A 72089-nucleotide genomic window follows, 5' to 3' on the forward strand; every position below is an offset into this window, starting at 1 on the left:
TGAAATCTGGTATTGTGTTGCTTCCGACTTTGTTTTTGTTGTACAAGATGCCTTTAGCTATTCAAGGTCTCCTGTGTCTCCATATGAATTTCAGCATCATTTTTTTCCAAATCTGAGAAGAATGTCATTGGTATTTTGATTGGTATTGCACTGAATTTATAAATTGCTTTTGGGAGAATGGACATTTTGATGATATTGATGCCTCCCATCCATGATCATGGAAGATTTTTCCATTTTTTGGTATCCTCTTCTATTTCTTTCTTTAAGGTTTTGTAATTTTCATTGTAGAGATCCTTAACGTCCTTGGTTAAGTTTATTCCAAGGTATTTGATTGTTTTTGTAGCTATTGTGAACGGGATTGATCTTAGCAGTTCTTTCTCAGCTGTGGCATTGCCTGTGTATACAAAGGCTGTTGATTTTTGTGCATTGATTTTATATCCTGCTACTTTGCCAAACTCTTCTATGAGTCCCAATAGTCTCTTAGTAGAGTTCTTTGGATCCCCTAAATAAAGAATCATATGATCTGCAAAGAGGGATAGTTTGACTTCTTCCTTCCCCATTCGTATCCCTTTAATTTCTTTTTCTTGCCCAATAGCTCTGGCTAAAACTTCCAGAGCTATATTGAATAGCAGTGGTGAGAGTGGGCATCCCTGTCTGGTACCAGATCTCAGTGGAAATGCTTCCAACTTTTCCCCATTCAATAGGATGCTGGCTGTGGGTTTTTGATAAATTGCTTTGATTGTATTGAGGAATGTTCCTTCCATACCCAGTTTGCTTAGAGTTTTCATCATGAAGGGGTGTTGTATTTTATCAAATGCTTTCTCTGCATCAATTGAGATAATCATATGGTTTTTCTTCTACAGTCTGTTAATGTGGTGTATCACATTGATTGTTTTGCGGATATTGAACCATCCCTGCATACCAGGGATAAATCCCACTTGGTTTGCGTGGATGATCTTTCTGATGTGTTGTTGCATTCTATTGGCGAGAATTTTATTGAGGATTTTTGCATCTGTGTTCATCAGGGATATTGGTCTGTAATTTTCTTTCAATGCTGCATCATTTTCCGGCTTAGGAATTCAGGTGATGCTGGCTTCATAGAAAGAATTTGGGAGGATTCCTTTTTTTTTGATTGTTCTGAATAGTTTGAGGAGAGTGGAGTTAGTTCTTCTTTAAACGTCTGATGGTATTCAGCAGTGAATCCATCTGGTCCTGGACTTTTCTTGTTGGGAGTTCCTTTATTATTGTTCCAATTTCTGTCTCAGTTATTGGTCTTTTTAGGTTTTGTATGTCTTCCTGGTTCAATTTAGGTAGCTTGCATGTTTCCAAGAATCTATGCATTTCTGATAGACTTCCCTGTTTCCTGGCATACAAGTCCTTGTAGTAATTTCTGATGATTCTTTTTATTTCTGTGGTGTCTCTTGTTACATTTCCTTTTTCATCTCTGATTTTTATTGATTTGGGTCTTTTCTTTTTTAGTTAGTTGGGCCAATGGGGTGTCAATTTTGTTTATTTTTTCAAAAAACCAGCTCCTTGTTTGGCTGATTTTTTGTAATGTTGTTTTGGATTCAAACGTATTGATTTTTTCTCTGATTTTATTTTATTTCTCTTCTCCTACTAGATTTGGGTCTGGTTGCTGCAGCTTTTCTAGGTCCTTGAGATACATTGAAAGCTTATTTATTTGGTGCCTTTCCAATTTCTTGATGTAGGCACCTATTGCTATAAACTTGCCTCCTAACACTGCTTTTGCTGTGTCCCATAAGTTTTGATATGTTGTGTTGTTATCTTCATTTACTTCCAGAAAGTTTTTGATTTCTCTTTTGATTTCTTCTGTGACCCAGTGTTCATTCAGGAGCATGTTGATCAATCTCCATGTGTTTGCATATGCTCTAGGGATTCCTGAGTTGCTAATTTCCAACTTCATTCCCCTATGGTCTGAGAAGCTGCATGGTATGATTCTAGTTCTTTTGAATTTGCTAAGACTTGCTTTATGGCCTAGTATGTGGTCAGTCCTAGAGAAGGTTCCATGCACTGCTGAGAAGAATGTAAATTATTTAAATGTAGAATGAAAAGCTCTGTAGATATCTGTTAGATCTATTTGGGCTACAGTGTCATTTAAATCTGCTGTTTACTTGTTGATCTTCTGTCTGGTTGATCTATTTCTGAGAAAGAGTATTGAAGTCACCCAGTACTACTGTATTGGAATCTAACTCTCCCTTTAAGTCCCTTAACATATCTTTTAAATAAACCAGTGCCCTGTATTTAGGTGCATATACATTGATAATCATTATATCTTCCTGTTGAATTGATCCCTTAATCATTATATAGTGTCCCTCTTTGTCTCTCTTCACAGTTTTTGTGTTAAAGTTTATGTTGTCTGATATCAAGATGGCTACGCCCACTCTTTTTGCATCTCTGTTAGCATGGTATATCTTTTTCCAGCCTTTCACTTCGTCTGCATGCATCTTTGTTGGAAAGATGTGTTTCTTGCAAGTAGCAAATAGATATCTGTGTCTTTTAACTCTAGAGTTGAGGCCATTAATGTTCAATGTGACTATTGATAAGTAGTAACTTTGCCCTGCCATTTTCCCAAAGATATTTTCTAATATATGCTTTGAACTTCCTCTGATCTTTTGCTGTGAGGTTTCCTTCCTTTACCTTCTTTCATATTGATGACCGTGTTTCTGTGTTTCTGTGTGTAACACATCTTTAAGCATCGTTTGCAGGGCTGGATGAGTGGTGACAAATTCTTTCAAATTCTGTTTGCTCTGAAAGGTCTTTACTTCACCTTGATCCACAAATGAGAGCGTTGCAGGATATAATATTCTTGGCTGGCAGTTTTTCTCTCTTAGTATCTGGGCAATGTCTCACCATTCCCTCCTAGCCTGTAGGTGCTGTGAGTCAAATTGAGATTAGATTTCTCTTTACTATCACACTTTCCTGTTCAACTAATTTCTGCATTTCATTTTGATTCCTCCTTAAGATTTCATTTTCATGAGAGAGATTTTCCAGTTTATCTAGTAAGGATTTCTGTAGTTAAAGAATTTGTTTTTGAAAAATTCTAAATGCTTTTATCATAAATTTTTTTGAAATCCGTATCCTGCATTTCTTTTATCTCGTCATCTTCATAATCTTGGCTTGGGGGTCTTGTTCATTTGGGGGCATCATAATGTCTTCCTTGTTCTTGTTTCCTCGGTTTCTGCGTTTGTTGCTTGGCATTGTGGAGATATTCTTTGGATTCTTCTTCCCTCGCTATGGTATTTTTTCTTGTTATACTATGACTGTATTAAGTGGACTGTCTGCTTTTGATGGAGCCTTAGAGGCTTGAGATGGGTGTGGCCAGAGTGCTCTGTTTGGTGCTTCAGGGTTAAGGGTCTGCCAAAGGTGACACACCCAAGTTAGGCATTGTACATCTCTCTCTCTCTCTCTCTCTCTCTCTCTCTGTCTCTCTCGCTCTCTCGATCTCTCTCTCTCTCTCTCTTTTTTTTTTTTTTTTGATTCAGAAGGGAAGAAATTCCGCACAGCTGAGCGGAATATTAGGTAGTCAGCTTCCAGTCTCTGGCTCCTGTGGGTTTAACATTTGTCTGCTCTTTCCCAAGGATGACACCAAGAATCTGTGGTGCCCCCAGTGTGGGCTCAAATTCCCTTGCAGTCTCCCACCAGGTTGCCAAGGTTACTGAACTGTAGCGTCTCTGGTGAGTACTCACATGAACTCTGTGAGTTCTCTCACCCAATGTCTCTTTTTTCACAGTCTCAGTTCATTAGCTCCATGCATTCACTAGGTCCTAACCTCCTCTTATTTCACACACACCCCCCAGAGTCAGGTTTTTCTGCTTTGCTGATGGCAGGCACTGCTTTAAGTATGTCCAAAATTGCGCCTGCTCTTTGTCTTGCTTGCCTTTGAGAGGTGAGCGGAGAGAAAGACTTGTGTCTGTACTGGTCCCCCCCTTTTTATTCCTCTCTCCTCTAGTTAGCCTGATGAACTTTCCCCCACGAGGCTTCAAGCCCTTAATGAGAAACCACTACAGACTTTTTGATTTGTTTGGGGGATTTATTTGTATATTTGAAAGTCAGAGTTACAGACAGGGAGGGAGAGACAGAGATCTTTCATCCACTGGCTATAAGAAGCCAGGAGCCAGGGGCAGCACTTTGTCTCCCCACAAGGGTGACAGAGGCCCAAACAATTGACCCATCCTCAGGAGCCGTTCCCCAGGTCTCTAAAAGGGAGCTGGATCAGAAGTGGAGCAGCCAGGGCAGGAATTTGTCTGATCAATGGATGCCTGTGCCACTGGTGGCCCTACCCACTACACCACAGCACTGGTATCTGGCCTCACTGTTTGTGACCATACTCGTAAGAACAGTCTTCGGAGAAGTGCACGCTGACCCATCTCAGTTGATATTTATAAATGATGAGAGATATGGATCTAATTCCATTCTTCTACATGAATACATCAAGCTTTGCCAGCACCGTTTGTTGAAGAGATTATACTTACACCAATGAATGATCTGAACCCTTTTGTCAAAAATCAGGTGGCCATATGTATTTAGATTAACTTAGGCTTTCTCTGTTTCTCTCCATTGGTCTATTTCTCAGTTTTCTTATTGTCAGTCACATGATGTTTTAATTAGTATAGTTTTTTAGTATGCTGTGAAGTCAGGTATTGTGATGTCTCCAGCTTGATTTTTATTTTCTCAAGATCACCTTAGCGGTTCTGGATCTTTTGTGGTTCTGTATGAATTTGAAGGGTTGTTTTTTTCTAATTCTGTACAGAATATCATTGGTATTCTGTAGATTTCTTTCCCGTGAGATAGATATTTTAATGATACAGATTCTTCCAATCCACAAGCAAGGAAACTCTTTCCATTTTTTTGGGTGTCCTTGATGGTTCTTGGTCAGTGTTTGATAATTTTTATTGTAAAGCTCTTTCACTTATTTGATTAAATTTATTCTTAAGTATACTGATTTTTCTTCCCTCTTAACATTGCATTTGCTGTGTCCCATAGTTTTGTTATGTTGTACTGTTATCTTCAATCATTTCCAGAAATTTCTTGATTTCCATTTTGAGTTCTCCTATGACCCACCATTCATTCAGGAGCATGTTGCTCGGTCTCCATGTGTTTGCATATGTTCTGGAGTTTCTTGAGTTGTTATTTCCCATTTCCTTGCATTTTGGTCATAGAACATGCATGAAATGATTTCAGTTATTCAGTTTACTAGGCTTGCTTATGGCCTATCATATGTTGTGTTCTAGTGAATGTTCCAGGGATTGATGAGAAGAATGTGTATTCTGCAAGTGGGAGATGAAAAGTTCTGAGTTAGGACTTCCAACAAGGCAGCCTGTTCCCCGGGACACAGTGATGAGCTACTGAGTCATCTACAATTGTGACATAATGGAGGGCTTAGGAAACAGTTCAGGTGTTCTTTTAAGATACTGTTTTTTAGTTAAGAGATCCAAATTCCATGCATTTCATAAATGCAATTTAGGTACACAGTGATAGTACCGACCCTCCCTCCCTGTCTGTGGCACAACACATTGTGCACTTGGTTGTCTGACTCCGGGCAGCAGCCCCAGAACTGACCAGGCCAGGATGCTGGATGGGTATCTGCAGTTCAGTAGCCCTGATCACGGGCAGTTTGGCAGAGCTGTGCACCATGTGGGAGTGGCTGGGTGTCAGCCCAGAGGTCTAGAGAGCTCCACACTGCCCTGAGCTTCTGGTGGGCTGGATTTGGAGCAACGATGCCCTTGGAGTGCTCCTGATGATGGTGAGCACAGGAAAGGCATGTCAGGCTGGGGCTCAGGCAGCAGCCCGTGGTTCTTCAAGGTAGTGCGGCCTCTTCCACTGACACTGTGTATCCTTGGAGAAAGGGGCAGGTGTTAGTTGGATGGTGCTTGCATAGTAGGCCTCGGGGAGAAGTAGGTGATGTCTGTGGGAGTGGTGTTGAGGTTGAGGCCAGCTGGCAGTGGCATTGGCGGTAGTGTTACGGTAGGCTTGGAGAGTGCATGAGGGGTTTGCTGCGTTTAAGCTTACAGACATTGAGATGCCCAGGGCCTGCCTCAAAGGATGTGGGATCCGGGGCTTCCCAGCGGCATTCTCCCCCCAAATCCGCAAGTTCGGAGGCAGTGGGGGCGGGGGGTGGCTCAGCCATGAGGAAACCGAGAAGCAGATGCCTGCTACCCCTCCTGCCTCCCAGAGGACACGGATGTGAAATTAACCCAGAGTAGACTAGTGTTCTCCTGTAATTTGATGATACTGAGTTTTAGATTTTGTTCCTTGAAGTGTTTTTAGTAGCTTTTTTTTTGACAGGCAGAGTGGTGGATAATGAGAGAGAGAGATAGAAAGGTCTTCCTTTTCCGTTGGTTCACCCTCCAATGTCCACTGTGGCTGGTGCATTGCGGCCAGTGCACTGCGCTCATCTGAAACCAGGAGCCAGGTGCTTCTCCTGGTCTCCCATGTGAGTGCAGGGCCCAAGGACCTGGGCCATCCTCCACTGCACTCCTGGGCCACAGCAGAGAGCTGGATTGGAAGAGGGGCAACCGGGACAGAATCTGGTGCACCAACCGGGACTAGAAACCGGTGTGCTGCACCACAGGTGGAGGATTAGCCTATTGAGGCACAGTGCCAGCCATTTAGTTGCTTTTTTTATAGATGTAAGGTATGGGTCTTCTTTCAGAGTTCTGCATGACTGTGCAGTTTTCAGGACCATTTTTTGAAGAAACTGTCCCTTGCACCTGGGATTGATCTTCAGCTCCTTCTTCAAAGATAGATTAGTTGTTGATGTGTGGGTTATTTCAGGTGATTCTTTTCTGTTCCTTTGTTCTATATGTCAGTTTTTTACTATACCAAGCTGTTTTGATTGTAACTGTCCTGTGCTGTGTTTGGCAATTTGTTATTGTGATGCTTCGAGTTTTGTCAATGTTGTATAAGGTTGCTTTCTCTATTCAGATGTTCTGTGCTTTCATAAGAATTTTAGCATTGTTTTCTCTCCATCTGGGCAAAATGCTATTTGACCTTTGCTCGGGATCCCATTGTGTCTGTAAATTGCTTATGGTAGTGTGGATATTTGCATTATGTTGATTTTGTGAATGAGTCAGCGTGGAAGATTTTTCCATTTTTGTGTGTTTTCTTCCATTTCTTTAATATTTTGTAACTTTTTTGCAGACATTTTCATGGATATGAAACTGGACACCGAGTTGACGCTGCAGTTCAGCTGCTGGGTAATCTTCCATTTCTGGAACCTCCTTGGCTTCCTGGTAAAACCCAGCTGTGCCTTCACCCTGGACAGGAGCAACTGGTTAGTACATGTGGCTGCGCCCTGTTGATGGCAACCCTTGGGCCCAAAGGGGAACGGAGGGAAGGGAAGGGAACCCTGTTCCCTGCAGTTGGGCTGGCCAGGCTGAGAACAAGGTGGACTTCCAACCTTTGGGATGGAGGGTCAACTCGGGGAGCCCTATATACATGTGGAGACAGAATGTGGGGGCCTAGCATTCCTAGAATTGAGTGGGGGCCACAGAGACAGAAGTGAATAAGATGTTGGTGAATGAGTTCCCTGGTTCTTTGTAGTTTATTAAGGCCCATAGAACATGCTAAGCAGGGAAGACTGGGTTTCCAGGCAGTGGGAGGGAGACCTGGAAGGAAAACTTCATGTGTTGACTCAGAGTACAAAACATAAGATGTCTCGTTTTAGGAGACCTGGTAATAGTTTTTGGGTTTTAGAATTTCAAGCTAAGGATAATTGGATTGCAAGTACTTCATGCAGCGGCAGTAGAGAGTTAGATGCTATGGAAGAACCTGGGTCATGCAAGGTTTGGGGAGCTGAAAACAGGTTATTTCTGTATGTCACTATCCTATGATAGGTAAAATGGAAGGATTGTGGATAGGAAGGCAGGTGACTTTGAGGAGAGTTGTAATAGGGAGGAGCTGGTAGGTCTACATGTAAGAACCAGTGGAACATCATAGTGTGATATCCGGGACAGGGCCTGGGGAGAAACCTTAGGAAAGGTGAGGGAAAGGATATCAGGAGGCGGGCAGAGGGAACTTCCAGGAGGGACTGGGGAATGGGTGCTGAGTTAATCAGGAAATTTGAGCAAAGTCTACAGAGTACCAAGAGATGGAGAGGATCTTATCTGAAATAAAATAAGGGTTGATAGGGGCTTGGGAACCTGGAGACCCTGTCTTTGGCTGGGAATGAAGTTTGTGGCTTATAGTCAGTTTGTAGAAGTCAGAATTATAGCAGAGGACTTTCTCTTGGTAAACGTGTTTTTCTTGGCTTTCAAAGGAGTGTCTGCTATGTGCCCACATTTGTTCTAATTACTTAAGGTAATGCAGAGAGTATCATGAGGGTTTTTGAAAAAGTTTGTGGAAAGAGGGATTTGTAAGGTTGTTTCATTGTGTGTGTGAGAGTGTGTGTGTGTGTGTACGTATGTATGTATAGTATTATGCTTACGCATTTAACTGATGAAAATGTCTTGTTTTCACTGCCGTGAAGCATACTGCAATAAATATTGTGGTGGACGTATCTCTCTAATAGAATATGTTCATGTGTTTTGGGTTATATCCAATAGATGGGTTGCTCCATCATATGGCAAGTCTATTTCTGGTTTCTTAAAAATCTCCATACCGTTTTCCACAGCAGCTTCACCAATTTACATTCCCACCACAGTGTGTAAGTGTTCTTCTTGTCCCACATCTTCCTCATCATTGTGACTCTCCGTCCTTTGGGTTTTAGCCAGTATGTACGTGTGAGCTGATATCCCATTGTGGTTTGGATTTGCATTTCCCTCATAGGTTATGATGTTGAGCATTTCTTCCTGTATTTGTTGGCCATCTGTATATCTATGGGGAACTTTCTGTTGAGTTCCTTTGGCCATTTCATATCTGGATTGGTTGTGTTTTTTTTGCTGCTATTTTTTTCTAAGTTGCAGATGTATTCTTGATATTAATCCTTTGTCAGATAGGTAGCTGACAGATATCTTTTGCTCATTCTGTTGTATGTCTCTTCTATCTGTGATGACTTCCTTTGCTGTGCAAAGCTTTTAATTTCATTTAATCCCATCTGTTTAGTTTTGATTTTGCTGCTGGTCTTTGAGGGTCTTTTCCAAGGGTCATCACCTATTCCAGTGTCTTGGAGCTTTTCTTTGTATTACCTTCAAAAAGCTTCGTAGTCTCAGGTTATAGATTTAGGTCTCTGATCTGTTTTGAGTTGATTTTCCTATTTTATGGGAATTATGAATCTAATTTCAATGTTCTACACAAATACATCCATTTTTTGCCAACGGCATTTGTTGAAGAGTTTTTCCTTACTCCGATGGATAGGTCTGAATCCTAAAAATCTGGTGTTGTACATATTTGGATTAATATTGGAGCTCGCCTTGTTTTCTTCCACTGGTCTGTGTGTCACTTTTTATGCAAGTGCTTTGATATTTTGTTTAGGGTAGATTTGTAGAATACTTTGAATCAGATGTTGTGAGGCATCTAGGCTAATTTTGTTTTGTCTTTTTTCTCAGGAACACCTTATCTATTCTGGATCTTGTGTGATTTTTATAAATTTTCAGTTTGTTATATGTAATTCTATAAAGAATGTCATTGGTGTTTGGATACAAATTTAATTGAATATTTAGGTAGCTTTAGGTGGGGTAGAGATTTTTATTATACTGATTCTTCAAATCCACCAAAAGGGATATCTTTCCATTTTTTGTGTCCTTGGTGAGTTCTTTCATCAGTATGGTGATTTTCATGATAGAGCTCTTTGGCTTCTTTGCTTACATTAATCTTTTTTTTTTGGCAGGCAGAGTGGACAGTAAGAGAGAGAGAGAGACAGAGAGAAAGGTCTTCCTTTTGCCGTTGGTTCACCCTCCAATGGCTGCTGCGGCCAGAGCACTGTGGCCGGTGCACATTGCTGATCCGATGGCAGGAGCCAGGTGCTTCTCCTGGTCTCCCATAGGGTGCAGGGCCCAAGCACTTGGGCCATCTTCCACTGCACTCCCTGGCCACAGCAGAGAGCTGGCCTGGAAGAGGGGCAACCGGGACTAGAACCCAGTGTGCCAGCACTGCAAGGCAGAAGATTAGCCTAGTGAGCTGTGGCGCTAGTGACATTTAGTCTTAAACATTTTATTTCTGTCATTATTATCTTTGGGATTTTTTTGATTGCTGTGTCAGTGAGTTCCTCATTAATGTATAAACACTGCTGCTTACACAGTATGCTTATTTGTAACCTGTGACTTCACTTAATTGTTTCACCAGTTAGCAGCGTTTTTGGTGGATTGTTTTAGTTTTTTCTGGTACCATATCATGTCACCTGAAAGCATTTAGAATTTCAATTTGTCTTTTATAATCTAGGTGCTGTTTATTTCTTTCTTTATTCTCCTTTCAGTTGTGAAAATTTATAGTACTGCATTCTGTCAGAGTGGTAAAAAGGGACATCCTTGTGTTACATGTTTGACAAAAATGCTTTCACTTTTTGCCCATCCAGCATGCCATTGGCTTTGAATTGTAATACATGGCCTTTACGATTTTGATGCCTAATCCTTTTTTTTTGACAGAGTGGACAGTGAGAGAGAGAGAGACAGAGACAGAGATAAAGGTCTTCCTTTTGCCGTTGGTTCACCCTCCAATGGCCGCCGCGGCTGGCGCCCTGTGGCAGGCGCACCGTGCTGATCCGATGGCAGGAGCCAGGTACTTATCCTGGTCTCCCATGGGGTGCAGGGCCCAAGCACTGTGCCATCCTCCACTGCACTCCCTGGCCACAGCAGAGAGCTGGCCTGGAAGAGGGGCAGCCGGGACAGAATCCAGCGCCCCGACCAGGACTAGTACCCAGTGTGCTGGCGCCTCAAGGCAGAGGATTAGCCTAGTGAGCTGTGGCGCCGGCCCGCCTATTCCTTTTATACCTACTTTGTGGAGGTTTTTTTTTTTTTAATAATGAATGGGATTGAATCTTTTCAGGTTGTTTCTCTGTATCTAATGAGATGATAATGTGCTTTTTTTTAAAAAAAAATATTTATTGCATTTTTTGCGAGAATTACAGAGAGAGAAACATAGTGAGAACAGGTGAGCGAGAGAGAGAGAAGATGAGAGTGAGAGAGAGAAAGAGGTGTTATAGGCTGCAGCAGTATGGTAGGCTTGAAGAGTGCAGGAGATATTTACTGCATTTAACTTATGGGACAGAGATGCCCAGGGCATCTACCCAGCGACATTCTCCCCCCAAATCTGCAGGCTTGGAGGCCGTGGGGGTGGGCAGCAGATCTATTGGGAGGAAGCCAAGAAGTGGATGTCTGCCTCCCCTGCTCCCTCATACAGGGCACGGATGTGAAACTAACCCAGAGTGGACGGTGAAGCGCAACTGCCGGGTGTTCTTCCAGTTCCAGAGACTGCATGGTGTCCTGCTCAATGCCAGCTGGACCTTCTTCCTGGAGAAGAGCAACTGGTGAGCAGATGTGGCCCCCTCAGCTGTGTCCATGTCCTGGGTGCCCAAGGGGAAGGGAAGGGACAGCGCGTTCCCTGGGATTGGGGGCCCAGGCAAATAGTGATGTGGACTTCCGCCCTGTGGCAGGGAGGGTCATGTGGGTAGTCCCACAGACATGGGGAGAAATGTAGGGGCCTGGTGGGCTTCAGTAGAGTATGAGAGCATGGAAACAGGGTGGGTATTATGTTGGAGAATGAGTTCCCCGGGGCTCTGCAGAGCATTAGGGGCCAAAGAACATGGTAATAGGGGAATACTTCGGTTTCCAGGAAATGGGAGGGAGACCTGGAGGACAAGTGTGTGCTGTTGAGTCAGAATACAAAACCCAAGAGGTCTGGATTGGAGAGATGTGTTAATAAAAGTTTGGGTTTTAGATTTCGGGGCTAAGAATGATGGGATTGGAAGTAAATTGTGTGGTGGGAGTGGAGGGTTAGATGTCATGGAAGAACCTATGGCATGCAAGGTGTTGGGTGTAGAAATCAGGTAATTTCTTTATATTGCCACTCTGTGATATAGACAGGGAAATGGAAGGAGTGTATGGAGGAGGTCAGGTGACTTTCAGTAGAGTTGTAATAGGGAGGAGCTTGTAGGTCTACTAGTAGAACTGGTGGAGTCTCCAAGTGTTAGACCTGGGACAGGGCCTGGGCAATAACCTTAGGAAAAGTGAGGGTAAGAAAATGGTGAGGGGTATAGTGTGGAACAACAGGGACAGAATCTGGCGCCCTGACTGGGACTAGAACCCGGAGTGCTAGTGCTGCAGGTGGAGGATTAGCCTATTGAGCAGCGGCGCTGGCCTGGATATTAATCTTTTTTCAGTTTCATAGTTAGCAAATCGTTTCTCCCATCCTTTTGGTTGCCTCTTTACTTTACTGAGTGTTCCTTTTCTAGTGCAGAAGCTTCTCAGCTTGATGGAATCACATTCGTTTGTTTCAGCTTTTATTGTGCTACTGGCATTTTTTTCCGAGAAATCTTTCCCTAAGTCAATGTAATTCAGTATTCCCCAATGTTCTCTAATAATATGATGATATTGAGTTTTAGATTTTGTTCCTTGACGTGTTTTAGTTGCTTTATGTATAAGGTGCAAAGTATGGGTCTTCTTTCATAGAAGTGCATGTGGAGGTCCAGTTTTCTCAGGACCTTGTTTTGAAGAAACGGTCCTTTGAACCTGGGATTGATCTTTAGCTCCTTCTTGAAAGACAGAGTAGTTGTAGATGTTTGTGTTATTTCAGGTGTTTCTTTTCTGTTACTTTGTCTATATGTCATTTTTTTTGCCTCTAGCAAAGTGTTTTGATTGTAACTGTCCTGTGCTGTGTCTGCAATGTGTTATTGCAATGCTATGAGTTTTTTATGTTGTATAAGGTTGCTTTCTCTATTCAGATGTTCTGTGTTTTCATATGAATTTTAGCATTGCTTTCTCTCCATCTGGGCAAAATGCTATTTGACCTTTGCTCGTGATCCCATTTTGTCTGTAAATTGCTTATGGTAGAATGGATATTTGCATTTTGTTGATTTTGCCAATGAGTCAACATGGAAGATTTTTCCGTTTTTGTGTGTCTTCTTCCATTTCTTAATATTTTGTAACGTTATTTGTAGACATTTTCATGGATATGAAACTGGACACCGAGTTGACGCTGAAGTTCAGCTGCTGGGTAATCTTCCATTTCTGGGGACTGCTCTGCTTCCTTGTAAAACCCAGCTGGGCCTTCATCCTGGACAGGAGTAACTGGTTAGTAGATGTGGTTGTGTCCTGTTGATGGCAGCCCTTGGGCCCAAGGAGGAGAGAAGGGAAGGGAAGGGAACCGTGTGCCCTGGGGTTGGGCGTCCAGGCTGAGAGCAAGGTGGACTTCCAACCTTTGGGATGCAGGGTCAAGTGGTGGGAGCCCTATACATGTGGAGACAGAAATTTGGGGACCTAGCATTCCTAGAATAGAGGAACCACAGAGACAGAGGTGAATAAGATTGGGGAATGAATTCCCTGGGGCTCTGCTGAGAATTAAGGCCCAAAGAACATCCTAAGAAGGGAAAATTTGTTGTCCAGGCAGTGGGAGGGGAAACTGGGAGGAAAACTGCCATGTGTTGACTCAGAGAACAAAACATGAGTCTGGTTTGGAGAGACGTGGTAATAGTTGTTTGGGTTTTAGATTTTCAGGCTAAGGACAATGGGATTGCAAGTACTTCATGCGGCAGGAGTGGAGGGTTAAATGCATGGAAGAACCTGGGTCATGCAAGGTTTTGGGAGCTGAAAGCAGTGTGTGTCTGTATGTCACCATCCTATGATAGAAAAGCAAAATGGAAGGACTGTGAGGAGGAAGGCAGGCGACTTTGAGGAGAGTTGTAATAGGGAGGAGCTGTAATAGGTCTGCTTGTAAGAACTAGTGGAGCATCAGAGTGTGAGATCCGGGACAGGCCGAGTGGAGAAACCTTAGTTAAACTGAGGGATAGGATATCAGGAGGTGGGCAGAGGGAAGTTTCAGGAGGGATTGTGGAATGGGAGCTGAGTTAATCAGGAAATTTGACCAAAGTGTGCAGACTACCAAGAGATGGATAAGAGGTTATTTGAAAGAAAAAGGGTTGATAAGTGGCTTGGGAACATGGAGATCCTGATTTAGCCTATGAATGAAGTTTGTGGCTTGTAGAAGTCAGAATCTGGGCAGAGGAGTTTCTCTTGGTAAATATATTTTTCTTGGCTTTCAAAGGAGTGTCTGCTATGTGCCCACATTTGTTCTAGTTATTTAAGGTACTGCAGAGAGTATCATGAGGGTCCATGAAAAAGTCTGTGGAAAGAGGGATTTGTAAGTTTGTTTCATTGTGTGTGTGTGTGTTTTTGTGTATATATAGAGAGAATTATTCTTATCCATTCATCTGATGATGTTTGAAGTCTTTAACATTTTCTTGTTGTCGCTGCTGTGAGCCATACTGCAAGAAATATTGTGGTGGACGTATCTCCCTGATAACAATACGTTTATGTATTTTGGGTTCTAGCCAGTAGAGGGCTGGCTTCATATCATATCACAAGTTTGTTTCTGGTTTCTTAAGAAATCTCCATACTGTTTTCCACAGTGACTGCACTAATTTACATTCCCACCACCAGTGTGTAATTGTTCCCCTTTTCCCACGTCCTCCTCCTCATTGAGACTCTCTGTCCTTTGGGTTTTAGCCAATATGTACGTGTGAGCTGATATCTCATTGTGGTTTGGATTTGCGTTTCCCTGATAGCTTGTGATGTTGCTATTTTTCCCTATATTTATTGGGCATCTGTATATCTATGGGGAACTGTCTGTTGAGTTCCTTTGGCCATTTCATAATTGGATTGGTTGGTGGTTGTTTTTTTTTTTTTGCTGTTGTTTTTTTAAAGTTGCAGATGCATTCTTGATATTAATCCTTTGTCAGATAGGTAGCTGACAGATATCTTTTTCTCATCCTGTTGGATGTCTCTTCAGTCTATGATGATTTCCTTTGCTGTGCAAAGATTTTAATTTCATTTAATCCCGTTTATTTAGTTTTGAATCCAGCACCCCAACTGGTACTAGAACCCGGGGTGCTGCTGCCACAGGCAGAGTATTAGCCAAGTGAGCTGCGGTGCCGGCCTTGCTTCGTTTTTTGCCCAGTAACACCTTAGCTATTCTGCATCTTCTGTGATTTTGTATGAATTTTAGGTTGTTTTATGTAATTCTGTAAAGAACGTCATTGCCGTTTTGATATAATTTTGGTTGAATCTTTAGGTAGTGTTAGGTAAGGTAGAAATTTTAATTAGACTGATTCTTCAAATCCACCAAAAGGGATATCTTTCCATTTTTTGAGTCGTTGGTGATTTCTTATATCAGTGTATGGTGATTTTCATGATAGAGCTCTTTGGCTTCTTTGGTTAAATTTAGTCTTAAACATTTGATTTCTGTGCTTATTGTCCTTGGGATTATTGTTGATTGCTCTGTCAGTGAGTTCATCATTAATGTATAAGCACTGCTGCTTACACACTATGTTTATTTGTAACCAGTGACTTCAAGAATTGTTTCACCAGGTCTAGCAGTGTTTTTGGTGGATTGTTTTAGTTTTTTTCTGGTACCATATCATGTCACCTGAAAGCATTTAGAATTTCACTTCCTCTCTTAAAATATGGTGCAGTTTTTTTCTTTCTTTCTTTCTCTTTCAAAATTTACAGTACTGCATTCAGAGTGGAAAAAGGGGCCATCCTTGTGTTACATGTTTGACAAAAATGCTTTCACTTTTTGCCCATCCAGCATGGCATTGGCTGTTGATTTGTCATACATAGCCTTTATGATTTTGATGCCTATTCCTTCTATACCCACTCTGTGTTTTTTTTTTAGCATGAATGAGAGTGAATCTCTTCTGATTATTTCTCTGTATGTAATGAGATGATAATGTGGTTTTTTAAAAAAAGTTTTCATGCATTCATTTGCAAGAAAAACAGAGAGAAAAACAGCAAGAGCACGTGAGAGAGAGAGAGGATGAGAGTGAGAGAGGGGGAAGGTCTTCCATTTGCCAGTACACTCCCCAAAATACCGTGATGGCCAGACTGAGCCAATATGAAGTCAGGATCCAGGACCACCTTCTGGGTCTCCCATGTGGCTGCAGGGTCCCAAGGAATTTGGACATCCTCCACCGCTTCCCCAGGCATGTTAGGAGGGAGCTGGATTGGAAGTGGTGTTGCCAGAACGCACACTGGCACCCACATGGAAAGACAGCACTGCATGCCGTGGCTTTAACGCGGTGTAACACAGCACCAGCCCTGCTTGTCTGACTCCGGGCAGCAGCCCTGGCTCCGACCAGGCCAGGGATGCTAGGCAGGCATCCGCCGTTCTGTACCCTGACCACGGGCAGTTTGGCAGAGCGCTGCACCAATGGGAGTGGCTGGGTGTCAGCCCGGAGGTCTAGAGAGCTGCATACTGCCCCGGAGCTTCTGGTGCACTGGATGGCGATCCCCGATGTCCCTGGAGCACTGCTGATCATGGTGAGCACAGGGCGGCCATGCCAGGCTGTGGCTACTAAGGTGGTTGTCCCTGGTTCATCAAGGCAGCGCGGCTTCTTCCGCTGACGCTGTGTATCCTGGGAGGAAGGGGCGGGTGTTAGTTGGATGGCGCTTGCGCAGTAGGCCTCAGGGAGAAGTAGGCGACGTCTGCTGCAGTGGCGTCATTGTCGACTGGTGGTGTTATTGGCAGTAGTGTTATGGTAGGCTTGGAGAGTGCGGGAGGGATTAGCTGCACTTAAATTTACGGTACAGAGATATCCAGGGCATCTTCCCATGGCGTTCTCCCCCAAATCCGCAGGTTCAGAGGCAGCACGGGTGGGCAGCAGCTCAGCCATGAGGAAGCCAAGAAGCAGATGTCTGTTTCCCCTCCTCCCCCGCAGAGGACACAGATGTGAAACTAATGCAGGGTGGACGCTGAAGCTCAGCTGCTGGATAATCTTCCAGTTCCGGAGACTGCATGGCTTCTGCTCAACCCCAGCTGGGCCTTCATCCTGGAGAGGAGCAACTGGTGAGCAGATGTGGCCACCCCAGTGGTGGCTGTGGCCTGGGTGCCCAAGGGAAAGGGAAGGGACAGCCCGTTCCCTGGGGTTGGGCAGCTCAGGCAAGCAGTGATGTGGACTTCCATCTTGTAACAGGGAGGGTCATGTGGGTAGCCCCACAGGCATGGAGAGAAATGTAGGGGCCTGGTGGGCTTCAGTAGAGTTGGAGACCATGGAGACCGGGTTGGATAGGAAGTAGGGGAATGAGTCCCCGGGCTCTGCAGAGAATTAGGGGCCAAAGAAGATGGTAAGAGGGGAAGACTTGGGTATCTGGGAAATGGGAGGGAGACCTGGAGGAAAAGTGTGTGCTGTTGAGTCAGAATACAAAACCCAAGAGGTCTGGTTTGGAGATGTGTTAATAAAAGTTTGGGTTTGAGATTTTGGGGCTAAGAATGATGGGATTGGAAGTAAATTGTGTGGTGGGAGTGGAGGGTTAGATGTCATGGAAGAACCTATGGCATGCAGGGTGTTGGGAGCTGCAATCAGGTAATTTCTGTCTATCACTATCCTGTGATATAGATAGGGAAATGGAAGGATTTAATGGAGGGGTCAGGTGACCTCAGTAGAGTTGTAATAGGGAGGAGCTGGTAGGTCTACTAGAAGAACTGGTGGAGTCTCCAAGTGTTAGACCTGGGACAGGGCCTGGGCAACAACCTTGGGAAAATGAGGGTAAAGAAACGGTGATGGGTGTGGTGTGGTCTTTCTTAGGGACTGTGGTATGGGTGCACGGTTAATTAGGAAACTTCTACAAAGGTCTTGGAATACCAGGGATGGAGAGAGGCTTATGTGGAAGAAAACTGGATAGGTGTTGTGCTTAGGAACACAAGAACCTGATGAAGCCTGGAATGTAATTTGTGGCTTGAGGTCAGCTTACAGAAGTCGTCCAGCTGGACTTGACCCAGCACCCATATGGGATGCCGACACTGCAGGAGGCACCTTTACTCAGAATGCCACAGCTCTAGTCCCTAGTCCATTTCTGATCCTGCTTTATGCTAGTGCATCAAAGCAGCAAAGGACAACCCAAGTGCTTGTGACTTTGCACCCATGTGGGACACCTGGAAAAGGCTCTTGGTTCCTGTCTTCATCTTGGTCCAGTGCTGGCTGTTTTGGCCATTTGAGAAGTCAAGCAACAGATGGAAGATCTCTTCCTCTTTCTCTCTCTCTGTATGTAACAGTGTTTTTGTGGTAAACAAAATAAATCTTCTAACAATAAGGAAAAAAAACAGAAACACTAGTTTAGTGTGAATATAAGCAACAAATATAATTGGTTGAAAGGAAAAATAACCATTTATTCAATACACTCTAAATTTAAAGTAATCACAGATTGTCACAACTATACTAAAGTAACATTCTTGCTTCTTTTTCTTTTACTTTTTTGGACAGGCAGAGTGGACAGTGAGAGAGAGAGAGAAAGAGAGAAAGGTCTTCTTTTACCATTGTTTCACCCTCCAATGGCCACTGTGGAGCAGCGGGAGTAGAACAAACAGCAACCGGGACTAGAACCCGGTGTGCCGGCGCTGCATGCAGAGGATTAGCCTATGGCGCTGCAGCGCCGGCCTCTTTTTCATTTTTTAAAGATTTATTTATTTGAAAGATAGAATTTCTGAAAAAGGTAAAGATATATAAATATATATATATATATATATATATATAGAGAGAGAGAGAGAGAGAGAGAGAGAGAGAGAGAGAGATCTTCCCTCTGCTGGTTCATCCCCAAATGGCCACAATGGCTTGAAGTTAGCCGATCCAAAGTTATGAACGAGGAGCTTATCCCAGTCTCCCACGTAGGTGCAGGGTCCTAGGACTTGGGCCATCTTCTACCGCTTTCCCAGTCCATAGCAGAGAGCTAGATCAGAAGAGGAGCAGCGTGAACTAGAACCTGTGCCCATGTGGGGTGCCCACCTTTCAAGCCTGGGCTTTCACACACTGCCACACAGCACCTGCCCCTTCAATTATTTTTAAAATGAATGAAAAGAGAACATATTTCATGCATTCTTTAGGTACAGTTCCAAGAATAAACCCAGACCTTCCTCTCTTCCCCTTTCCCCTCCCTTCATGGCCTCTTCTTTTCATCATTTTTTCAAAATATGATTTTAATCCATGTTATATTCAGGGTAACCTTACTATTCATTGGGTAAAAGGTAGAAAGAATAAAGTTCCACCGGAGCAGTATAATTTTTTTATTTAAAAATTATTTTCTTGAGAGGCACTTTTACAGAGAGAGGTAGACATAGTTAGAGGTCTTCCATCCATATGGGTTCAATGCACGAATGGCCACAGTGTCTGCAGGTGGGCCATTCCATAGCGAGGAACCAAGAGCTTCTTCCATCTTTCCCAGTAGGTTGCAGGGGCCCAAGCCCCTGGGCCATTTCCACTGCTTTCTCAGGCCATCAGCAGGGAAGTGGATTGGAAGTGGAGCAGCTGGACTTGAACTGGTGTCCATATCAGATGCCGGCACCACAGTGGATGCTTAACATACTATGCCACCATTCCGGCCCCAGTACTCTGTTCTTAACAATTGGTTTGTCCAGGTTATGAAACAGTGTTTTCTAGGAGTATATTTTTAGCAGTAGTGCTACACATTGGCATTTACTTTTTTTTTGCTTTTGTGTTTTGATTTTTCAACAAACTTAACTTACATGTGGTATTTTTCTTTTTCTGGCTTATTTCATTTTTCTTTTTTCTTTAAAAATTTTGACAGGTAGAGTTATAGACAATGAGAGTCAGAGACAGAGAGAAAGGTGTTCCTTCTGTTGGTTCATTCCCCAAATGGTGCTATGGCCGGCGTTGCACCAGCCCTCTGGCTTATTTCTCTAACGTGAAGTCCTCCAGTTACTCCATGTTGATGCACTTGAAAAAATTTCATTATTTTTAAGTCCTGAATAACATTTCATTGTAGATCTGTACCATGTTTTCTTATTCTTATGATGATAGAAATCTTTGTTTAATCTTTGTAAATAAATCCTTGTTTATTCCTTGTGATTGCTGTGAACCATATTGCGATCAGCATGGTGGTGGAGCTATCTCTTTGATACAATAATGTTCATTTCTTTTGGGTGTATACCCAGTAGTGGGATTGCTGAAGCATATGGCAGGTTTGTTTCTGTTTTTTTAAAGATCTGTTTATTAGAGAGGCAGAGTTACAGACAGAGAGAGGGAGTGGCAGATAGAAAGGTCCTTCGTCAGCTGGTTCACACCTGAAATGGCTGCAGTGGCCCAAACTGCATCAGGCCAAACCTGGGAGGCAGGAGTCCCTGCTTCCTGCACCCAAGGTTCTGCATGGGTATGCAGAGGTCCAAGCTCTTGGACCATCCTCCACTCCTTTGCGCAGGACATCAGCAGGGAGCTGAAGTGGAAGCGGGGCAGTTGAGACTTGAACCGATGAACATATGGGGTGCTGGCGCTGCAGGTGAAGGCTTAGCCTGCTATCCACAGTGCCAGCCCCTCCTTTCCTTTTCTGTAGTGTCTTCTTCCAGTGTAACTTGAAATAGTAAAGCTTTATATTTATACGTGCCATCAACACTTAGGCAAAGCAAAGTATGGGCTAGGGGATAAAGTCAACATTTTTTGAAAATTTGAAATTTTTGAAATTTTTTATTTATTTGAGAGGATGGGAATTAGAGAAAGAATTTCTCATCCACTGATTGAATTCTGAGATGCCTGAAATAGCCAAGGCTGCACTGGGGCCAAGTATGGAGCTGAGAACTCAATCCCAGTCTCCCACGTAGGTTTCAGGAGCCCAGTTACTCGGAACCATCACCCCTGCCTCCCAGGATTTGCACTACCTGGAAACTGGAATCAGTCAAAGCAGAAGCCAGGAAGGAAACCAAGGCACTCCATTATGGGCATGGGCTTCCTAACCAGTGTGTTAGCTGTGAGGCCAAATACCACAATTGCCCCCATCGTTTTATAATATAGAATATAAAGGACATATTTTAGTAAAGTGCAGAACAAAAGACTAATAATAAGCTTCTGGCTGCTATGTCTGATGATAAAGCAAGGTCACAAACAGAAGTTGGCACTGATGGGGGCTGGTGTTGTGCCACTGGGTAACACTGGCATTGCTATCAGAGTGCTGTTTCAGACAGTCCCAGATGCTCTGCCTCTCATTGAATTCCCTGCTAATGCAGCTAAGAAAGAGCAGAGAATGGATCAAGGACCAGGACCCCTGTCACTCAGATGGAGCTCCAGGGTCCTGTCTTCAGCCTGGCCAGTCTGGCTATAAAGGGAGTGAAACAGCAGATGGAAGATCCATCTCTCTCTCTCTCACTCTCACTCTTCTTCTTTCCCTGCCTACCAGAAAGATAATTTTATCTCTAAACTGCAAATTACCTGATTGTTTTCCCCCAGAAACCTTTTATTTAAGGAATATAAACTTTATACATTCCATAATTGCAACTTTAGGAACTTGGTGATTCTTCCCATGGTACCCAGGATCCCACCAACATTCTCACACCTCTTCCTCCTTCCTCTACTATTCTCATACTAATTTTTTGCTAAGATAACTTTATTTGAATATTTATTTTTTAATTAGTATGAAATTATTCACATTTTATTTTTCCCTTTCTCTTGCTTGTTTCTTTTCTTCCCTCTACAGAGCTCAGAAAATATTAGTAAATATGTTTAGATATGTGAATAACCATTTTTGCATTTCCTTTTTGAAAGAATTTTTTAAAGATTTATGACATATTAAATTTTACTGATAACTGATTGATAACACTATACCAGGAGATATCAGAGTTCTTGGAATTTGACATTTTCTGGAGCATTAAGAATTCTACATATGTCCATACAAATATAGCATAAGGTTAATCATCACTTTTATTTTAAGGTGCTTTCCATTCATTTTAGCATATCAAGTTAACTGTATTAGTTTAATATTTTTTATAAAGTGAGAAAACTGTTTCTTTTTGAGATTCTTCCAAGGACCCTGTGGAAAATCCTAAAGTTAGTTTGAGGTCAAGAAGACTTCATTTATGGACCAGCGTTGTGGTGCAGTGAATGAAATCTCAGTCTAAAAAGCTAGCATTTCATCTGGTCATTGGTTTACATCCTGGCTGCTCCACATCCGATCCCACTTGCTGCTTATGCACCTGGGAAAGCAGCAGAAGGTGGTGCAAGCAATCAGGCCCCTTCAGCAGACAGGGAGGCCTGCATGGGGTTCCAACCCCTGACCCCGGCCTTGTTCATTACCAGCTTCTGTGGTCATTTGGGGAGTGACCCAGCCGATGGAAGATGCCCCCCCCAACTCTGTGTCACTTCCATTGATTTCTTTTTCTTGCCTCATGGCTCTGGCAAAAACTTCCAGGACTATGTTTAATAGCAATGATGAGAGTGTGCCTCCCTATCTGGTACCGGATCACAGAGGGAAAGCTTCCAACTTTTCCCCATTTAATACGGTGCTGGCGGTGGGTTTGTCATAAATTACCTTGATTGTGTTAATGAATGTTCCTTCTCTACGCAGTTTGCTTAGAATTTTATCATTGAAGAGTGTTGTGTTTTATCAAATGCTTTCTCTGCATCTATTGAGATAATCATATGATTTTGTTCAGCAGTTTGTTAAAGGAGTGTATCACATTGATTGATTTGCAAATGTTGACTCATCCCTGCATACCATGGATAAATCCCACTTGGTCTGAATGCATGATCTTTGTGATGTGTTGTTGGATTTGGTTGGCTAGAATTTTATTTAGGATTTTGCGTCTATGTTCATCAGGAAAGTTGGTCTGTAATTCTCTTTCTCTGTTGCATCCTTCTCAGATTTAGGAATTCAGGTGATGCTGGCTTCCTAGAAAGAATTTGGGAGGATTCTCTCTCTTTCAGTTGTTTTGAGTAACTTTAGAAGAACCTGAGTTTGTTCTCTTAAATGTCTGGTAGAATTCAGCAATGAAGCCCTCTGGTCCTGTGTTCTTTGTTAGGAGGGCCTTTATTACTGATTCAATATCCATCTTTGTTATGGGTCTGTTTATGTTTTCTGTGTCTTCATGGTTCAATTTAGGTAGGTGGTATATATGTCCAGGAACCTATCCATTTCTTCTGTGTTTCCTAATTTGTTGGCATACAGCTCTGTGTAGTAATTTCTGATGATTCTATTTTATTTCTGTGATATCTATTGTTGTATTTACTTTTTCTTGTCTAATTGTATTGATTTGGGTCTTCTCTCTCCTCCTTTTAGTTGGACCAGTGGTGTGACAATTTTGTTTATTTTTTCAAAAAAACAATTCTTCGTTCTGCTGATCTTTTGTATTGTTTTTCATTTGGGTTCAGTTTTGTTGATTGCTTCTCTGATTTCAATTATTTCTTTTTCCCTGCTAGTTTTGGGTTTGGTTTGCCATTGTTTTTCTAGATCCTTGAGATCCATCGATAGCTCATTTATTTGGTGTTTTTCCAATTTCCTGATGTAGACCGTTATTGCTATAAACTTTCTTCTTAATACTAATTTTGCTGTATCCCATAAGATTTGACATATTGTGTTTTTGTCTTCACTTGTTTCCAGAAAAGTTTTTATTTGATTTGATTTCTACTATGACCAATCTTTCATTCAGGAGCATATTGTTCATTCTCCTTTTGTTTGCATATGCTCTAGAGATTCCTGAGTTGCTGATTTCCAGCTTCATTCATTGTGGCCTGAAAAGATGCATGATATGATTTCAATTTTTTTAATTTACTGAGACTTGTTTTATGGCCAAGTATGTGTTCAATCCTAGATGAAGTTCAATGTACTGTTGAGAAGAGTAGGATGAAAAGTTCTCTAGATATATGTTAGATCCACTTGGTCTGTAGTGTCGATTAAATCTAAGGTTTCCTTGTTGATTATCTGTCTGGTTGATCTGTCCATTACTGAAAGTGGGGTGTTGAAGTCCCTCATTACTATTGTATTGGAGGCTAAGTCTCCTTTTAAATCTCTTAACATAACATTTAAATAGCCATATACCCTGTAATTAGGTGCATACATGTTTATAATAGTTATATCTTTCTGTTGAATTGATCCCTTAATCATTATGTAGTGCCCTTCTTTGTTTATTTTAATAGTTATTGTGTTAAACTCTGTTTTTTTCTGATATTATGATGGCTACACCAGCTTTTTTTTTTTTTTTTTTTTTTTTTTTTTTTTTTTTTTTGTTGGCATGGACTATTTTGTTGGCATGGAATATCTTTTTCCATCCTTTCACTTTCAGTCTACATTTTCTTTGTTGCTGAGATGTGTTTCTTGTAGGCAGCAAATAGATGTGGTTTTTTTTATTTGACAGATATAGTTAGAGAGAGAGACAGAGAGAAAGGTCTTTCTTCCGTTGGTTCACCCCCTAATTGACGCTATGGCCAGAGCTACGCTGATCCGAAGCCAGGAGCCAATTTCTTCTTCCTGGTCTCCCACGCGAGCGCAGGTGCCCAAGCACTTTGGCCATCCTCCACTGCCTTCCCAGGCCACAGTAGAGAGCTGGACTGGAAGAAGAGCAACCGGGATTAAAAGCCGGCACCCATATGGGATGCCAGTGCCGCAGGCAGAGGATTAATCAAGTGAGCCATGGCTTCGGCCCTGGGTTTTGTTTTTTAATCCATTCAGCCAGTCTGTGTCTTTTCACTGGGGAGTTTAGCCCATTTACATGCAAGGTGAGTATTGATAAGTGATGACTTTGCCCTGCCATTTTTCCAAAAATATTCCTATTTTTTTTTTTTTACTTTGTGTTTCCTTTGAACTTTTACTGGAAGCTTTGCTTCCTTTACTTTCTTCATAGTGATGGCCATGTTTCTGTGTGTGTGTGTGCAACACACCCTTAAGCATCCTTTGTAGGGCAGCATGGGTGGTGATAAACTCTTACAATTTCTGTTTGTCATAGAAGGTCTTTATTTCACCTTCATTGATAAATGAGAGCTTTGTAAGGCATAATATTCTGGTATGACAGTTTTTTCTCTTGAGACTTGGACTGTATCTTACCATTCTCTCCTAGCCTACAAGCTTTCTGATGAGAAGTCCACTGTGAGTCTATAATTTGAGATCCTCTGAAAGTAATCTGGCCCATTTTAGAATCTTCTCTTTATGTTTTCCTGTGCTGAGTTTGATTACAGTGTGTCATGGCAAGGATCTTTCCTGGTCACATCTATTAGGAGTTCTGTGTGCTTCCTGTAGTTGGATGTCCCGTTGGTTTTCCAAACTAGGGACAATTTCTGTGATTTTTTTCACTAAAAAGGCCTTCTTGTCCTTTCTCTTTTTCCATACCTTCAGGAACTCCTAGGACCCGTATATTGGGTCTTTTTATAGTATCCTGTAGATTCCCAACAGGCATTTTTGTTTTCTAATTCCCTCTTTTGAACTGTATAGTTTCTGGTGCTTGGCCTTCTATGCCGACATCTTTCTTCTGCTTCATCAATTCTGTTGTTAAGGGTCTCCACTGCATTTTTATTTGTTCTATTGAATTTTTCATTTCATTGAGATTTCTCTTTATGATCTCCATTTCATGGGAGAAATTTTTTTTCATGTCCTGTATGGATTTCAGTAGTTTGTGCATTTCTTTGATAACTTCTATGGCATCTTATTTTTTTTTGACAGGTAGAGTTATAGACAGTGAGAGAGAGACAGAAAGAAAGGTCTTCCTTCCATTGGTTCACTCCCCTATTGTCATCTGTGGCAGGCACTTCGCCAAACCGAAACCAGGAGCTGGGTTTTTTCTCCCGGTCTCCCAATCACTTGGGCCAGCCTCCACTGCCCTCCCCGGCCACAGCAGAGAGCTGGACTGGAAGAGGAGCAACCAGGACTGGAAGAGGAGCAACTGGGACTACTACCCGGCGCCCCAACTGGGACTAGAACCCGGGGTGCCAGTGCTGCAGGCAGAGGATTAGCCAAGTGAGCCACGGTGCTGGCCTACTTCTTTGTAATCTTATCAATTTTTTGAATTCCATTTCTTCATCTTTCTTCTATCTCATCATCTTCACAATCTAATATTGAAGTGTCATGTTCTTTGTTTTAAGGTTTGATTATTATTTATTTGAAAGCATTACAGAGAGAGAGAGGAGAGGCAGAGAGAGAGAGGTCTTCTATCCGCTGATCACTACCATGTTGTCTGCAATGGCTGGAGCTACGCCGATCTGCAGCCAGGAGCCAGGAGCTTCTTCTGGGGGTCTCCCATGTGGTTGCAGGGGACCAAGGACTTTGACCATATTGCACTGCTTTTCCAGGCCAGAGCAGAGAGCTGGATTGGAAGCAGCACAGCCAGGACTCGAACCAGTGCCCATATGGGACATCGGCACTGCAAATGCAGCTTTTACCCACTATGTCACAGTTCTGGCCCTGAAGTGCCCTGTTCTTTTGGTGACATCATGTTGTCTTCCTATTCTTGTTTCTTGAATTGGTGTATATGTTGTTTGGCATTTGTGGAGATATTTTTTTGGTTTTCTCTTTCTCTTTTATCTTTGGACTATGACTGTGTTGATAAGTGGAAAGTCTACTTTTCAGTGAATATCTAGAGGCTTGCAGTGGGTGTGGCCAGAGAGCTCTGCTCACTTCTCCAGGGATAAGGGCATTCCCAAGGTGACACACCCAGCTTTGTTGCGGCAAATATCTCTCTCTCTCTCTCTCTCTCTCTCTCTCTCTCTCTCTCATCAGAAGGGAATTTATTCCATGCAGCTGAGCTCCTCTACTCACTGGAGACCAGTGCCTGATTGCTAGCCCAAGTTTGTTACATTTATTCGCTCTGTCCCAAGGGTCACACAAGGGATCTGTGCATTCCTCAGTGTAAGATCAGTTTCCCTAACAGTATCTCTAACAGGTAACCAGGGAACCCTGAGCATATGGAGTTTCCCTCTGTAATTGCTCAAAGTCCTAGCCACACTGTGAGTCCTCCCACACACCCTCAGTTTTTTTTCCCTATCCAAGTACAGAAGCCTCACACAGTCACAAGCTCCCAGCCCGCTGTTAGTTCTCCCCAGCAGAATCAAGAGTCTCCACTTGGCTGATTGCTGGGTAGAGACACAGGTTGGCGCACCTGTGATGTATATCCAAAGTCACACCCTGGTGTCCATGCCTGTCACATAAGTCCACCCTGTCTTCTCTAATTTTGGTAGAGTTCCCTCTGCTGTTTTCTCACTTGACTGTTCCCTGAGATTACCCTCTCCACTTATTTATTTATTGACAGGCAGAGTGGATAGTGAGAGAGAGAGACAGAGAGAAAGGTCTTCCTTTTGCCATTGGTTCACCCTCTAATGGCCGCCGCAGCCAGCGCACTGTGGCCAGCGCACCGCGCTGATCCGAAGCCAGGAATCAGGTGCTTCTCCTGGTCTCCCCTGCACCGGTGCAGGGCCCAAGCACTTGGGCCATCCTCCACTGCACTCCCTGGCCACAGCAGAGAGCTGGCCTGGAAGAGGGGCAACCGGGACAGAATCTGGAGCCCTGACCAGGACTAGAGCCCGGTGTGCCAGCACCACTAGGTGGAGGATTAGCCTATGGAGCTGCAGTGCCAGCCCCTCTCTACATTTTCTAAACTGTCATCTCCTGGGCTAGAGCAGTAAGCTCCCACCCTACTCCACCATACTGGAACCGCCTATGAGTTCTGTTAGTCTCTGAGTGGAGTCTTTTGGATCCTCTATATACATAATCATGGCATCTGCAAATAGGGCTAGAACCCGGTGTGCTAGCGCTGCATGGTGGAGGATTAGCCTAGTGAGCCACGGCGCCAGCCAGGATGAATGATCATTTCTTATATATTGTTGAATTCAATTGGCTAGTATTTTGAGGATGATTTGTGTGTGTGTTTATCAGGGACATTTGTGTGTACTTTCTCTGTTGTATCTTTTTCTGATTTAGGAATTAAGGTGATACTGTCTTCACAGAAGGAGTTTGGAAAGCTTCCCTCTCTTTCAGTTGTTTTGAATAGCTTGACAAGAATTGGAGTTAGTAGTTCTTTGAATGTCTAATAGAATTCAGCAGTGAAGCTGTCCAATCCTAGGTTTTTCTTTGTTGGGAGTGTCTTTATTACTGATACAATTTCTGTTTTGTTTATTGGTATGTTTGGTTTTTCTGGGTGTTCCTGGGTCAATTTTGGTGGGTTTTAAGTGTCCAGGAATCTTTTTCTTCTAGATTTCCTGATTTGTTGGGCTATAGCTCTTTGTAGTAATTCCTGATGAGAAGTCAGCTGTGAGTGTAATTGGAGATACTCTGAGAGTAATCTGACATTTCTCTTTTGCACATTTTCGAATCTTTATGTTTTACTGTGGAGCATTTGACTACAATATGTTGTGGGGAAGGTCTTTTCTGGTCATGTATATTAAGAGTGCTGTATGGCCGGTGCCATGGCTCAATAGGCTAATCCTCTGCCTGTGGCACCGGCAGCCTGGGTTCTAGTCCCGGTTGCCCCTCTTCCAGTCCAGCTCTCTGCTGTGACCCAGGAGTGCAGTGGAGGATGGCCCAAGTCCCTGGGCCCTGCACCCGCATGAGAGACCAGGGGAAGCACCTGGCTCCTGGCTTCGTATCAGCACACTGTGCCAGCCACAGTGTGCCAGCCGCAGTGGCTATTGGGGGATGAACCTCAGAAAAAGGAAGACCTTTATATTTTTGGAGATAAATATATTTGTGGAGATACTTATTTTTTTCCCTGATGGCTTTTATCATTGGACTGTGTCTCTGTGGATTAGTGGAGTGTCTTCTGTTTCAATGAATACCCAGAAGTGTGTGCTACTTGTGATTAGGGAGCTCTGGTCACTGCTCCAGGGTGGGGCCAGTGTCCAGGGTGACACCCAAATGGAGCAAGTTAGATCTCTTCTTACTAATAGAAAAGAGGATATGGTCACTGCTGTTGGCATAATCACACCCTCACTCCTCTTTTCCAAGGTGAGAATAACCCAGGTGTTAGCCCTCAGTGGGTACTATTCTGATCTGTGGTTCTGTGGTTCTGCATGAATGGCACAAAGGATCTGTGCAGTCTTCAGTGTGAGCACAGATCCTGCTGCAGTGACCCACCCCAGGCAGCCAGGGTGCTGAGCTTGTGGAGCTACACACAGTAATCTCCCAGAAACGCAGCTATACCAGGCAGCCTATCCTTCATTCATGTGTTCCCACAGTCTCAGTACCAGGGCTCCCACAGACACAGGGTGCAGAAGATCCACACCAACCCACTAACCTGTTCTGTCCATGGAGAAGCTGAGAACTTTGGAGAGCCAGTTGCCTATGGGTGCTCCACTTAGGCAGTTTGAGCTCCAGAGCCTGCATTATGTTGAGAGGCTAAGGGCTCATGATAATCATAGGTGCATTTGCAGCGCCCTGTCAGTCTTTCCACCCAGACTGAAAGTCGGTGGGGAACACAGATTTTTCCCTGTGGTGAAATCCCTGGTCATACATGTCCACAAGAGCTACTGGCCACAGCACTGCTTGTTTCACAATCATGCCTTCTTCCCGCCAGTTTATGGACACTTAGAAGAGTCCCTGCAGCTAGTGATGATGTCAGAATGGCTCCTTCTCCCTGCCTGTTGCTGGGTGTGTGCCCCTGGGCTGTTGCTACTTGAGAGAAGATGGCGCCTTTTCCCTGACTGTTGCTGGGAGCCTGCACAAGAGCTGCTGCAGCTACTAGCGTATCCAAAATGGTGCCTGCCCTCTCTGAGCTGGTTGTCGGGGGCTGTTGTGAGGGGATGGGGAGAATTGCTCTCTTTTCTGCTGGGGTAGAGGATACCCTGTTACTCACAGGGTCCATGACACATCCAAGACAGTCTGCTAGGCTGTCTCTGCAGCTATTTCAGCATTGGCATGGGCCACTGCAGTGTGATCTCACCTTGTTCTTCAGAGCCGGCACTTTCTCCAGCTCTCACCTGCTGGGTCTTGTGTTGTATCAGTGCTTGTTGCAGCTTCCACACAGATCCACAGCATCTCTCCTCCTCTTCCAGAATCTCCACTCTCCCCTGGGAATCTCTGTCTGTTTTTCCTATTTTATCCTAGCCTATAGCAGTCCTCCTTTTCCCTATTCCTCCATATGGAATCCCCTCTGAGAATTATCTGTTTTGTTTATCTTCTCAAAAAACCAATTTTTGATTTGTTGATCTTTTTTCTTTCATTTATTCATGCTCTGACATATATTATTTCTCATATCCTTTCCGGTTAAAGGTTGTGTTCTTATTTATCCCTGTGCAGCTGGGACTCGAACCAGTACCCCTTATGGGATGTCAGCACTGCAGGTGGCGTCCTCATCCCCTATGCCATAGCGCTGGCCCCTGAACTGATTCTCAACAATATATTGTGAACTGAAAAAATATCATCAATGGAAACAGTGGTAAATTTTCACCAAAATCATTCACATGACTAGTGAACAGGACTAAAACAGTAGTCTTATTGCACCATGCATATGGCCAATCTTAGGATTCTCCCATTAGTATCTATATAGTTTCAGATTATTTTTGGGTTTCCAGGTAAAATATAATAGTAATATAAATTATGTTTACAGAATCATTTCATCTGTAGTATTTTATGGCATGTTTTACATGTTTTATAACATGTTTTTATAATTAAATACTCATTGAGAGTTCATAATCAGATGATTTCGGGTGCTGTTGCTAAATGATTGTGTCCCTCAATATGCATGTGCTGAACTGTAATACTCAGTGTCTTGTTATTTAGGAGCAAGGGTGCTCAGAGCTGACTGGATCATGAGGGCAGATCTGAGAATGCTATCACTGCCCTTATGTTTTAAAAAAGGTTTTATTTACTTATTTGAGAGGCAGAGTTACAAACAGAGAGAGAAACAGAGAGAAAGGTCTTCCATCAGCTGGTTCACTCGCCAAATGGCCACAATGGCCAGAGCTGAGCCTATGTGAAGCCAGGAGCCAGGAGTTTATTCCAGGTGTCCCACATGCATGCAGGGGCCCTAGGACTAGGGGCATCTTCCACTGCTTTCCCAGGCTGTAGCAGAGAGTTGGATCAGAAGTGGAGCAGCTGGTACTGAAACCCGTGACAATATGGGATGCCAGGCCTGAAGGTGGCTTTACCCACTACACCACAGCACCCTTTTAAGAATGGCGTGATGGAGCAGCTTGTTTACCCTTTTGCGATTCTGCCACATGAGGGCACACAGACATTAGTGAGCAAAGCTTCCCCAGACACTGAGTCCCCCTAACACTTTAATCTTAGACTTACCAGCCTCCAAAACAGTGAGTAATAAATCCCTGTTGTTTATAAACTTCCCAGTGTAATGTGTTTTCTTACAGCATCCCAAATGGACTAAGATGGAGTAAATAATCATAAAAGTTTAGAAATGGGTGGTATTGAGGCACAGCAGGTTAATCTGACATTTGGGTTTTCAGCATCCTACATCAACCTGCCTGTTGTGAGTCCTAGCTCCCGCATGTCCAATTCAGTTTCCTGGTAATTCCCCTGGGAGGCAACAAACAATGGCCCAAGTGGATGGTTCCTGCCACCTTCTTGGAGACAGAGATGTAGTTCCTGGCTTCTGGCTTCTGCCTGGCCCAGTCCTGGCTGTTGGGGGCATTTGAGGAGTAAGTCAGCAGGTAGAAGATCTCTCTTTGTGTCTCTGTCATTCTTCCTGTCAAATGAATACATAAACCTTATGAAAAACATCATTGATGACATGACTTTGGTAAATGCTTCATCAAGTAAGAATTTAGGGAGTAAAACATGGGGCTGGCACTCTGGTATCACATACAAGCTCTGGTTCAAATCCTGGCTGTTCTACCTCTGATCCATCTCTCTGCTAAGGTATCTGGGATAGTAGCAGAGGATGGCCCATGTGCTTGGGCCTCTGCACCTTGTGGGTGACATGGAAGAAGCTCTTGGCTCCTGGCTTCATCCTGACTGAACCCTGGCTGTTGTGGCCATTTGTGGAGTGAAGTGAGCAGATGGAAGATCTCTTTCTCTCTATCTCTCCCTCTCTCTGTATTTAACTGTGCCTTTCAAGTAAGTAAAGTAAATAAAGTAAATCATTTTTTTTAAAAAAAAGGTAAAAAGAAAAACCAGAAACTCTAGTTCCCTAGTTTAGTGGGAAATAAGCAACAGGTATAAACAGCTGAATGGAAAATGACCATTTTACCCATATACCATAAATTTTAAAGTAATCACAGATCATTAAAACTATACTAGTGTAATATTCTTCTTTATTTTTGCATTATTTTTGAAATAATTTTTCATGTATTTCATCAGTACTGTTCCAGGAAGCCAGCCGCATTCTTCTCTCCCTCTTCCCCTCCCTCCCATGTCTCTCTTCTTTTCATTATTTTTACGAGGTATAGTTTTAATCCACTTTATTATTCGCAGTCTTAATTCACCACTAAACATAGTATTCAACAAGGAAAGGTAGGAAGACCACAATTCCACAAGAGTAGTATAATTTTCTTAACCATAGGTTTGACAAGGTTATAAAACAAAGTTTTGTGGATTTACATTTTAAGCAATAGTGATAGACACAAACATCCTTTATGTTTTTGTGTTTTGATTTTAAAAATGTTAGCTTCCACATATAAGGGAATACATGTGATAAGTGTATTTCTCTGGCTGATTTCACTAACTGATGTCCTAAGTTGCATCCAGTGTTGTTGTTTTTTTTTTAATTTTTTGACAGGCAGAGTCAGACAGTGAGAGAGAGGGACAGAGAGAGAGTTACAGACAGTGAGAGAGAGTGACAGTGAGAAAGGTCTTCTTCCATTGGTTCACTCCCCTAATGGCCACCTCAGCCAGGGCTGGGCTGATCCGAAGCCAGGAACTGGCATGCTTCCTCCCTGTCTTCCATGCAAGTGCAGGGACCCAAGCACTTGGGCCATCCTCCACTGCACTCCCGGGCCACAGCAGAGAGCTGGACTGGAAGAGGAGCAACCAGGCCTAGTACCCAGCACCCCAGCCAGGACTAGAACATGGGGTGCCGGCGCCACAGGTGGAGGATTAGCCAAGTGAACCTTGGCACCGGCCAAGTGTTGCTATTTTTTATACCTGAATAAAAATTCCATTATAGATATATACATATTTTCCTTATCCATTATCTTGCTGTGTCTGTTGTGAACAGTGCTGCAGTAAACACGGTGGTGGAGGTATCACTTTGATACATGATGCTAATACCTTATATGTATAAACCCAGTGGGATTGCAGGATCATATGACAAATTTCCTTCTGGTTTCTTAAGAAATCTCCATACTATTTTCCACAGTCTTTGAACGAATTACATTCCCACAGATGGTGTACCAGAGTTCCCCTTTTTTCACATCCTCTAATTTGTTATTCTATATCTTGATTTTAACAATTAAGAAAAGGTGGTGATTTCTCATTGCAGTTTTGCTATGTATTTCCCTGTTGGCTAGTGATGTAGAGCATTTTTTCCAAGATTTGTTGGACATTTGTATTTCCTTAGAGAACTGTTTGTTGAGTTCCTTTGGCCGTTTCTTAACTGGCTGTTTGTCTTTTTGTTATTTTTGTTCTCTTTTTTAAGTTGCTGGTGTACTCTGATTATTAATTCTTTATCACAAATACTTTTCCTCATTCTGTTGGATGTCTCTTCATTCTGTTGTGGTTTCCTTTGCTGTGCAGAAGCTTTTGACTTGCATATAATGCCATTTGTTTAGTGTTGATTTTGTTGCCTGTGCCTTGAGGGTCTTGTCTAAGAAGTCATCCCCTCTCCAGTGCCTTGGAGCATTTCTTCTGCAGTTGCTTCCAAAAGCTTCATAGTCTCAGTTCTTAAATTTCGGTCTCTGACCTATCATTTTTGTTTATGAATTAAATAGATTCTTTCCCTTGATCAGTTAATGCTCATCAGCACTTTTTTAGAGGAAAGTGGCTTGATGAATGCATCAAAGAAATGTATATACAAGATCATTCTACTTTGCTCTTTCATAAAAATTGGCTTTAGTGCTGTACGTAATTTTCATCAACATGGTAGGAAACGCATCCATAACAAAATCCCTTGTGATGTTACTTTATCATTGCTAAAGGCAATATAACTTTGGTAAAGAATATAGGAGTTTTACAGAAATTAATTGTATGTTCAAAACCTCCACTTCATGCATTTAATGTATTTTAGAGGGAGATACATAGTTATCAGACTATATGACTTCTGTCAAGGGAATTTTCCAATTTACATTCCTCTTATTTTGTTTTACTTCCATATATTTTTGTTTCTTCAAGTTTATCAGTAGATCATGTTTCTTAAATAGAAATACCTGAAGTAGACAGGCATTAAGACCAGATTCAATTTACAGCAGAAATACTAGGCTTCAGTCTGTTTCAAGCAAATGTATTTCATACATCCATGTAACCGCCCATTCAGTTTCATTGTCTACAACACTAGTGGGAAAAATACGCTGGAGCCAAAACAATATAATTGAGCTCTGTTTGTCCCATGGCTGGGTGAATACTGTTACAGCTTTTTTTCCTCTGCACAATTATTGTAACAATTCTCTGAAAGGCAGATAAGTAGAAAAATGTGGCTAGAGAGCCTCAAACAAAGAGCTATTCAAAGGTATCCAGACCAAGAGAATTAATTCAGAAAAAATACACGAGGAAAGTTCCCAGATAAACCATAGGAACCATAAATAAAGGAAAAGAAAAATGATTATACTAACTAAGGAAGTACAGTAAGTATCTTATTACATATGAAAGATTACTGGTTTCCCTACAGAGTCTAAAAACATGATTATAAAAGTATCTTGTTTGGGGCCGGCGCCGCGGCTCACTAGGCTAATCCTCCGCCTAGCGGCGCCGGCACACCGGGTTCTAGTCCCGGTCGGGGCGCCGGATTCTGTCCCGGTTGCCCCTCTTCCAGGCCAGCCCTCTGCTGTGGCCAGGGAGTGCAGTGGAGGATGGCCCAGGTGCTTGGGCCCTGCACCCCATGGGAGACCAGGAAAAGCACCTGGCTCCTGGCTCCTGCCATCGGATCAGCGCGGTGCGCCGGCCGCAGCGCACCGGCCGTGGCGGCCATTGGAGAGTGAACCAATGGCAAAGGAAGACCTTTCTCTCTGTCTCTCCCTCTCACTGTCCACTCTGCCTGTCAAAAAAAAAAAAAAAAAGAAGTATCTTGTTTGGCCAGTGCCGCGCCTCACTAGGTTAATCCTCCGCCTTTCAGCGCCAGCACACTGGGTTCTAGTCCCGGTCAGGGCACCGGATTCTGTCCGGGTTGCCCCTCTTCCAGGCCAGCTCTCTGCTGTGGCCAGGGAGTGCAGTGGAGGATGGCCCAAGTTCTTGGGCCCTGCACTCCATGGGAGACCAGGATAAGTACCTGGCTCCTGCCATCGGATCAACGCCGTGCGCCGGCCGCATGCGCCGGCCACGGTGGCGATTGGGGGTGAACCAATGATTAAATTTATTCCTATTAATGCTAATTTTTTGGTTATTGTAAATGTGATTTTTTAATTTCTCTGTGAATCCATCATTAATATGTAAAAAGGCAGCTATTTTTGTCTATTTATTTGTATGTAAACTTTACTGAATTGGTTCATCAGTTCAAGTAGCATTTTGGTGGAATGTTTGTGTTCTTCCAGGAACAACATGTCATCTGAAACATTAATTATTTGACTTGTTCTTTTCTAATGTTAATGCCTTTTATTTTGTTCTTCTCTCTAATTGCTCTTCTGAAAATTTACGGTACTGTATTCAGTTAGAGTGGTGAAAGTGGACATCTTTGTGTTTTTACAGATTTTGACAGAATGCTTTCATCATTTCCTCATTCAGTATGATATTGGCTGTTGGTTTGTCAAATATAACCTTTATGATTTTCAGGAGTAATCCTTCTTTTCTCTATTCATTTGACAGGTAGAGTTACAGACAGTGAGAGAGAGAGAGAGAGAGAAAGGTCTTCCTTCCATCGGTTCATTCCCCAAATGGCCAACACGGCCTGCACTGTGCAAAGCTAAAGCCAAGAGCCAGGTGCCTCCCCCTGGTGTCCCACGTGGGTGCAGGGGCCCAAGCACTTGGGCCATCCCCCACTGCCCTCCTGGGCAACAGCAGAGAGCTGGTCTGGAAAAGGAGCAACCGGGACTAGAACCTGGCACCCATATGGGATGTTGGTGCCGGAGGTGGCGGATTAATCAGGTGAACCACGGCACTGGCCCCCAGGCATATTCCTTCTATATCTAATTTGTGGAGGCATTTTATTTTATTTTTTTTTTATTTTTTTTGACAGGCAGAGTGGACAGTGAGAGAGAGAGAGACAGAGAGAAAGGTCTTTCTTTTGCCGTTGGTTCACCCTCCAATGGCCGCCGCGGCCGGCGCGCTGCAGCCGGCGCACCGCGCTGATCCGATGGCAGGAGCCAGGAGCCAGGTGCTTTTCCTGGTCTCCCATGGGGTTCAGGGCCCAAGCACCTGGGCCATCCTCCACTGCACTCCCTGGCCACAGCAGAGGGCTGGCCTGGAAGAGGGGCAACCGGGACAGAATCCGGCGCCCCGACCGGGACTAGAACCCGGTGTGCCGGCGCCGCTAGGCGGAGGATTAGCCTAGTGAGCCGCGGCGCCGGCCCTGGAGGCATTTTTTTTGTACCATCAAAGGGTAATAAATCATACCCAATGCTTTCTCTGTATCTAATGAGAGTATGGTTTTTATTCTTCCATTATGTTGATTAATTTATGATGCTTGTTGTTTTGCAAATATGGAACCACAATGGCTTTTCTGGGATAAATTCCAGTTGATAGTTATGTATGAGTTTTTTTTGATGTTTTGAATTGTTTGTCTAGCACTTTGTCGAGAATCTTTGCATCTGTGTTCTACAAGGATATAGGCCTGTAGTCTTCTTTCCCTTTTGTGTCTTTGTTTTTGGTGTCCAAGTGATGTTGGCCTCCTAAAAAGAGTTTGGCAGCGTTCCATCCTGTTCAGTGTTTTCAAATACTTTGAAAAGTGTTGGAGTTTGTCTTTAAATGTTTTGTGGAATTTGATAGTAAAACCACCAAGTCCTGGGCTTTTCATTGATGGAAGAATTTTGATTACTGCTACAATCCCATTAATTTTTATGAGTCTGCTAGATTGTCTTTATCATCTGGATTTAATTTAGTAAGTTATTTGTATTTACAAACTTCTCCATTTCTCCGAGGTGTTCCAGTTTATTAGCATATAGTATTGAATAGCAATGTTTTGAAGCCTTGTATTTCAGTAGTGTTGGTTATAATGTCTGTTTTTTCATCTAATCTTATTTATTTGAAGTTTTGAGGGTTTTTCTCTCTTTTTTTCTTTGTCAGTCTTGTTAGCAGATTATCTGTTTTTTAAAAATCTTATGTAAGTTAAACAGATTTCATGTACTTGCCATATACATATTCAGGAACATTGATTCTTCGCACCCAACATTTCCTGTATCCTGTGCTTCCATACTTCTTCCTCTTCCCTCTCCCATTTCCACTGTTAATTCTTACAGATATCTCTTTTCAGTTAACTTTATACTCATAGTATTAACTATACACTAAGTAAAAAGTTCAACAAATAGTCTGAAGAAAATAAATTGTTCCTCAAAGTGAGACAAGGCTTGTAAAAAAGCATCATATCTCAAAATGCCCATTTCACTCCTACACATTATTACGTGTTAAGTACTCTGTTAGTTAACACAGATCAGGGACAGCATATAGTATTTTTCTTTTTGAGACTAGGTTATTTCACTAAGTATAGTGGTTTCCAGTTGCATCCATTTTGTTGCAAAAGACAGTATTCCATTTTTTCCTGGTAAATAGTATTCCATGATGTATATATACCACAATTACTTTTTTTCAAGAGTTATTTATTTCAGAGGCAGAGTAAGAGAGAGGGAGAGACAGAATGAGAGGTCTTCTATCTTAGAATGAGAGGTCTTCCATCTGGTTACTCCCTAAATATCTGCAATGGCTAGAACTGGGCTGTTGTGGCTGGTGCTGCGGCTCACTAGGCTAATCCTCTGCCTGTGGCGACCACACTCCGGTTTCTAGTCCCGATTGGGGCGCCAGTTCTGTCCTGGTGGCTCCTCTTCCAGTCCAGCTCTCTGCTTTGGCCAAGGAAGGCAGTGGAGGATAGCTCAAGTGATTGAGCCCTGCACCCATGTGGAAGACCAGGAGGAAGCACCTGACTCCTGGCTTCGGATCGGCGAAGTGTGCCAGCCATAGCAGCCATTTGGGGAGTGAACCAACGGAAGGAAGACCTTTCTCTCGGTCTCTCTCTCTCACTGTCTAACTCTGCCTGCCAAAACAAAACAAAAAAAGAACTGTGCTGTTCCGAAGCCAGGGGCCAGGAGCTTCTTCTTGGGTCTCCCAAGGTCTTGGGCCATCTTCCACTGTTTTCCTAGGCCATCATCAGGGAACATCCAGGCTTAAAACCGGCACCACTATGGGATGCTGGTGCAACAGACTGAGACTTATCCCACTTTGCCATGGTGCCTGCCCCCATGATTTTTTTAATCTGGTCATCATTTGACAGACATGTGGGAATGGTCCTCAGAGACGGGTAAGACACTCAGCATCCTGTACCAACCTAAGACAGGGCTCTAGGCCAAGCTGCCAGAGTTACCAATGACGGGTAAGGGCAGAGATGGCTGAGGGCAACCTAAGACAGAGGCCATTCTCAATAAAATAAAAAAGGGGGAGATGTAGGCAGCCTTTGGACAAATCAGGGCCAATCTTGGCTTGTGGAATTCCTAGGATAAGAAAGTCACATACTCCCATCCTGAAGGAGGATGATAATCAAGAACATCCTGTTAAAATTATCTGTGCTACCAGAGGCCCCGATAAGTTGCTTATGTATGTTATTATCCTTTGTGCTTCTTTGTTCTGCAGCTGGATAAGTATAAATACCGCTGAGACTTTAGAATAAACGAGCCTTGATTAGCCTTGTTGTCTTGGCTCCATTCTCTGTGCCCTTGTCCCTCTTTTCAGTCCCACTCCCTCCTTCAGGTTCCGTATGACTGGTGCGGCAGGCCCGCACACTCAGCTCTGTGGGCATTTGGAGAGTTACACATTAGATGAAAGTTCTCTCTTCTATTTGCCTTTCAAATAAAATAATTAATTAAAATTTTAGAAAAATAAAAATACTAAAATGGGTATGTTAAAAATCCTAACACCTGGTACCTCAGAATTGTGTTGGATTTTGAAAGCATCCAGAGGTCTTTGGCTTGATTTAAGCTTGTAATATCTGCAAAGGGGGCTGCTTATTGCAACAGTCACCTTGCAAATATAACTACTCTGATGTTTTCTGAGTCTTTTTGCAGGTGGAAAATCCAAAAAGCAGGGCATTTAAAAAAAATTTTTTATTAATATAAAGATAACAGATTTCATGTATTTCATAGGTACAATTCTTTTTTAGAAAAGATTTATTTATTTGTAAGATTTGTTTTATTTCTTTGAAAGACAGAGTTACAGAGAATGGTAGAGACAGAGAGAAGATCTTCCACCCGCTTGTTCACTTCTCAGATGGCTATAATGGTCAGAGGTGTGCTGATCTGGAGCCAGGAGTTTCTTCTGGGTCTCCCATGTGGGTGCCGGGGCCCAAGGACTTGGGCCATCTTCTACTGCTTTCCCAGGCCATAGCAGAGAGCTGGATTGGAAGAGGAGCATCTGGGATTAGAACCAATGTCCATACGGGATGCTGGCACTTCAGCCCAGGGCTTTAACCCACTGTGCCATAGCGCCAGCCCTATTTATTTATTTATGTCAGAGTTACAGAGAGAGAGACCAAGAGAGAATCTTATTTTTTTTAAGATTTTATTTATTTCAGAGATGGAGTTACAGACAGAAGGAGTGAGAGACAGAGAGGTCTTCCATCCGCTGGTTCACTCCCCCAAAATGGCTGCAGTGGCTGAAGCTGCGCTGATCTGATCTGAAGCCAGGAGCCAGGAGCTTCTTCCAGGTCTCCTACATTGGTCTCGGGGCCCAAGCATTTGGGCCATCATCTACTCTTTTCCCAGACCATCAGCAGGGAGCTGAATCAGAAATGGAGCAGCCATTGGGACCATCTGGTGAGTGAACCAGCGGATGGAAGACCTCTTTCTCTCTCTGCCTCTCCTTCTCTCTTTGTGTAACTTTAACTGTCAAATAAATTTAAAAAATATTTTAAAAAAGACTACATATAGCCAAAGACAACACACTTCTGCTTTCTTTTTACATTTTATTCAATTCTTTACTTATTTTTGTATTTGAGGGACAGAGAGTCTAGTAGTGGTGGGGAGGAGAGAGAGAAAGAGAATTTCTCATCAGCTGATTGATTTCCCAGTTGCCTACAACAGCTGGGGCTGAGCCAGGAGCTTACAGTCCAATCTGGATCTCCTCCCACGTGCGTGTCAGGGACCCAAGTACTGGAGCCATCACCACTGCCTCCCAGGATGTGCATGAGCAGGAAGCTTCAGGGGTGGAGTGAGGACTCACACCCAGACACTGGGATGAGGGATGCTGGTGTCCTGTGTGGTGTCCTAACTGCTGCACCAAATGCCCGCCCCAGACAGCAGACTTCTAACAGGGAGTTGCAGGCTGTGTCCTCATCACCTAGTTATGAAGAAGGCCTTGTGGTCGATGTATGTTATGGTATTTAGCTAACACTTTAAATCTCATGAAAATTTTAATACGCAGCATGTAAATGTGTACTGCATTTGCACAGATAATGGTGTGTTTGGATGAGGTCACGGGCATTAGCACAAAGGGGTTGTTTAACAGTTATCTGCCATCCCCACTTGTCTTCAAATACTGTGATTGAGATGGAACTCTAGCACATGAAAGCACTTGTTCACAGAGCCATTTTTAGAATATAAATTGATATTATAGCAGAAGCCCTCTCTTAGCTCAGCATAATAGATAGGAGCCATCATGTACTCCTGATCCAGGTTATGCTATGAGAATGAATTATTTTATTAACAGCTGTTCTAAGTAGCATTAGTGATAATGAATGAAGAGATTTAATGTAATATTGATAATATTATGCATGCAAAATAGCATACTTCATCTCAGTAAAATAATTAAAATATACTTGAGGATGTTTTGCATGCCACCAATACAATGCTTGAGAGTGTTTATTGCTTGTTACTGAGTACATTAGCATTAGCCAGGAATGCTGATGATCTCATAAATATCCTGTATTCAGAATTCTGAAAAAAATCCTGAACAAAGGCATGTTTTTTAAAAGATTTATTTATTTACTTGAAAGTAAGAATTACACAGAGAGAGGAGAGAGAGAGAGGTCTGCCACCTGCTGGTTCACTCCCAAATTGGCCACAACAGCTGGATCTTGTCAGTTTGAACCCAGGAGCTTCTTCCAGTTCTCCCACATGGATGTAGGGGCCCAAGGACTTGGACCATCTCCTGCTGCTTTCCCAGACCATAGCAGAGAGCAGGATGGGAAGTGGAGCAGCCGGGACTCTAACCGGCACCCATATGGGATGCCAGCACTGCAGGCAGTGGCTTTACCCACTAAACTGCAGTGCCGGCCCCAGGTATGTTGGTTAGTGGTATGGGGTTTCCTTTTGGAGAGGTGGAGAAGTCCCAGGATCAGATGTGAAAGTTGTGTGACACTGCGGATGTACAAATGCCACTCTGATTGTTACAGTACTATATTAGTAATATTTATTTTGTATTATATGCTTTTCTGCCACAGCATGACTCAGTTGTTTGGCGAGCCCCCACCCTCATCCTCTATGGACCAATCCAGTTCGCTTGTCCTCAGGCTGGCAGGTGACATAGGAGCATCTTACACTCTGAATGCCCTAGGAGGTTGGGTCCACATTTTGTTTTGTGCTTTCCATTTGTTATCACTTTGGCCCCAGGTTTTTCTCATTCACATCTGAATTATATAACAGTTTAATGCAAGGGAGTCTCAGAAAGGTCACAAAAAATGGCATTACTTCAATGCAGAAAAACCAACTCAGATTTTATTTATATATATATATATATATATATATATATATATATATATTTCAAAGTTCATAGAAAGGGCAACATTGGGCACAGCAGTTAAGTTGCTGCTGGAATGTCCACCCTTCCTGAGTGCCTAATCTGCTTCCCAACCAACATCACCTATTGTGCATCCCAGAGGCAGCCAGTAATGGCTCAGGTACTTGGATCTCTCACTCCTCTCACATGAGAGGCCTAATTCCTGTCTCCTGGCTTTCAGCATGGCTTCAGCATGGCTGTTGTAAGCATTTGGAGAGTGAACTAGCAGATGGAAGATTTTGCTATGTGTCTGTATAAGATAAAGTGAACATTTTTAACTTAGAAAAAATTTCTTGGAAAATAGGTAATATGAAAAAAATGCAGATATTTGAAATATTTTTGTGCCAAAATAAATTATTTTTTATTCCACTTCCTGCAAGTTTTTAAAATTATTTTTATTGTTTAGTGTTTACTTATTTGAGAGGCAGAGAAAGAGAGTCAAGTGCCTCTGTGCTGGTTCACTCCCCAAATGCCCATGAGTTGGAAACTCCATCCAGGTCTCCCACATAGGTGGTGGGAACCCAGTTACTTGAGCCACCACTGCTGCTCCCAGAGTGCGCCTTAGCAAGAGGTTGGAGTTGGGTATTGAACCCTGGCACTAGGGGACGCCAGTATACCCTTAACTGTTAGGCCAAGCACCCACGCCTCTATTATCTTCTTGAAGTACCCTTGTTTGGTCCTGATTACACTATCTTCCTCTAGTCTCTTCAAAATTTAAATTCATCAAAGCACTATTCCCATCATAACACTTTTCTGTTACATAATGCACTAATTTAAAAATTGTGTTTGGAGTTAAAAATTGTCCAGTTTCACTGCTTATTAAACTTCATGACCTTGGGCAAGTTGTTTAACCCACTAGGCCTGTTTCCCCCTCATCTGTTACATCCGCATGATAATGAGATCTACTGTTGATGGTAATGAGGATGAAATATAGCCAACCATGTGAAGGGCTTAGCATCGCGCCTTGTGTTCAGAATGCTGTAAATGTTAGCACTTGTGGTTCTTACTGTCTTTCTCCAGTCTTCTATGTAATATAAGCCTTCTACTCCAATAAAGCTGGATCTATTTTTTAATGACCCCTTGATTTATTTTTCTATTGACTCCTGTCCTCTAAGACTCTCCTCTCTTGCTGCTATAATTCATATTCTCTTTTCTGTGTTGCCAATATCACTTCTTATCTACCCATTACACTTGAGTTTATGGGGTCAGGTGTTCTCAGGCTGCTCTTACACAAATAGGAATCTCACTTTCCTGACCAGCTTGGCAACTTTCCATAGGTTGGGAACCATATTTTTGCGTTTTTAAAGATTTATTTATTTGAAAGGCAGAGTTATAGGCAGACAGAAGCGGGGGGAGTGGGAGGTATTTTCCATCCACTAGTACACTCCAAATGGCCACAATGGCTAGGGCTGGGGCAAGCCAAAACTGGGAACCTGGATCTTCATCTGGGTTTCCCACATGGGTGCCAGAGGCCTGAGAACTTGGACCATCTTCTGCTGCTTTCTCAGGTGCATTAGCAGTGAACTGGAGCAGAAATGGAGCAGATGTGATATACATGTTATTGTATTAAAAATAGTGTTTTATTTAAGATCTTTTGGTGGAATCTGTTTCACACCCATGGAATCATGCCAACTGCAAACAAGGATATTTTTATTTTCTCTTTTCCAATGGCATGTTTTTGATTTCCTTGCCTTGCCTAATCGCTCTGGCTAAGACCTCAAGTTTCTTTTTTTTTATTTGACAGGTAGAGTTATAGACAGTGAGAAAGAAAGAGAGAAAGGTCTTCCTTCCGTTGGTTCACTCCCCTAATGGCCGCTATGGCTGGCGCCGCAGTGATCTGAAGCCGGGAGCCGGGTGCTTCCTCCCAGACCCCCCCATGTGGGTGCAGGGCCCAAGTACTTGGGCCATCCTCCACTGCCTTCCCAGGCCGCAGCAGAGAGCTGGACTGGAAGAGGAGCAAGCAGGACTAGTACCCGGCACCCCAACCAGGACTAGAACCCGGGGTGCCGGCACTGCAGGCAGATTAGTCAAGTCAGCCACAGCACCATCCAAGACATCTAGTTTCATATTGAATCAGACCAGTGAGAGTACTCTCTGCCCACTGTTATCTTTATCTGGTCAAAGATGTTAGAGGAATGTTTTTGAATTCCCCATTTCATATGATATTGGCTGTGGGTTTGTCATGTATGGGTTTATTAAGTTGAGAAATTTTTTTCCATATGCATGTGTTCATGATTTTAATCATGACTGGATTTTATATTTTATGAATCCTGAAAGCTTTGTGGGGAAAATGTGCTAATAATCTAATCGGGGTTTCCCTTAAAAGGGACCACTTGCTTTTCTGATTCAATTCTGTTTCTTTCTTTGTGTTGTTCTTTTGAGTACAAATATAAGGTGACAGAAATTTCTCTGGTAACTTCTCATACACTTTTGGGGCCTTCTATACATCAGTGTCCGTATATTTCTCCAGCATGGGGAAGTTTTCAGCTATTACCTCCCTGTCCTGGTTCTTCTTCTCTCCCTCAGCGACTGTGGAAATTTGAATACTTGGTTATGTTGTGTTCCCCTGGTCTCAGGAGGCCATCTTTTTGGTTCCTTTTGTCTGACTGGTATATTTAAAAAGGCTCTTCTTTGAGTTCAGGTATTCTTTGTTTTGCTCAGTATAGTCTGTTGTCGATATCAGTAACTTTTTTCACTTAATCACTTCATGTTTTGTAAGATTTTTCTTCAGTTCTTGTTCAAGGTCTCTGTCTCTGTTGAAGTTTTCATTCATTGATATCATTCATCACTTGCATAACGTTCAGGTAACTGTCCATATTCTCTTGTGTCTCTCTGAGTATCCTCATGAAGCCCGTCTTTTGAATTCTTTATCTGGCATTTTATGCACCACCTTCTTTGTGGTCAGCCATTATAGTGTTGTTATATTCTTTTTGGTAGCATATTGTTTAATTTTCACTCTTCTGTCCCTATGTTGATTGTTACACATCTGGTAGATCAGTTTTTTTGTATCATTTTTAAGGGATGGTTTTCAAGGATTGAAAGATTTTTCCTGAATGTCTGTCTTTAGGTGTTGACTTTGTAGCATGTTTTGTCTCTGTTTCAAGTTAAAAATGATAATGGCCTCTCCCTATAGCTTATTTTTGCTGTAGTTCACTCCAGTAGCATCAAGGGTGTGGGTATTTCTGGGGTCCATTGGAGTTGCTTGGCCCCGTGGTATGGAGTCCCTCAGCCACCACTAGAGTAAGGGAATAGAGATGCAGAAATGACATTGTTTCTGGAAGCACACCTGGCTGGCTCTGTGAATGGGCCCAGTGATGGCTCACCACCCATCACCCAAATGTGATACAAGAAATGCTAGAGATCACTGGTTCTGGGAGCAGGCCAAGCTGATGCTGGGACAGCCTGGTTATGTGGCCTGAGCCATTGCCTGATGGGCCAGAGCCCCAGGAGTAGCAGTGAAGCCCATTAGATGCGGCAAGCAGACCCCTAGTCACTGCCAGAGGGTGGGGCTGGAGCTGCTGTATTGTATTTGAGGCTGGGATTTGCAGGCCACAGGACCTCCAGAGGGGCAGAAGTGACAGGAGTAGTGCTGGTGCTGGGCGCTGATGATTTTTCTACTCTTAAAGAGAACCTGTTTATGTTTCTTGTGGTAAAATTCCACAACTGTTTCCAAAACTCCACCTTGACCCCAATTTAAGAAGCCGAGAGACTTACAGAGAATGACTAATAACTGTTCACTTCCACTGAACTATGATCCACTGGGTGATTCTAACTTTGCCAGAAATGGAAGCTGGGAGCTAAATCCAGGTCTCCCACTTGCATGGCAGTAATAGATCTCTGTGAGTCGTCATCTGCTGACTCCCAGGTCTTCATTGGCAGAAAGCTGGATTCAAACTGAGGCACTGCATTGTGGGTGTCTCAATGGGTTTTCCAACTACAAGGCAAAATGCCCATACACAAAAATGTTTTTAACTGTCAAGGCAGGTCACCTCCAGCCTCCAGCAGTTGGACAGTTACCATCGAAGTGTCCTTACCATTTGCTGCATTCAGCAGCTTCTCTCTTCCTGGTAAGCTGGTATTTCTTGTAGTGGCGTATATTTCTCATGTTCAGGGACGCTGTTTTCCTTATGACCTCAATTCTTGGGCTAATCTAAGAAGAGAATTGGTGTTAAGTATGTTGTACTATTTTCTTGTCTTTACAAGTGACTATTCCGTTATTTACATTTTGGAGCAGAAATTTGAAATTTCCTTTGAAATTACTTAAAAGAAAAATTACCAATTAACAGATCTACCACTCCTTGGTGTTAGTAGATTCATATAATTGTGCAACCATCACTAGCGTTCTGTTGTAGAAATTTTTTAATGCCTTCCAAAGACCAGGGAATCCTCTTTGTAGTCATTCATTTCCCATTCATTGATCACCATGCCTGTAATTGAAACGAACAAAAATCTGGAAAACAGGTATCATCAAATTTGAATCATTAAATTTGAATTTTATTGGATTATGCCTTCATCCAGTCGATCATTACCCTACTTTTGAGATAACCAGTGGAGAGATCTCATTATATCTATTTGGAATAATTTAAGGAAACAAGCCATCTAATAGAGCAGAACTGAAAAACCTATAGGAGAATGGTGGAGTAAAGTCATAGTGAATGTGTTTTCTTAAGTAGTATTTAGTGTGTTCCGTAGTCTCAGCCTGTCAGAGAGTGGTTGAAAATCAGCTGAGCCGTGGCTCAATAGGTTAATCCTCCACCTTGCGGCGCCGGCACACCGGGTTCTAGTCCCGGTTGGGGCGCCGGATTCTGTCCTGGTTGCCCCTCTTCCAGGCCAGCTCTCTGCTATGGCCAGGGAGTGCAGTGGAGGATGGCCCAGGTGCTTGGGCCCTGCACCCCATGGGAGACCAGGAAAAGCACCTGGATCCTGGCTCCTGCCATCGGATCAGCGCGGTGCGCCGGCTGCAGCGGCGGCCATTGGAGGGTGAACCAACGGCAAAAGGAAGACCTTTCTCTCTCTGTCTCTCTCTCTCACTGTCCACTCTGCCTGTGAAAAATAATAATAAAAAATAATAGGACACTTTGAGCTCTGATAAAAGAGTAGTCCCATCTCATGTATTTGAACAGTGGAAGTAGCTATGTTTGATCTAAAGTAGCCTGAAATAGATAGTAGATTCTGGGTGATGAGTTACATTCTTGGGACAGGCAGCCTTGAGGAAGGGCTCTGCTGCCCTTGAACCCTCTGCGGTGCTGGGCCCTCCACTGCTCTAGGGGGCTCCCTGCATCCTGCCAGCCCCACTTGGGCTTCCTGTGACCTGCACTGCTCTGGGGGGCTCCCTGTGCCCTTCCAGCCCCCCTTGTGCTCCCTGCACCCTACATAGCTCTGGGGGGCTCCCTGCGCCCTGAGAGCCCCCTCGGGTTCCCTGCACCCTGCACTGCTGTGGGGGGCTCCCTGCACCCTGCATAGCTCTGGGGAGCTCCCTGCATCCTGCCAGCCCCCTCATGCTCCCTGTACCCTGCACTGCTCTGGGGGGCTCCCTGCTGACCTCCCCAGGCTCACTGCACTGCTCTGCGGGGGGGCTCCCTGTTCTGTTGACCCCGTAGCACCTCCCTGCTCCACCTGCCCGCTGATGCCACAGCACAGAAGCAGAGCAACGGACCTTCCGCCCGCTGGTGCCCTCCCCGGATGTGTGTGGAGCTGGGCCAGGCTGGAGCCAGGGGCTCGTCTGAGTCTCCTGCGTGACCATGCCTGGGAGCACCCCAGGTGCATTAGCAGGAAGCTGCCTCAGAGCCGAGCAGCCGGGACTCAGGCTGGGTACGTGGGTGAGGGCGTCCGAGAGGCAGCCTCACCTGCTGTGCCGCGGTGCCTGCCCGGATCCCTTCCTGCCAACCGCTGTATGGGACTGACCTGTTTGGGTGGCTTTCTCGGTTGATATCCGTGGTACCGCAGAAGGACCTGGAAAGAAGTCAGGCCGTGGTGGAGTGGGCGGAGCCTCTGCCTGGAGTCCTGGCTGCTCCTCCCCATTCCAGCCTGGGAGCAGTGAGGAAGCGCCTGGCTCCTGGCTCCGGATCCACCCAGTTCTGGCCACGGTGGCGGTCTGGGGAGTGAAGCAGTGGATGGAAGATCTCTGTGTGTGTGTCTCTAACTCTGTCTCTCAATTTTAAATAAATAAAATATTGGAGCAGACACACTGGGCTGGGCCTCTGCCTGTGGTACAGGCATCCCATGTGGACGAGAGTTCGAGTTCTCATTGCTCCATTTCCGATCCGGCTCTCTGCTGTGGCCCAGAGGGCAGTGGAAGCACCCGCGTGGGGGACCGGGAGGGAGCCCCTGGCTCCTGATCAGCATGGTTCTGGCCATTGCAGCCATTTGGGGGTGAACCAGTGGATGGAAGGCCTCTCTGTCTGTCTTTCCCTCTCACTGTAACGCTACCTCTCAAATAAATAAAATCTTTAAAAATAAATAAATAATTAAATATTAACAAAAGCTTAAAAATGTAATTAGTCTATCTGAAAGACATACTTTCAGCAGGGAGAAACGGAGGGAAGGGGAGAGAATGGGATGGAGAGAGCAAGAGTGGGAACAACACCACTTTAATTTTGAAGATATCATAAATACGTTTCACAGTCTGCATTGCAAGAACTCAGGAGCCTGGAGGAGCGACAATAGGTCCGTTACCATCCCCAGGAATCCTCCCTCAGGAGGAAGACAGGAGCTGAGTGAGGCTGAGGCTGTAACCTGCTGTTCTATGGGGAAGGAAGCCTGGCTCGCTTGTGCAGCATCTCCAGTAACATTGTTTCTATTCTCTCCATGTGTGCTCTGAGTGTTTCACCTTCAGCAGACAAACAGAGCAGCAGGCTGATGGTGGGCAGCGTCACCAGAACTCAGTTTGCAAATGCTCAATTCCTCTAAAGGGACACCTTATGCCTCTAGTTTTGTTTTTGAACATACAAGTACATATGTGTGTGAGTGAACGTATACATGAGTGAGGGAGCCACAATCTGTTCAAGCCATGGCAGAGCTTGGAAATCTTTTGGGACAGTGAGCTGAGCCTGCCTGGGCTAAGAGGAGCAGTTGACTCCTCTTACTGGACGTCTTTAATGGACAGGAACCAAGAGGAAATGAAAAAGGGGGTGGGAATGGGGGTGGAAATAGAGACTGGGAGGATCAGTGCTTCTATACGTGTATTGAAACAATAGAAAACGCCTGAAGAGGACTGTGCTAATTTATCAAATCCTAAATACCAATCTCTACCACCAACTTAAGCCAAAAGCTTTTGGGGTCCTTTCTCTTTAACCAAGTAGAAAGTTTCTTGAGAAAACCAGCCTGCTGTGTCCCCAGCTGTGATTGGTCTAGAGCCTGCTCTGCCCTCGGGGGGGCCATTGTGATGTCATTCCAACTGCCTTAACAGTTCCCTGCTTGGGCTCGGTTCTGGTCAGTTGGCCCAGGAAGCTCTGTGGAGACTGCCTGAAGGATTGGACGACATCACTGGTTTTCCCTTGTCCTGTCATTTGTGGTGTTGTCTTGTCTGGTCTATTAGTTCTCTTTACCGTAGTGGTTCTTTTAGTATTTCTTCTATTTAGTTTTCTTTTTTTGCTATTTTTTCAATTTCTCTCCCCCTCCCATTTTTACATTGTGTGCTTGTGTATTTTCTTTAAATATTTATTTATTAATTTTTTGTTTTTTCTTTCACAGGCTAAATGTACTTGATGCTGTGTTCATTTGTCCTTCTTGTGTTTCCTCCGTTGTCTATTTTCTCATTTTTTAATCCTGTGATTTAGATAAGACTGTTATAAGACTTATTGATTAGCATTGTTACCATAGTTACCATAGTTGGTGTTGCTTTCCTTCACCATTTTTAGTATTCTGTGTGTTTTATAACTTTTAATTCTTAATTTTGATACAGTGTTAGTGATTAGTATACCATAGTTCATAGAGTTAGCATTCTCTAGTAGAAATATTAGCATATTGAGTTGTTAATTTTGGTTACCATTTAGCTTGTTTGATTTCTGTTTGTTTCCCAGTTTTTGTTACTACTTTAGGTGACTTGTAAGTGTTCCCAGTGTCAGAGTGCAGGGTGGGGGTGGGGTGGGGATCCCACCATGGAAGGCCTCACCGCCTTCACCAGTGAGGAGGAGGTCCTGGATGGGTACCAGGTCCTCAGGGTCCTCGGCCAGGGCGGTTTTGGGCTGGTGATCCTGGCCTATCATTGGGAAAGCAGGACCCAGGTGGCTGTGAAGGTTGTGGAGAATGGTGGCCAGCACTCCTGCAGCTTCCAGCAGTTGTGCACAGAAGCAGAAATAATGAAGGGGCTGCATCACCCTCACATCATTCAACTACTGCAGGTCAGGCACACCACAGAGAGGGGCTACATTTTCATGGAGTGCGCAGTCAGGGGGGACCTTAGATGTTACATGGTAGAACGAGGGTACCTACTGGATGGAGAGATTCGTCAGCTATTTAAACAAATTCTATCTGCTGTGCATTACTGCCATTCGCAGCACATGGTGCACAGGGATTTAAAGTTAGAAAACCTGCTTCTCGACGCCCACCTAAACATTAAGTTGAGCGATTTCGGTCTCAGCTGCAAACTGGCTGGTGGAGAGCGCCTGAAGAATCTGTGCGGGACCTTTGCATACTGTGCACCCGAGGAATTCTTAGGTGAGGAGTTCTGCGGGTACAAGGCTGATGCCTGGAGTGTGGGCGTGATCCTGTACGCCATGGTGGCAGGCTCACTGCCTTTTGTTGGAGAGGATTTTGTGGAGCTGCGGGCAGCCATCCTGTCTGGATACTACAGAATCCCCCACTATGGAAACCCAGAGCTGTGTAACCTGGTGGACAGCTTACTGACCCGGGACCCTGAGGCCAGGCCCACAGTGGCAGACATCATGGGCCACCCATGGCTCCATGCAGGACATGGAGCAGCTGGAACCAGTGACGAGTTTCTGTTTCTTCCACAGGAGCAGGAAGGATGGGAATTCCCATGGGGCCTCTGCCCTCCACTGTGGCTTCATGAATGGGATGACCCCTTGCCCCCTGTGCCATGCTGGGGGATCTCCCAACAGCAGGGCTTCAGCATCCCAGAAATACATGGGCAGAGCCAAGTGGAGCCTGCAGTACCTCCTCAGGGTCCTGAAGCTCTAAGCTCCCTTGAGGACCTGGGATTCCAGCTGGGCCATCAAGCAGGCTCCCTGCCACCCAGGCTCCAAGCCAGTGCCTTGTGCCCAGGACTTCAGCAGGATCACAGCAAAGGGAAGCCCATGCCTCAGGCCATCCCCGGTGCTCAGAGCTGTCCCATTCTCCAGTGCCTCCAGGGACACTCAGGCTGCAACAGCAGAGCCCGTGAGTGTGCTGCTCTCAGCTCCCAACCACTGGTGCTTGCAGAAGGCCAGTCGGGGCAGACTCCTTGCCATGGGACTCCCAGTGTGAGCAGCAGTGAGTCCTGCAGGACAGACAGGTCCCAACGGGCCGTGTGGACAAGGAGCCCCGCTGCCTGTGCAGTCCTCAGCCAGGATGCTCTGTCCTCTCTCTCCACCACACTGAGCACCAGCAGCAGTGAGGCTGATATGGAAGTCAGGAGCGGCTCCCAGGGTGCCTCAGAGGAACAGAGCATCCCAGGAATGCAGCAGCAGGAGAAGGAGACAGGGACCTCAGACACGCAAGCCAGAAAGGGCAAGGGGCGCCTGGGGATTGGCAGGAGGGTCATCCAATGCTTCAGCTGGATGTGTTGTGTCCTGCCAGCCCCAGAGGAAAGCCCTTGAGTGCAGAGAGGAAAGTGGCCTCTTAGTAGCCTCTTGGGAAATGCCCCAGAGGTGGGGCCCTTCCCAGAGGAGTGAAGCAATGAAGGGTAGTCATGGACTCCTGACTGGGAGGAGCGCAGGTGAGGAGGCAGTAAGAGAAACTGCAGGCAGAGAGGGAAGATATTGTTGCATTTTTCAGATGGCCATAAGGAAACATGTTTGCATGGTTAGGGGTCATGACCTTTTCCTAAGATAGAAGAACATGGTGTTCCATTTTGTTTAGAATTGATCCATGAACATCACTCCCTAGTTAAACTTCCTGTACCCAGCCCTTATTGGGCCCCTCCCTTAGTCCCCCTTCTGGCTGGCAGGGGTGTCATTTTCTCACAAAAACCTACTTTTGCTTTTTCTCCCCCACCCTCATGATCCGTGTTGGGATTATGTGAGAGAGAGAATGGACTTGAACTTCCTGCAGCATCGTTGGTGCCGTGACGTGGATGGACTCAGCTCCATGGGAAAGGTGAGTAAGGCAGACTGCTTCTCTGGTGTTTGGAAAACCCCTGATCTTCTACATACTCATTTATCTTTTAGATTCCCCAGGTCTCTGAGCCAGTTCAAAGCGATTGGTGTGGGATGCTGGCTGTAAGATACAGGGCCCACGTTGGATGACACTCTTTGTCCTCCTGCCACATTATTCTGCCTTTGATTATTGCCTGCATTCTGTGCTCAGGTGGCTCTCTACCCTGGGAATTCTTCTCACCCTGAGTTTCTTTCTCCAAGCCCAAGTTCCCAGGTCCCTGGATGAGAAACTCCTGCGACACTTAGAGCTCCTAGATCTGATCTGAGGAGCCTGCATTGCAGACTGAGGTGGCCTCTCCCATTGAGCTGTCTTCCTGTGTGCCCCAAAGAACTCAGGACCCACATGTCTGGGAAGAAGTCACCTGGCACCTTAACTCGTGCCCATGCTTTCCGTTTTCCTGCCCAGGGTTTTCTTTGGCAAACAACATGTTGGAAGTCATTCCTGCCCAGAGCCATGCTCTTAAAGGTGACTCACAGGGGAAATTTCTATCGTCATGCCACACCCATGTTCCCCCTCTGCACATTCAACAGTCCTGCAGCAAGGACCACTTGCCCACCCTCCACACTTGGGCAACAAGAGAGTTAGTTGAGACCCCCTTTGTAGAGCCTCATTTCCAAGTTCAGACATGATACAGGGACAGCAGGAGTGACAGAGGACTGAGGCAATGACTGCTAGGGACTGCGAGAACCCCAAAGACTCAGTGACTTCTGGGAGAATGGGGGGTCCTAAAACTCGGATGCTGGGGGGGGGCGAGGAAGGAGGAGGCAGCTGCTAGGGTCCACGTGGTGACCTAGTGATGCAGTGGCAGTGGGAGTGCCCAGGGAAGGAGCTGGTGGGGCCTGGGGACCGTGTGGTGGGGCCTGGGGGCTGCACAGAGGGCTCAGATAACCACAGGGGAGCCCAAGAAGAAGTAGGAAGAATCCTCACGCAATCATAGGGAGGCTGCTGGGGACCGTGCTGGGGGCCCCATGATGGGTGGCTCCTGGTGGCTGCACTGGGGCACAAAGACGTGGCTTCACTGGGTGTGCCTGAGGAAGCAGGAGGCAGCCAAGGCAGGCCATGAAGTGGTAGGTGCTGGGGAACTGTGTGGGGTGCCCAATGCTGCTCCTGGATGGGGAAGAGGAGAGCAGGGCCTGGCCCTGGAGATTGAGGAGGAGAGTAGGGTCTGGCCCTGGTGGGTGAGGAGGGGAACAGGGTCCAGCCGTGGAGGGCAGCAAGTTGAGCTGGGCCCAGGCTCTGGTTTCAAGGTGGGGAGCAGGATCCAGGCCTGGAAGGTGACGAGCAGAGTGGGCCCAGGCCCTCGAATGCGAGGAGCAGAGCAGGGCCTGCCCGGGAGGTGAGGAGGGTAGTGGGGCCTGGCCCTGGAGGGAAGCCCTGAAGTGGGGCCCAGGCCCTGGAGTGTGAAGGTTGGAGTGGGGCCCAGGTTCTGCAGGGCAAGGAGAGTTGCGGGACCCAGGCCCTGGAAGGCCAGGAGAATAGGGCCTGGCCCTGAAGGTGAGGAGGGAAGCGGGGTCTGGCCCTGGAGGGAGGCTAGGGATGGGCCTGTGGGGAGAAAGGCCTGGCTCTGGAGGGGGAGGAGGGGAGCAGGCCCAGACCAAGGGTGTGAGGAGGCTTTCGGTGCCAGCACTGGAGTATAAGGAGGGGAACACTGGCCCTGGAGGTGAGGAGGGGAACAGGGTCTGGCCCTGGAGTGAGGCCAGGGATGGACCTGAGGGGAGCAGGGCGTGGCTCTGTAGGGGAGGAGGGGAGCAGGGTCTGGACTTGGAGGGTGTTGAGGTTAGTGGGGCCCAGCCCTGGAGGACATGGAGAGGAGTTGGGCCAGGCCTGGTGGCTGGCTAGTGCCGTGCCTGAGGGGAGCAGGGCCCAGCTCTGTAGGGCACGAGAGGAGGAGCGGACCAGCCCTGGAGGGTGGACAGGGCTGGGCCTGAGAGGCAAAGGGTCCAACCCTGCAGGGTGAGGAGGGGAGCGGGGCCCAGCCCTGGAATGTGGTGAGGGGAGCAGGGCCTGGCCCTGAAGGACAGCAACGGGAGCTGGGCTCAGGCCCTGGTGGGCAACTAGGGGAGTGGGGCCCAGGCCCTGGAGGACAAGGAGAGTGGGGCAGCCCTGCTGGGTGTCTAGTGCCACACCTGAGGGGAGCAGGGCCTGGCTCTGTAGGGCATGGAGAAGAGAAGGAGCCCAGCCCTAGAGGGTGGCCAGGGCCCTGCCTGAGGGGATCATGGCCCTGGAGGGCAAGGAGGAGGGAGGGGCATGTCACTGGAGCATGGCCAGGGCCCTGCCTGTGCTCTGGAGCCTATGTCCTGTTGCCTGTGACCTGTGTCCTGAAATCTGTCCTGAGTCCTGTAGCCTAAGTCCTTTAGCCTGTGTTCTTTTTTTTTTTTTTTTTTTTTATTTTTTGACAGGCAGAGTGGACAGTGAGAGAGAGAGACAGAGAGAAAGGTCCTCCCTTGCCGTTGGTTCACCCTCCAATGGCTGCCGCGGCCAGCGCGCTGTGGCCGGCGCACCGCGCTGATCCGATGGCAGGAGCCAGGAGCCAGGTGCTTTTCCTGGTCTCCCATGGGGTGCAGGGCCCAAGCACCTGGGCCATCCTCCACTGCACTCCCGGGCCACAGCAGAGAGCTGGCCTGGAAGAGGGGCAACCGGGACAGAATCCGGCGCCCCGACCGGGACTAGAACCCGGTGTGCCGGCGCCGCAAGGCGGAGGATTAGCCTAGTGAGCCACGGCGCCGGCCCTAGCCTGTGTTCTATGTTGTGTAGCCTGTGTCCACTGTCTTGTAGCCTGTGGCCTATGTATGCAACCTGTGTCCTGTGGCCTCTGTCCTCTAGCTGGTGTCCTATGTCCCCTAGCCTGTGGCCTGTGCATTGATCCTGTGTCCTGTGTCCTGAGCCTGTGGCCTGTGTCCTATAGCCTGTGGCCTGTAGTCTTTGTCCTAGAGCTGGTTTCTCTTTGTAGTAGCCTGTGTCCTGTATACTGAAGCCGGTTTCTTGTAGCCTGTGGACAATGTCCTGTAGTTTGTAGCCTGTAGCCTGTAGCCTGTGCCCTGCATCCTATCTTGTGGCCTGTGGCCTCTGTCTTGTGTCATGTAGCCTGTGTCCTGTAGTCCATGGCCTATGTCCTGTAGCTGTGGCCTTTGTCCTGTGGCCGGTGTGCTGTATGCTGTGGTGCAGGATATTGGACACGGCTACAGAACACAGCTTACAGGACACAGGACAGAGGCCACAAACCAAAGGCCACAGGTGACAGGATTCAGGGCATAGTCAGAGGACACAGGACACAGGATAGAGGACACAGAATACAGAACCCAGGACACAGGCTAGAACACAGGCTATGGGATATAGGTTGACGCTACAGAACACAGGATCCAAGACAAAGGACACAGGCTACAGGACACAGGATACAGGACATAGGACCCAGGCTGCAGGGCAAAGAAGAGAGGCTACAGGACATAGGCTATAGGACACAGAACACAGGACATAAGATACAGGCTATGGGACACAAGACACAGGACACAGGACATAGGACACAGGCAACTGGACATAGGACACAGGACACATACTACAGGACATTGTCCACAGGTACAAGACACTGGCTTCAGTATACAGTACACAGGCCACAGCAGAGAGGAAGTCAGCCCTAGGACAAAGACTATAGGCCACAAGCTCAGGACACAGGACACTGGCTCAGAACACAGGACACCAGCTATAGGACAGAGGCCACAGAACACAGGATGCATACATAGGCCTGAGGCTACAAGACAGTGGACACAGGCTACACACCATAGAACACAGGATACAGGATACAGGACATAGACAAAAGGACATAGGCCACAGACTACAAGACAAAGATAAACGCCACAGAACAGAGGCCACAGACTACATGACACAGGACACAGGCTAGACCACACAGTGTGAGGCAACCACTCAGGACACAGGCTAGAACACAGGCTATGGACAAGGAACAGGATATGGAACACAGGATACAAGACATAGGACACAGGACACATACACAGGACAGAGGCTAAAGGACAAGGACACAGCAACATCACACAGGATACAGGACATAGGCTATAGGAAAGAGGACAAAGGAAATAGACTACCAGACACAATACACAGGCTACAGGACCCAGAACACAGGACATAGACCACAGGACACAGGCTACAGCACAGAGGGCACTGGCTACAGGACACAGGACATAGTCCAGATGACACGAGACACAGGATATAGGACACAGAATACCGAACAAAGGACACAGGCTATGGGACACAGGTTACAGGCTACAGGTTACAGGCTACAGGAGACAGGACAAAGGATAAGAAACATAGGACACAGGACACAGGCTACAGGGACAGGCTACAGGACACAGGACACAGGCTGTACAACATAGGACACAGGTCACAGGACAGAGGCTCAGGACAGAGGCTATGGGACACAGGACAGAGCTATAGAACAAAGGTTACAGGCCGCAGGCTACACGACACAGGACACATCCTACACGACACAGGCTGAAGGAAAGTGGGAACAAGACACCAGACACTGGCTATAGGATAGAGTGTCCTGTAGCCTGTGTCCTGTAGCCACTGTCCTATGGCCTCTGGCCTGTGTCCTGGATTGTGTAGCCTGTGTCCTGTCTCTTGTAGCCTCTGTCCTGTGTCCTGTAGCTTGTCGCCTATGTCCTTTGTCCTGCAACCCTTGTCCCGTAGCCTGTGTTCTCTAGGCTGTGTCCTGGGTTCCATATTCTCTGTCATATATCCTGTGTCCTGTGTCGTCTGGGCTATGTCCTGTGTCCTGTAGCTTGTGGCCTCTGTCCGGTAGCCTGTGGCCTCTGTCCTGTGACTTATGTCACAGACAACCAGACACAGTACACAGGCTTTAGGACACAGAACACAGGACATAAGACACAGGCTACAGGACCCAAGACACAGGACAGAGGCCACAGGACACAGGACATAGCCCAGACGACACAGGACACAGGACATAAAACATAGAATACTGAACACAGGACACAGGTTACAAGCTACAGGATATAGGCCACAGGACACAGGTTACAGGCTACAGGAGACAGGACAAAGGCTAAACAACACAGGACACAGGCTACAGGACACAGGGACAACTTGAGGACTCAGGATAAGGACATGGGACCCAGGCTACAGGACTCAGGACAAACGCTAAAGGACGAAGACACTGGCTACAGGTCACAGGACACAGCTGCAGTGTACAGCACACTGGCCACAGGACAAAGGGCACAGCTACAGGATATAGGACACAGATTGCAGTACACAGGACACAGGGTAGAGAACATGAACACACCTGCAGCACACAGGCTACAGGAAATAGGCTACACAAGATAGAACACAAGCTACAGCATTCAGGGCATTGGCCAGAGGATACAGGACACAGGATACAGGACACAGAACACAGAACCCAGGACATAGGCTAGAACACAGGCTACGGGACATAGGTTACATGCTAGACGCCACAGGATTTAGAACACAGGATACAAGACATAGGACACAGGACACAGGACGCACGACAGAGGCTACAGGACACAGGACATATGATACTCAATGCATACATAGGCCACAGGCTACAAGACAGAGGATGCAGGCTACATGACACAGGCTGCAGGACACAGAAAACAAGACACAGGACACAGGCTATAGGACAGGGGCCACAGACACAGGAAAAAGGCTGCAGGGCATAGGCTACAGGCTACAGGAGACGGGCTACAGGACCCAGGATACACAACATAGGACACAGGGCACAGATTACAGGACACTGGTTAAAGGATACAGACTACAGGACATAGGACACAGGCTGCAGGACACAGGACACAGCGTATAGGACACAGGCTACAAGACACAGGATACACGACACAGAATACACAACAGGACACAGGCTACAGGACACAGACTGAAGGAAAGAGGGAGCAAGACACAGCCCACTGGGTATAGGACAGAGGCCACAGGACACAGGACAAAGACTGCAGGCCATGGCCACTGGATACAGGACATAGGACAAAGAATTGAGGACAAAGGACACATGCTACAGGGTATAGGCCACAGGACATAGGTCACAGACTAAAGGACACAGGCTGCATGACATAGAACAAAGGCCAAGGTCACAGGCCAGCGGCCACAGGACCTAGGCCCCAGAGCTCAGAGAACAGGCTACAGGACACAGCACACAGACTACAGGACATTGTCCACAGGCTACAAGAAATGGGCTTCAGGACACAGGCCACAGACTAGAGCAAAGAGGACACCAGCACTAGGACAAAAACTACAGGCCACAGGTTCAGGACACAGGACACAGGCAAGGGGTCCTAGAACACCATAGAGGACAGAAGCCTCAGGACTCAGGATGTGTACATACAAGACACAGGACACAGGCTATACAACATAGGACACAGGACACAAACAGAGGCTCCAGGACAAAGGCTATGTCCTGTAGCCTGTGTCCTGTAGCCACTGTCCTGTGGCCTCTGGCCTGTGTCCTAGATTGTGTAGCCTGTGCCCTGTCTCCTGTAGCCACTGTCCTGTGTCCTGTAGCTTGTCGCCTATGTCCTGTGTCCTGCAACCTGTGTCCCGTAGCCTGTGTCCTCTAGGCTGTGTCCTGGGTTCCATATTCTGTGTCGTATATCCTGTGTCCTGTGTCGTCTGGGCTATGTCCTGTGTCCTGTAGCCTGTGGCCTCTGTCCTGTAGCCTGTGTCATGTGTCCTGTAGCCTGTGGCCTCTGTCATGTAGCCTGTGTCCTGAAACTTATGTCACAGACTACCGGGCACAATACACAGGCTACAGGACCCAGAACACAGGACATAAGACACAGTCTATAGGACTCAAGACACAGGACATAGGCCACAGGACACAAGCTACAGCACAGAGGCCACATGCTACAGGACACAGGACATAGCCCAGATGACATAGGGCAGATGATATAGGACACAGAATAGCGAACAGAGGACACAGGCTACGGGACACAGGTTACAGGCTCCAGGATATAGTCCACAGGCTACAGGACACAGGTTACAGGCTACAAGAGACAGGACAAAGGCTAAACACTATAGGACACAGGACACAGGCTACAAGACACAGGGACAGGCTACAGGACTCAGGACACAGGACACAGGCTACATGAGCAGGATAAAGGACGAGGACACTGGCTATAGGACAAAGCACAGAGGCCACAGTGTACAGCACACTGGCCACAGGACAAAGGGCACAGCTACAGGATATAGACACAGACTACAGAACACAGGACACAGGGTAGAGGACATGGACACAGGCTACAGGAAACAGGCTACACAAGATAGAACACAAGCTACAGCATTCAGGGCATAGGCCAGAGGATACAGGACACAGAACACAGAACCCAGGACACAGACTAGAACACAGGCTACGGGACATAGGTTACACGCTAGATGGCACAGGATATAGGTCACAGGATACAAATCATAGGACACAGAACACAGGACGAAGGACAGAGGCTACAGGACGCAGGACACAGGATACTCAATGCATCCATAGGCCACAGGCTACAAGACAGAGGATGCAGGCTACATGACACAGGCTGAAGGACACAGGAAACAAGACACAGGACATAGGACAGAGGCCACAGGACACAGGACAAAGGCTGCACGGCATAGGCCACAGGTAACAGAAGCTGGGCTACAGGACACAGGATACACAACATAGGACACAGGCAACAGATTACAGGACACTGGTTAAAGGATACAGACTACAGGCTACAGGACACAGGCTACAGGACACAGCATACTTGACACAGGACACAGGCTACACGACACAGGCTGAAGGAAAGAGGTAACAAGACACAGGACACCAGCTATAGGACAGAGGCCACAGGCCACAGGACAAAGGCTGCAGGGTAAAGGCCACAGGCTACAGGCTATAGGCCACAGGACATAGGCCATAGATTACAGGACACAGGCTACACAACATAGGACATATGTCACAGGATACAGGCTACAGGACCTAGGCCCCAGAGCTCAGAGAACAGGCTACAGGACACAGGACAACACTACAGGACATTGTCCACAGGCTATAAGAAACGGGCTTCAGGACACAGGACACAGACTACAGCAAAGAGGACACCAGCACTAGGACAAAACCTACACGCCACAGGCTCAGGACACAGGACACAGGCTAGGGTCCCAGGACACCAGCTAGAGGACAGAGGCCACAAGATTCAGGATGTGTACATAGGCCACAGGGTACAAGACACAGGACACAGGCTACACAACATAGGACTCGGGACACAGGACAGAGGCTCCAGGACAGAGGCTATGGGACACAGGACAGAGCTACAGAACACAGGATACAGGCTGCAGGATACACGACACAGAACACAGCCTACACGACACAGGGTGAAGGAAAGAGGGAACAAGACAACGGACACTGGCTATAGGATAGAGTGTCCTGTAGCCTGTGTCCTGTAGCCACTGTCCTGTGGCCTCTGTCCTGTGTCCTAGATTGTGGAGCCTGTGTCCTGTGTCCGGTGGCCTCTGTCCTGTGTCCTGTAGCTTGTCGCCTATGTCCTGTGTCCTGCAATCTGTGTCCCGTAGGCTGTGTCCTCTAGGCTGTGTCCTAGGTTCCATATTCTGTGTCCTATATCCTGTGTCCTGTGTCATCTGGGCTATGTCCTGTGTCCTGTAGCCTGTGTCCTGTGTCCTCTGTCCTGTCTCCCGTAGCCTGTAGGCTGTGTCCTGTAGCCTTTAGCCTATGTCCTGTAGCCTGTGGCTTCTGTCCTGTAGCATGTGTCCTGTGACTTATGTCACAAAGGACAAAGGCCAGTGCCTGATCTCCTCCTCTCCCACCACTGGTTGAGCTGACACTTTCTTGTTGAGAAAAATAAAGCAGAGGAAAAGAGATAATATTGCGGGGAACCGAACCTTTTATTCTGTAACAGGGTTAGCTGCAGAAAGGTCTCTAGACCTTGGACCTACAGGACACAAGACATAGGACATACGCGAAAGGACACAGTCTATAGGACAAAGGACAAAGGCCACTTCATGCTCACAGCCTCACTGTTGAGACCTCACCGAGCCATGAGCAATGTTTCAAAATCAAAGCAGAGATTGTCCAAGGTCCAGAGACCTTTCTGGATCTAACCCTGTTACAGAATAAAAGGTTTGGTTCCCTGCAATATTGTCTGTTTTCCTCCGCTTTATTTTCTCAACAAGAAAGTGTCAGGTCAACCCTGGAGTGTGAGGAGGAGAGCAGGCACTGGCCTTGGAGGGCAAGGAGAGGAATGGGGCCAAGGCCCTGGAGGGTGAGGAGGGGTGTGGGGTCCGGCCCTGGAGGGTGTTGAGGGGAGTGGGGCTGGGCCATGGATGGCAGCGTGGGGAGTGGAGCCCAATCCCTGGAAGTCTAGGAGTGGAGCAGGTCCAGCCCTGGAGGGCCTTGAGGGCAGTGGGGTCCGGCCCTGGAAGGCAAGGAGGAGAAACAGGGTCCAGCCCTGGAGGGCAGCAAGCAGAGCGTGCCCAGGCCCTGCAGGGTGAGGAGGGGGCAGCGTCTGGCCCTGGGGGGCCTTGAGGGGAGTGGGGCCCAGCCCTGGAGAGCAGTGTGGGGGGCAGGGCCCAGGTCCTGAAGGGTGAGGAGGGGAGCAGAGTCTGACCTTGGATGCGAGCTTGGGAGCATGGCCCAGCCCTGGAGGGAGAGAAATGGAGTGGGGCCCATATCCTGGAGGGTGAGGGGGGTGGGGCCCAGGCCCTGGAGGGTGAGGAGGGGTGTGCGACCTAGGCCTGGAGGGCGAGCGTTGGAGTGGAGCCCAGGCCCTGGAGGCCTAGGAGTGGATCAGGGTCTGGCCCTCTAGGGTTTTGATGGCAGTGGGGCCCTTCCCTGGAGGTATGCGATGGGAAGGGGCCCGTCCCTGGCAGGATGCGATGGGAGGGGCCCAGGCCCTGGAGGGCGAGGAGGGAGTGAGGCGCAGACCCTGGAGGGTGAGAAGGAGATCGGCATCCAGCTCTGGAGGGCTTTGAGAAGAGCAGGGCCCGGCCCTGGAGGGCAAAAAGGGGAGCAGGGCTAGGCCCAGGAGGACGAGGAGTGGAGCAGGGTCTGGCCCTATAGGGCACTGAGGGTAGTGGGGCCTGGCCCTGAAGGGCTGGGATGGGAGGGGTGCCCATGCCCTGGAAGGGGAGGAGGGGAGTGTGGCCCAGGCTCCCAGATGAGGTCCAGGATGCCTGGGTCCTGGTGAGCCCGCTGTGTCACAACCCCGTCCCGGTGAGCAGGGGCAGAAGCAGACGTGGTGGTGGGTGAGCCCATGAACGGGGACTGCAGATGCCACCCTGGGAAGAGTCGGGAGCAGGTGCAGGGCTGCACCCCTGGTTCCCTGGGGAGGGGGGGGATGGCCGGTTTCCTGAGAGCGACCCCAGCAGGTACCACGTGGAACCCTGATGCCACACGGAGTGTCCTGTGTGTGTGTGATCGCAGGGGGTTGGTTTCATTTTTTAGCTTCATTTTTATTTATTGGAGAGTGAAAGAGATAGCTCCATTCACTGGCTCACTCCCAAACACCCACAACAGCTGGGAGCCGGGAGCTCCACCTGGTCTGGGGTGGGAGGCAGGGACATGAGGACTTGAGCCCCCGCCTCGGGCCCTGCTGTGACTCAGCAAACATCGCCTTCCACCCCGCTCTGAGCTGGCTGCCCGGGAGGTGCGTGTGGATCTGCCTTCGGTCGGTCATCTGCCCAGGCCTTAAGGAAGGCCCCACGGTCACTGTCCAGTCTTCTCTTAGGGCTAGTCAGGTTCTCCAGAGGTTTTCTACCCCTGCCTGGGGTCTGGCCCCCGGGAGCTCAGTGCAGAGGGTGGCAGTGAGCTCCGCGGCCGTGGTGAGCTGTCCCCTGCACTGCGCTCTTAGGACACCACAGGCCCGAGCTCACAACTGCCCTTGCACTGTGCTCCTCCATGGCCCCCAGCTCACCACCTCCCCTGCACTGTGCTCCTCCATGGCCCACAGCTTACCATGGCCCCCAGCACTGTGCTCTCGGGACACACTGTCCCTTGTGCTGTGCTCTCACGACAGCACGGACCCCGAGCCCCGAGCTCACCACAGCCCCATGCACTCATCTGTTACGCCCTCTCCTGCTGCCTGCAGGAAGTCTTCTGGCACTGGAGAGACTCCTGGTCTGTTTCCTTTTTCTTTTAAAATTTATCGTGGGCTGGCGCCACGATTCACTATGCTAATCCTCCGCCTGCAGCTGCAGCACCCTGGTTTCTAGTCCCAGTTGGGGCGCCAGATGCAACAGCTACAGAATATAGGACACAGACTACAGAGCACAGAACACAGGGTAGAGGACATGAACACACCTGCAGCACACAGGCTACAGGACACAGGCTACACAAGATATAACACAAGCTACAGCATTCAGGGCATAGGCCAGAGGATACAGGACACAGGATACAAGACACAGAACACAGAACCCAGGACACAGGCTAAAACACAGCTACGGGACATAGGTTACACGCTATAGGCCACAGGATATAGAACACAGGATACAAGACATAGGACAATGGACAAAGCATGCAGGACAGAGGCTACTGGACACAGGACACAGGATACTCAATGCATACATAGGCCACAGGCTACAAGACAGAGGACGCAGTCTACATGATACAGGCTGCAGGACACAGGAAACAAGACACAGGACACAGGCTATAGGACAGAGGACACACAACACAGGACACAGGACAAAGACTGTAAAGCATAGTCCTCATGCTGCAGGAGACTGGCTACAGGACACAGGATACACAACATAAACACAGGGCAAGATTAAAGGACACTGGTTAAAGGATACAGACTACAGGACACAGGACACAGGCTACATGACAGAGGATGCATGACACAGGATACAGGACACAGGATACATGTCACACATAAAAGGAAAGGGGAAACAAGACACAGGCCACCAGCTATAGTACAGAGGCCACAGGACACAGTATAATGGCTGCAGGGCAAAAGCAACAGGCTACAAGAACCAGGACAAAGTTCAGAACATAGGACACATGCTATAGGATATAGACCACAGGACAGAGGCCACAGACTATAGGACACAGGCTGCACTACATAGGACAAATGCCACAGGCCACAGGACCTAGGCCCCAGAGCTCAGAGAACAGGCTACAGGACACAGGGCACACACTATAGGACACTGTCCACAGGCTACAAGAAACCAGCTTCAGGACACAGAACACAGACTACAGCAAAGGGGAATCCAGCCCTAGGACAAAGATTAAAGGCCACAGGCTCAGGACACAGGACACAGGCTAGGGGACACAGGACACCAGCTAGAGGACAGAGGCCACAGGATTCAGGATGCGTACATAGGCCACAAGGTACAAGACACAGGTCACAGGCTACACAACATAGGACACAGGTCACAGGACAGAGGATCCAGGAACGAGGCTGTGGGACACAGGACAGAGCTACAGAACAAAGGATACAGGCTGCAGGCTATACGACACAGGACATAGGCTACACTACACAGGCTGAACGAAAAAGGGAACAAGACAGTGGACACTGGCTATAGGATAGAGTGTCCTGTAACCTGTGTCCTGTAGCCACTGTCCTTTGGTCTGTAGACTGTGTCCTAGATTGTGGAGCCTGTGTCCTGTCTCCTGGAGCCTGTGTCCTGTGCCCTGTAGCTTGTCGCCTATGTCCTGTGTCCTGCAACCTGTGTCCCGTAGCCTGTGTTCTCTAGGCTGTGTCATGGGTTCCATATTCTGTGTCCTATATCATGTGTCCTGTGTCATCTGGGCTATGTCCTGTGTCCTGTGGCCTCTGTGCTGTAGCCTCTGTCCTGTGACTTATGTCACAGACTACCAGACACAAACAATACACAGGCTACAGGACCCAGAACACAGGGCATAAGACACAGGCTACAGGACCCAAGACACCGGACATAGGCCACAGGACACAGGCTACAGCACAGAGGCCACATGCTACAGGACACAGAACATAGCCCAGATGACACAGGACAAGAATATAGGACACAGAATAAAGAATATAGCACACAGGCTATAAGACACAGGTTACAGGCTACAGGATATAGTACATAGGCTACAGGACACAGGTTATAGGCTACAGGAAATAGGACAAAGGCTAAACAACATAGGAAACAGGACACAAGGACAGGCTACAGCACTCAGGATACAGGACACAAGACACAGGCTAAAGTCCGAGGACACTGGCTACAGGGCACAGCAAAGAGGCCACAGTGTACAGCACTCCGTCCACAGGACAAAGGCCACAGCTGCAGGATATAGGACACAGACTACTGAACACAGAACACAGGGTAGAGGACATGAACACAGGCTACAGCACACAGGCTACAGGACACAAGCTACACAAGATAGAACACAAGCTACAGCATTCAGGGCATAGGCCAGAGGATATATGACACAGGATACTGGACACAGAACATGGAACCCAGGACACAGGCTAGAACACAGGCTACGGGACATAGGTTACACACCATAGGACACAGGATATAGAACACAAGATACAAGACATAGGACACAGGACACAGGACACAGGATACTCAATGCATACATAGGCCACAGGCTACAAGACAGAGGATGCAGGTTACATGACACAGGCTGAAGGACACAGGAAAAATGATACAGGACACAGGCTAGAGGACAGAGGCCACAGGTACAGGACGAAGGCTGATGGCATAGGCCACAAGCTACAGGAGACTGAATACAGGACACAGGATACACAACAGAGGACACAGATTAAAGGACACTGGTTAAAGGATACAGAATACAGGACACAGGCTACAGGACACAGGATGCATGACACAGGATACATGACACAGGACACAACACAGGCTACACGATACAGACTGAAGGAAAAGGGGAACAGGACACAGGCCACCGGCTATAGGACAGAGGCCACAGGACAAAGGCTGCAGGGTAAAGGACACAGGCTACATGACATAGGACACAGGCCGCAGACCACAGGACTTAGGCCCCAAAGCTCAGAGAACAGGCTACAGGACACAGGACACACACTACAAGACATTGTCCACAGGCTACAAGAAACCAGCTTCAGGACACAGAACACAGACTACAGCAAAGGGGAATCCAGCCCTAGGACAAAGACTAAAGGCCACAGGCTCAGGACACAGGACACAGGCTAGGGGACACAGGACACCAGCTAGAGGACAGAGCACACAAGACTCAGGATGTGTACATAGGCCACAGGGTACAAGACACAGGACACAGGCTACACAACATAGGACTCGGGACACAGGACAGAGCTACAGAACAAAGGATACAGGCTGCAGGATACACGACACAGAACACAGGCTACATGACACAGGCTGAACGAAAGAGGGAAGAAGACAGCGGACACTGGCTATAGGATAGAGTGTCATGTAGCCTGTGTCCTGTAGCCACTGTCCTGTGGTCTGTAGACTGTGTCCTAGATTGTGGAGCCTGTGTCCTGTCCCCTGTAGCCTTTGTCCTGTGTCCTGCAACCTGTGTCCCGTAGCCTGTTATCTTTAGGCTGTGTCCTGGGTTCCATATTTTGTGTCCAATAGCCTGTGTCCTGTGTCGTCTGGGCTATGTCCTGAGTCCTGTAGCCCTTGTCCTGTGTCCTTCAGCCTGCGTCCTTGTCCTGTGTCCTGTAGCCTGTGGCCTCTGTCTTGTAACATGTGTCCTGTGACTTATGTCATAGACTACCAGGCACAATACACAGGCTACAGGACCCAGAACACAGGCCATAAGACACAGGCTACAGGACTCGAGACACAGTACATAGGCCACAGGACACAGACTACAGCACAGAGGCCACAGGCTACAGGACACAGGACATAGCCCAGATGATACAGGACACAGGACATAGGACACAGAATACCAAACACAGGACACAGGCTACGGGGCACAGGTTACAGGCTACAGGATATAGTCCACAGGCCACAGGAGACAGGACAAAGGCTAAACAACATATGACACAAGCTACAGGACACAGGACAAGGGTAAAGGACACAGGCTACATGCTATATGAACAGGTTAAAGGACGAGGACACTGGCTACAGGACACAGGAAGTCGACACAGCATACAGCACACCGTCCACAGGACAAAGGCCACAGCTGCTGGACATAGGACACAGACTACAGGACGCAGGATACAGGACATAGGACACGGGCTACAGGACACAGTGTATAGGACAAAGGACAAAGGCCACTTTTGCTCACATCCTCACTGTTCAGACCTTACCGAGCCATGAGCAATGTTTCAAAATCAAAGCAGAGATTGTCCAAGGTCCAGAGACCTTTCTGGAACTAACCCTGTTATAGAATAAAAAGTTCAGTTCCCCGCAATATTATCTCTTTTCCTCTGCTTTATTTTTCTCAACAAGAAAGTGTCAGCTGATCCAGGGGTTTGGGGCCAGAGACTCTCAGCACCATGTGTGCTGCCACCCTCTCCGCGAGTGTCCCTCATTGTCCAGTCTCCTTCCCTTGGGTATCGGGTTGTTCCTCTGTTGTCAGGTCAAAAGAGCAGTTTCAGTTCTCAGCCACAAAATTCTCTGGAAGTATCTTCAGCGACCGTTCATCCTCATCCAAGGGCTGAGTCAGGAGGCAGGCAGTGGTGTCTACGGAGGGGCCTGGTTCGCAGCACCACGTGGGTCCTCCAAGTGGTGCCTCCCATTCTCCTGGCTTTCATCCTGACTGCCCACTTTGGAGTTGCCGCACTTACATGGCCATACTGTGGCCTTCCTGTGGCTCCTTCCTGGGCAGGCTGGGAGTGGGTGGAAAGGGGCATCTCTAAGGCCCTCCTCTTCCTGCTTCCTAGCAGCCTGTAAAATGGATGCATCCTGATGCTTCCAGTACAACCACAAGATTCTCCCCTGGACCTGGGCGGAACAGCTGCTCCCAGCAGGCAGTCGTGTTCTTCGAGGTGTTGCTTTCCAGGTGGCTTCTGGCCAAATCAGCGGGTGGGGCCTAGACAGGACCCATGAGTGAGAACTTGGGGGCCTGGGTGTAGCCTTGATTATACATTAACTAATATGACATTTAGCTTCTGCTTGAGCCTGACTCTCATTCCTGCACACGAGGGACTACACGAAGAGCTGAGTATAAAAGAAAGAAAAATGACACCTTCTAGACCTTACCGTCTAGCTGGAGAATGGGTCATTACAAGACACAAGGTACAGGCTGGCGCCGTGGCACACTTGGTTAATCCTCCGCCTGTGGGACTGGCATCCCATATGGACGCCGGGTTCTTGTTCTGGTTGCTCGGCTTCCAGTCCAGCTCTCTGCTCTGGCCCAGGAAGGTAGTGCGAATGCTTGGGCTGCTGCACCCGCATGGGAGACCAGGAAGAAGCACCTGGCTCCTGTTTTTTTACCCATAATACTGGCTGTGGCAGCCATTTTGGAGAGTGAACCAGCAGATGGAAGATATCTCCCTCCCTCTCTCTCTCATTCTTATTCTCGCTCTCACTCTCTCATTCTCTGTCTCCCTGCCTTTCAAATAAAATGAAAATAAATTTAAAATTTTTTTAAATATGTAAAAGCATTCCAAGGGCTCTTGAGGCAACAGTCATTCTTCATTCTTGAGTGTTGGTTATGCGTCAGATCAGAGGACAAAAAACTCATTTACCTGTACACATGTGTGTACTTCTTGGTATGTATACTGTTTTTCAACAACATTGTTTTTTAATAAATGTGAAACTGTACATATTATATTGTGTCTTTTATCTTTATTTATTTATTTTTGAAAGGCAGAGTTAGAGAGAGATAGAGAGAAAGGTCTCCCTTCCACTGGTTCACTCCCCAAATGGCCGCTATGGCTGGCGCACTGCGCTGATCTGAGGCCAGGAGCCAGGTGCTTCCTCCTGGTCTCCCATGAGGGTGCAGGGCCCAAGGACCTGGGCCATCTTTCACTGCCTTCCTGGGCCACAGCAGAGAGCTGGACTGGAAGAGGGGCAACCGGGACAGAATCCGGCACCCCAACCAGGACTAGAACCTGGAGTGCCGGCACCACAGGAGGAGGATTAGCCACATGAGCCAAGTGAGCCATGGCACCAGCCTTCAACAATGTTCTTTGGGGGGGAGGATCTGAGGGCAAGGTCAGCCAGAAAAGTACCCTTGCTTAGTGGTCATAGCTCAAGTTTTTGCATCTATGTCATTTTATAAAATATGCCCCCCACCACTACCACAGAAAATGTCCAAGGCTCCCGCCCTAAATGCAACATAATTTGGCACAGATCACCACAGAACTCACGCGTTCGGCCTGTGACACTGCCGATGGCGGAGCAGGATCCCTGGGGTGAGGAGTCCCAGAGAAGGAATGTTCTTCCAGATTCTATCTGGAAAGCCTGGCTCTGCTCAGCACACTGTGGCTAACTGGAATCAAGCAAAGCAACCGTGGGATGCTAATTAGCAAACTGACAGAAAATCAAGTGGGCAGGAGGGAAGAGACAGGACAAAGAGCACTCCTTTTTCTCCTGCCCTCTTAGTTCCTCAGCCTGCCTTCTAGGGAAGCATGGAAGACAGCACTGGAGAGCAGGTAACAGAAGGGCGATGGCTGTGAGAAGCCTCACCGGGCCGCAGGTGGAGCAGCAGGGAAGTCGCCCACACTCCAGGTCCTGCACTGACCACACTGCAGAGGAGGACAAGACATTCCCGCTCTGACTCCGGAATGCTACAGACATTCCTCACTGGCTCCAACAGCCCTGGTTTGAGAACTACTTCCGGGAGGATACCAAGTAGGGGAGAAAATGCAGGACCAGGGCTTACAACTGCTGAGAGCACAGGGCCCCCACCCTGGGGCACCTGTGAGGCTGACAGCTTGCCTCAGTGCTGGGCCTCTCAGCATCTTTGTGATTAAATGTGTATGATTCCCCCTCAAGCTGCGTAATTAAACCTAAACTTTAAGTTGCAAAAGCACCAAAGGCACTAAGAACTCTAATTGGGGGATTTTGATCCTTAGATTCTTAGAAATTTCAATACCTTCAGTAACTCTAGGGCTCTTTGCCAGGTGCAAGGAGCTCAGCAATAGCTCCTAAAAAAGCAGACTCACTGCCCACATCACCACCCCAACTCGGAGGCTCACTGGGGAGTGGGAAATGGCACCTATTTCTTCTTTAATAAGATGTGCTTTTGGTCTGCATGGTTATTTGTGGCTGGTGCTATAACTACTGGTCATCCCCCTCTGTAGGCAATCCTGTGGAGAATCAAGCGGAAGGCTTGTAATCTGAGCTGGCTGTCCTCGGCAGGACCTCCGGGCAGCAGTGCCCACGGAGGGTTTGGCAGCCCTCCTGGCAGTCATCCTTGACCATGGCAGTTAGCACAGGGCCAGACCCATCTTGGGCACTCAATACATATTAGATTAATTGACTTCTGCAATAGAATTAAAATAGAAATGCACTTTGTCTCCTTTTTTATTATTAATTTGCATCATAATTACTTGAAACCATTTAGGGGTGAGGTTAGTTCAGGTTCCCCTGCTCCAGAGAAGAGGTAAGTATTTTCCTATAAATTGCTAAAACAGCTTTACCGTCAAAAACTAAGAGACCTCAACAGAAAAGAAAATGGCTTCAATCATCTGTTCTGGCACCAGAATCACAAGGACAAGACTCTCCTCAGGTGCGTCTGATAGCCCTATACAGCAGGTGTGATCATTCACTCACCAGTGTAGGTATCTTCCAAGCAGCTGACTGCCTAGCACTAACAAGGTGCTTCAGTCTCCAAATGCACCTCTGCTGAGGCTGCCTGGAGCTAGCAGGGGGCCGTGCAACATGTGATGTGAATATTTTTTTAAATTAAGCACTCCTGGGCATAGGACTCTGAAATCATCGGCTACTACATTAAAATAGCCGCAGACTTGATTTCTGAGGAAGACTATGGCCCAGTCCACAGAGCTGCTGTATAGGACTGGTCAGCAAAATACCTTGGACAAATACCCATGAAGAAAGATGGGTTTATGCAGATCACTGTTTTTGGAGGTTCAACTCCAAGGTTGGTCGCGGCACCTGTTGTGCATCTGTGAGGGTGGCAGATGGCTGGGTGGAGCACACACAGAAGAAGGACCCCCTGGCCAGCCAGGAAGGGGACACAACAGCTGGGCCTGACTCAGGCATCCACAATCACAAGAGAGCTATCTTTTCTGGGCAACACCCACCAAAGACCTGGGGATCTCCCAGTAGGCACTCTTGGGCCGTGGGACTGCGTGAGGCTTCCACCCTCACAGTCCCATCAGTGCAGGACTCTGGGGTTTAAAGCCCCGCATGAGTTCAGGACTAACATCATGTTTCAACTGTGAGGATGAGAAGCAAGACTGAGGAAGAGCAGACCACCTGTATGCAGTGCCTCTAGTTAAGCATCCCACACCAGCTCGCTGGAGGACTGCCGGGAACCAAGCACCTGTGACAGGCAGTTGCCGCCCTCTGTCAGCACCCCCACCCCCAGCCACTTCTTTCTGATGCCTAAGAACATAACTCTGCGAGGTGCTGCCTGACTCCTGCCAAAAGCTCACTTAGGAGAAATCACATTCACCAGGCAAAGCTGATGTGTCAGCAGTCCATCCGTCATTCTGGACATTCTCAGTGGTGGTGCCGGAGCAAGCCAGACAGCAGCCAGCCAGGCACACCGCTGGTCATCAGTGAGCACACTGGGGCATCACACCCTGCTTGTGCACAGCCGACTGCTGGGATTGGAGGAGACCTCTGCAGTGATGTTGTGCAGGAAGCCATCCCCTGCACCCCAAGGTCGTCTCACTGAGACCCCATGAGCCTTGTCACCACGAAGACGTGTCTCCCCAGTGGGACTGGAGCTGTCTGCTCATGAGACAGAGGACCTCAGCATCCAGCAGGCTGACTTCTTGTTGGCCACAGCCAGGTCATGCTTTGCCCCTTCCAGCCCTCACATGGTACCTTAAGATTTCCAGGTACTAACAGAACTTGTCCTTTTATTTTCCCATCGCGCCCTTGCTTTCCCAT

General features: G+C 46.7%; 1 protein-coding gene and 1 long non-coding RNA gene across 3 annotated transcripts; both read left to right on the top strand.

Moving 5' to 3' along the window:
* Window positions 1-7160: 7160 nt before the first annotated feature.
* On the top strand, window positions 7161-18451 carry LOC103346194 (uncharacterized). Of its 2 annotated transcripts, XR_011384418.1 has the most exons (4): window positions 7161-7294; window positions 11296-11422; window positions 13052-13184; window positions 16744-18451. It is a non-coding gene; the product is annotated as an uncharacterized lncRNA (long non-coding RNA). The 2 variants fall into 2 exon arrangements; XR_007917780.2 differs by lacking the exon at window positions 13052-13184.
* A 30698-nt stretch (window positions 18452-49149) lies between these two features.
* Window positions 49150-61663, top strand: LOC127489218 (uncharacterized). Its single transcript, XM_070064675.1, has 2 exons — window positions 49150-53790; window positions 61052-61663. Exon 1 carries the CDS (start codon window positions 49913-49915, stop codon window positions 51569-51571), a length of 1659 nt encoding a protein of 552 aa, XP_069920776.1. The 5' UTR covers window positions 49150-49912; the 3' UTR covers window positions 51572-53790; window positions 61052-61663.
* The last annotated feature ends 10426 nt before the right edge of the window (window positions 61664-72089 follow it).

The sequence above is a fragment of the Oryctolagus cuniculus genome, chromosome 19 (assembly GCF_964237555.1).
Source record: "Oryctolagus cuniculus chromosome 19, mOryCun1.1, whole genome shotgun sequence".
Classification (NCBI taxonomy): Eukaryota; Metazoa; Chordata; class Mammalia; order Lagomorpha; family Leporidae; genus Oryctolagus; species Oryctolagus cuniculus.

Bases quoted from the DNA above. Each gene is read 5' to 3' on its own strand.
- LOC127489218 (XM_070064675.1), top strand. From the start codon at position 49,913: ATGGAAGGCCTCACCGCCTTCACCAGTGAGGAGGAGGTCCTGGATGGG.